Source organism: Acartia tonsa, chromosome 4, assembly GCF_053477335.1.
Source record: "Acartia tonsa isolate MP-2025a chromosome 4, ASM5347733v1, whole genome shotgun sequence".
Classification (NCBI taxonomy): Eukaryota; Metazoa; Arthropoda; class Copepoda; order Calanoida; family Acartiidae; genus Acartia; species Acartia tonsa.
In genome coordinates, this window is record NC_137263.1 from 53,419,042 (window position 1) to 53,491,130 (window position 72,089).

Below are 72,089 nucleotides of genomic sequence, written 5' to 3' on the forward strand. Positions count from 1 at the left end.
CCCTAAACACGAGATTAATGGTTAATGTGAGAACTCTTTTTTTGAGTCTGGGTCGTAGTCAAGAAATACAATCAGTGGAGGGGGAGGGGGGGTTCAGTAGGGTTCTAAAGTGGTAAAATTGAGACTGGACTCAGCTCGGTTCAGTCACAGCATGCTATTTCAAACCGTATTGGTATTCAATGGCTAGTTAAATAATCTTTATATGAATAACAGGATGTCTGTGTTTATTCTGTTTGTATCTTGGGATCTCGCTAACCACTGGACTGATATGGTTCTCCTTTACAGTGAATCTTCTCACAGGTCAAGGAAAGGTTTAAACTATTTTTTTAAGGATACCTTAACCCTCTCAAGAAAAATCGGCACTAAAAAATAAGCAGTGTTATTAGGTGTAATTTTTAGTGTGGTACAGACTCGAACCTTCAATTTAGCTTCATGTGGTTATTGCAATGATACAAAATGTCTTTAGGAACAGCTTAGCCAAGGTATGTGAACTTCTTTGGTATGGATAGCTTAAGATTTTGGTATTCAGGAAAGATTAGTAGTCAAGGTTATGTATATGTAGTGTATGTGTGTTTGCCTGTTGTGTTTATTCAAGGATCTCGCTAAACACTTAGCAGATTTGGTTATTTTTTACAGTGTAGCTTTTCATAGGTCCTGGGAAGGTTTATAGCTATATGAGGGAAGAGTACAACCACACTTCCAAGAGAAATCCCCCCCCCTAAAAAAAATTTAATTTTTAAAACTAAAATTGAAAGTTTGGGATCGACTTGTCCCCTCAACTCTAGTGCTTCTATAGGCCTCTAGGGGCGTAGCCGCTAGTGTTCAAATAAAAGACCTACTTTAGTGGAAAACCATGAAATAAGAGGTCACCTAATATTGCCAGTGAGATCGCGGGAGCATGGGAAGACTCGACGAATGAAGGTGTGCGTTCAATTCCTCATATTATCACATCCGCATTCAGCATAATGTTTCATAAGAAGCATGCGGAAAGTGTCATGTGTGACGTCATGAAAATACGTCTAAATTGATCTCTTTTAAGTTCCTTTCCCACTTCACCTCTCATCCCTCCTTTATAGACATATTTTTATGACGTCACACATGACACTTTCCAGCGCTTCGCTTCATAATCATAAGGTCATAGAAAAATAATAGAAGGGACAAGTGCTATTTGTAACTTTCCCTACAAGTTCCCGGATTTGTATTGGATCTTTAAAAATCAGCTGATAAAAAAATACAAGAGAACCATAAACAAAATATTAATTAAAATGTTTTGAAAATTACTTATTTATCTTATAAAACTGACAACCCATTAGACATTTGCTGTAATTTTAAGCCTTCACTTAAAAAATAACCAAAATAATGAAAATTACAAAAATTTAATGTTATATCAGAGTTTAATGAAATCATTTTCGTCTGCTACCTATAGGTTCCTTTGTATTTGGGAGAGTTAGTTGAATCAAATGCAAATCTTACAGTGTTTATTAACGCAGAAATAGTCACTTGCAAATAAATTGCAAGAATGGGCTATTAAGTAAACCACAGGATAAGAAGCAGTTTGTGCTGTTGAAATAATTTGCGGTTCAGATGATTTGCTATTGTGATAGTTGTACGGAAATGAAGGCACACCAGGAATGGCATGCGATCTTTCTCACACTTTCAAAAACTTTCAATACTATGGGGGAGGGGGGGGGGGAGATTACACTCCCTAACCTCCCACATACCTATGTTATTATGAGCGAAGCTCATACAATTTGTGTGTGTACGTCTTATATTTTTGGATTTTAGAGCTATTTTTAAGCAGCTTATACCAAAAGCGTAATTAATTCGGGGGGAAATTACGGAAACTATACGTGTTTTTCAGCTGTCGTTGGGGGGCAACACATCGTTAAATTGACTACCTCTCCATTTGCCCCCCAAATATTATTTTAGATTTATTCCACTTGTTGGTTATACCTTAAACCTGATTTTGAAGCGTTCTTTATATGAAAGTAACAGGAAGTTTTCTGTCTCTAGCATAAGACACCGCTAACCACATAACCGATATGGTTCTCTCATTATACACTGAAGCTCCTCATAAACACAGAAAATGTTTATATCTTTATTTGGGGAGGGGACCTCCAAAGAGGAATCGCACTGAAAATAGTAAACCTCCCCCCACCAAAAAAAAATGAAAAATATAATTTAATTTAAAATTAAAAGTCGAGGGTCGATTTTGTATTTTAATTATTAGGTTTTAGGTTTAAGCTATTGCTTACTTTTAAAAAGAAGTACATCCTCTTTGCATTTTTTTATTTGTTAATTTGCTCTCTTGTCAGTTATGTCGCAGCTGTGGTGGAGTGTGGACCTTACAGACCTTCTCCAGTGATTGGTTGAATTTTTTTTTCAGCCTTTCTTATGCAGTCAGCTCAAAATTGATATGGGTTGAAAAAATGTATAAGAGCCCAATGAAGCATAGAGTTGTGAGAATATTAAAACCATCAAGAAGAAATTTCCACATACCAAAACCGTTCAATGAACGTCAGCTTTTGTTCTAATTCATCATTTAAAAAAAAAAAAATCCTAGTTTCCCGGCCTCCTGAGAAATTAGGGATTAAAAATCCCCCTACCCTTTTTGCAGAAGTAACCCCACCTTCCATCACAATCTTCTTCTCCAGCTTGACCGACGACGCGCAATAGTTGGCATGTAATTTGAATCCCAGCATCTCTATAATACATATCACACTATGGGTATATCTTGGAATTTAAAACAAATTAGGTTAGAGATTACTAATTTGTTCTTGACATAACTCCTGATCTTTCAGTATTAATCTCTTGGCTACATCCATGCCAGGCACTAGCCATTTTTTATGGATAAAGGGTTTCTTAATTGAAGCTTTGGCGTCTTGCTGTCAACGACTTGCAGTTTCCTGACATTTTCCTCTTCAAATTTAAAGTCATGGTAATACTGCAGAAAAATTCAGCACTGAGAGAAGCATTGATATTTCTTTGTGGATCATGTATATAGTGTAAAAAGTGACAATAGTAAACTTCATTTACATCATAGCAGACGGTTTTCCTCCATCTTTATTTCTGTGGAATCTTGACTACATCAATTTAAAGAACATATCTACTTGAAGAATAACATGAATGTATTTAACTACAAATCTATTATCTCATTGATAATCATAATTATTATCTCTATTATATATGTCCACCCATGCAAAGTAACATGGGGACATTATTATTTGTTTTAGTATATGTTTACCATTAACATTATTTTCCAGTATTTAATGAAGAAATACTGATGAATGCTATATGTATGTGCACACTATAGCCCACTGTGAGTTTGCCTAGCTCATTCCTGACCCCAGCCCCCCCCCCCCCCCCGGGTCCTATGTCGATGTGACAATTTACTAATTATTAACAAATGTTTAACATTAATGCGTAGTTAGTTTAATGTTTTTATTATTCTTTAAAATATTCATGTTTTTTTTTATTCAAATGTATGATTTATTCCTTTAATGAAAATTGTTCTTATGTATAATTATTTCATAATGTATGATTTGTTCCCTAAGATGAATAAATCTTTAAACAACAATTTGCTCTCTTGTATATTTTCATCCTTGTTTATAATAAAAAGGAATGTTAAACCCCCTATTCACACCCCCTCCCCCCACATAATGGCAATGTCTTTGGTTTTATGGGCTTTTTTTTGGTTCCGCCCGTACGTGTGTGTGCATGTAGGTTTTTATGAGAAAATAGGTTTGTTTTTTACATTTTTGAGCTGATTAAAAAAAAATTTGAGAGTTTAGGCTGTTTTTTTTACTATTGACTTAATCTCTTAACACACATTTAGACTAACAATTTCAATGGTTTATTTCGACTTTTTGTGGATTTTTTTTTTTTTGGGGGGGGGGTGTTTTTTTATGGACTATTTCTCTATGGAGGGAGGATACCCAGACCCAAAATAATTATAAACCTAACTTATACCTCTAAGAAGATTCAGTGTAAAGATCGGTCCAGCAACTAGCGAAATCTGTAGATACTTATACAGACAAACATTCTGTTACTTTTTAACAGCGTAGCTTTTCTATAATTAGGGTTGGTCCGTCCGTCCGTCCGTCCGTAACGGATAGCTTTTTTCGTGAATTTAGGCATGTTAGAATTGTCCTATCGATTTTAAACTTTGCATGGTGATTCCTGCAGTAGTTAGGTACGATTTAGAAAGCGTAGCAACTCTATGATCATTACCAAAATGTCCATACGTTCATTTTAGACATGTTGATTTTTTTTACTTTTTTAACAACAAGTTTTTATATGATCTAATTATCCGATTGATCTGATTTTTTGTATACTGATTCCTGGGACAACAAAGTACAATATTATATGCGAAGCAACTCTATAATTAAGTCCTAAAAATGTAAGTATGTCCATAAACATTATTCTGTATCAAGCAGTTTTTCAACAAATTTACTTACAATTTTGCATCGACTCTCATACATTTATATTCTGATTATTCAGTTCTGACACTATACAAGTGTTAATGTCCGTTTGTCCTACCGTTTCAGCGCTTCGCTTTTATGGATGTTGTCATCCTTGTTTATAAGGATATTATAAGCATCTAAGTTGAGTAGAATAAAACCTATGATGGCAATAGTTAAAATTTTCTAGGCTAGCCTTACATAGATATGAAAAAATATATGACCTAGTAAACCCTAACAACTTGTAGGACATGTACAGTCTTGATTTTTTTTGTGATTTGGCCTGAAACAGACATTTATCATGTCTATATCCTATTATATAAAGTAGTAAGGTTTCTTTTGTCTGAAGATTAAGATTTCAAAAGTTACTGAACCAATTGAGTAGAACCCAATAGTAATGTTTAAGCTGTTTTATTTTTAGATTTAAGTCTTAAGATGGTTTTAAGCTATTTTCTGCTTTAGATGCTATGTTCGAAGCCGCTAGTCTTTAATAGACATTGCCTTATTGTTGAAAAGCTTTGCTTTTACAGAGAATAAAAACTTTTATAAAAACTAGTTGTTGAAAATTGAATTAATTCTATATGAATCATATCAAAGAAATAATCTTATTTAAGTAAAAACTTATCGTTTCATTGTATTTATAATTTGATATTTGGGTTTCATATTTGTGCTTTCAAAAAGCGAAGCTTTTTTATTGTAAGGTTATATCTGTCTGTATGTTCGTTCATCCAACCCTCAATCGCTAATGCTTCGCTCAAATAGCAAATTTAGGCATGGTAGAATCTTCCTACCAATTTTAACTTCAAATCTTGGGTACTATGCAATGCAGGGGAAACTCGCCCTTTTTATTGGGGGAAAAGTGTGAGTGTGTGGTTGACTGCTTTTGTAATACGAAGATTAAAAATATAGATACATAAATACAAATACGATTTTATCAAATAATTTTCAAGAGATTTTCAAAAGAAAAATATCCGTTAAAAATCTGTGTTTAACAGGACATAGGACTATAAATTAGACACTCAATGTTTTATAACCACGTTTTCTTATTCGTTGACCCAAAAACTTTTAGTGCTTTCATTGAATTTTAATTGGTTGGTTTTAAACTAATAGTGTTCTAACTTTTCAACCAATAATATTAATATACAGGTATTTTTATAGAAAGGTATCTTTCAAGAAATTAATTATATAGATTAGCTTAATACATAATTTGAAGATAAAAACATGGCCTGGATAGCCACATACATCTAGAAAAGCAATGCTTACAGTAAACAAACAATTATGGCCTACAATAAGGGATCCTCAGGGATAAGACAAAGTATGATAAATTAATGTTCATCCCCAATTATAATGACACATTCACCCCTTCTGTAGATTAAAATCATTGGTGTTGGTTGAAAAGATTGTACACCACTATTGTACAATGCCCGATAAATTGATGATAATTGTATGCTGTATCTAAACTGATCTGTGCCCAGTCGCATTTTTCCCAATGATGATATACAAAATTACACATTCTTTAGATAACAATTAGTGGTTAAAATGTTTGGACGCTCAACTTAATGAACCAACCAATCAAAATTTAATAAAAGTCTCCAAAGTTGATAAGCTAAATGAATAAGAAAAAGTTATTATGAAACTTTGGGGACCAGTTAAATTTCCAGCATACAATCTCATAGACGTTGAGTTGATAAAATTCTTTAAAACCAAATCTTCAAAAGTATCTATTTCACAAAGTAACCAGGAAATTTATGAACAAAAGTTAACACAAATCTGATATAGTAAAATTTGGACCAACGAACAAGGATGACAAAATTCATAAGCTAATGTAAAGCAAATTTAAGAAGAAACTATTATATATTATGTATGCTCGATGATCACATAAAATCTCCACATAAAATTTCAGCAGTCTATCTTTGATAACAGCTAAGAAATCACTAGTGTTGGGCCGGATATCCGGTTTGGCCGGTTATCCAGCCGGATATCCGGCCATTTTCAATATCCGGCCGGATACCGGATATTAAAACTATCCGGTTACAGGATATCCGGCTGATTTTTGATGCCGGATATCCGGTTATCCGGCCGGAAATCCGGTAATTTGCCGGATATCGAACGTTGGCCAGATATCCGGCCGGAACCGGATATCCGGCATTAGAAATCAGCCGGATATCCGGTATCCGGTATCCGGCCAAAAAAGTATCCGGCCCAACCCTAGAAATCACATATTTCTGATAAAATGCTGTATTTGAATTTTAGAGTAGTACAGATAGACTTAAGGACGAACTTCAACAGGAGAAGTTTCACAAAAAGGTTTTTTTTTCAATCCTTTACACCTGCAGGGGCCCTAACCCTTACCAGTATACGAAATGTATATGATCCTGACCTGAACTAAAATAATAAAAAGACAAACCAAAATATAACCATCTCCATTTATTCAAAATTCATTAAAAAAAAGGGGGGGATTCTGTGCTTAACAAGGAACTTTGAGGGAAAACACCTTGTAAATTTTTAGAGACTCTTCAGTTTGTTTTGAGAATTTAGCCCCCACAATTTGAAGCCCATTACCCATGACAAAAAGATGACAACTACAAATAAATAGTCGGTGCGTTTTAAAAAGAAAAAAAAACGATTTTTGAAGGATTTATGTCAAAAAAAAGAGTCTTTTTCCAAAGAAACTCTATTATTTAAGTGGTATCTGTATGCTAGTCAGTAAGGATCTAATATCAAGTTTGTTCGTGAAAGACGATTTTTCTTTTTCGCTACATGTTTTGTGTTACTTTTTAAAAGCGAAGCTTTTATATAATTAGGGTTGGTCACTTCGTCCGTTCGTCAGTCTGTAACGGTAAGCTCTTTTCGTTACATAAGGCATGTTAGAGTTGTCCTATCAATTTCAAACTTTGCATGATAATTCCTGTAGTAGTTAGGTACAATTTAGAAAGCGCAACAACTCTATAATCGTTACCAGAATGTCCATACATCCATTTTAAACATGTTAATTTTTAACTTTTTAACAGCTAAATTTTATATGATAGAATTATTCGATTGATCTAGAATACTGATTCCTAGGACAACAAATTACAATGTTATAAGCGAAGTATCTCTGTTCTCCTACCACCCCCCCCCCCCCTCCCCCTTTGGTAGTCCATGAAAGGTCGATAAATCATTTTAATTAAACAGTTCTTTTGAAAATCATTTTCAAAGTTTTTACTAATACCCAGCTTCGTAATAATTTGACATAAACAGTTTAACTGGGAGTTCTTGACAATTGAAAATAAAACATAAATTTAAAAAAATGAAAAATTCAATATATACCTAACTAAAATAGATTAAATAAAAACGTAATTATATGTTTATAATAAACGTATAAAAATACATGAAATTACAAAAATTGGATAAAAGTGTACTGTGAATTTTTTTCAGTAATTGCTTAGCCTTGGTGCGTGTTCCCTTTCAAAGGGACACTCTGATAGTAAAAACGATTTGGAAAGAAAAGGAAATTATTTAAAAATCTTACTTTTATTTTAAAGTTTAAAGAATTAATCTATTTTAACTCTTGTCAAAAGCAAGGATTTAACTTATTTTTAACAATTTTTAACTTCACACCACACCACAATAATATTGTGTTTATACAGTGTGTTTTTTTTATGAAAACCTTTTTGAAAGCAATTTTACCCCACTTATAGTTATCAGAATTGATTGATTAATGGCTTATTTTCTTCGTTTTTTAATGCAATTAATAGAACATTAAAAAAATATTTCAGTTTTTTAATTAAAAAGTACAGTAAAATCTAAAATTCAAAACTTAGGTGACAACATTAAAATGGTTTTAGCGCATTTTTCTTATGCTCAAATCTTCTACCCTTTGCAAGAAAAAACATGGATTTTCAGTTGTGTACTTTGGGGGGCCAGTACTCCCTCCCTGATTGAGATATGACCTGCAAACTTTGATTTATTCTTGTACATGTCCCCAATAGTATCAATATTTGGCTCTAGGTCTCAACTTTTAAGCGTTTTGCAGCCATTCTTGCAAAAGGTAGAAGATTTGAACATAAGAAAAATGCGCTAAAACCATTTTTAGTTGTTGACACCTAAGTTTTAAATTTTACATTTTACTGTACTTTTTAAACAAAAACTGTAATATTTTTTTAATGTTCTATTAATTGCATTAAAAAACAAAGAAAATAAGCCATTAATCATTAAATTCTGATAACTATAAGTGGGGTAAAATTGCTTTCAAAAAAGTTCTCATAAAAAAAAACACACTGTAGAAAGAAATGGATGTCAAACTTGCAATTCCTGATGATTTACCTGATTACGTAACTAATAGAGGAGTCCAATCAGATTGGTACCAAAATCAGGATACTAGAAGTATCAGGTAATTTTTGTAATATTAACTTCCGACCGTGGCTCGACACATACATAGCACATTCGCTCATCGTTTAGGAGATTATAGGTTCATAGGTTCGAATCTAGGCCCTACATGGCGTCATAACTAAAGACGTTAAAATTGTTCCTACTGTTGCAATGTCAGGTTCGCGACATAAATGTTAAGGCCTGTTTATGGAATGCCTTGGCCCATCAACAGGCACAACTCATTACCATGCACAGTTTTCAGACAAAGGTCGTGCAATCAAAGGGTTGGTTGCCTATTGGATGTTACTTAACCTAAATCCATCAGTATGAGTTAGAGTATTGCATCCTATTACACGCGGATGATGCTCTGGATTCTCTAGAGAATCCTGCCCTTACGAGGTAATATTTTCAATACTGACTTGTATTAAGTAGTGTCATTTCACGCTAAGTACCTTGTTTAGCAATGATAAACCCCCACCCTCTCCTTAAAATAAAGGTGGCAGTTATTGTTTGGTTATTTATTCCCTGCCAGAAATGTCGTAAGCAAATCCTACGTAGGATTTGCTTACGACGTTTCTGGCAGGGTTACTTTAGGTTAGTTTCTACTGGGGGTAATAAGTAAACCTGCAGGTATAGGCACCTCGGGGGCTAACTAAACTGGTATTACTCTTTAATTTTTTTATTTTACTATTCGCGATAAGCTGTCTATAATAACTATTCTTAACTCAGACTTGTACCTACTCGACTGCGGAGAGAGTTCTATGTGAAAGTATGTGTTGGTGATTTGTTGGAGTTTGATAGAAATGTGTACAAGTGTGGTATCCGCCGAGGATAAATGGCAGACACCGGAGTTCAATTAGATTACGGCAGTGTGACAGACGTGGACACCTTACTATAGAGAAGCTACGCTTCTCTAGCATTCACTAGATAATGATCAACATCTATTTCAGTTGTCACTTTATTGAAGGTTTAAAAGATACTAAAGCTATATTCAACAAACAATAATTACATGGATAGGAATAAATAATCATAACATAAAAGCATCATAATACATATACAATGGTCAGTTTGGGCAATAATGATCCCCCATCCCTGAAAAGGGTGGGGGAGAATTAAGAATACAGTTAACCATAATAAACATGACAGATTCAATCATTAATTTTAAGCATAGGGAGGGGGTCGCTAGACCCCTTCCCCAGGACTCGGGGGAGGGCCATTGACCCTCCACCGAACCCTAGATCAGGGGTGCCATAGGCATGGCTCACGGTTGCCGAATACCACAACTCTCCCCTCGGAAGGCTGGGAGATGATTTCCCTACCAGACTTCCGACAGTGGTTGAGGCCTTCGGTCCGCTCCTTAGGGCTAAGATATATATACAACGATAATGATTCAATGGAATCCTAGTGGTGAGTGTCTTCTTAGGGTTGATGGGCTCCCAATGTGGGATAGAAGGCAGAGGCTGGCTTGGGTTGGACACGTTGGTCAGCGCCGGCAGGTATCAGGTTTGCTGGTGGCACAGTTGTTGCTGGAACGGTCAACAGTGGGGCCTGCTGGTTGTTGTTGGCAGCGGCTGGGGCGCTGGCTGCCAGGTTGATCGTCTGAGCAGCGGCCTGTCCTCCTGAGGGGCCGCGGGGTCTGCCAGAGGGCGGCCCTGGCCTACCTGGGCGGTCATGCCCGCTGTCAGTTGATTTCATAGACACCATTTCCTCGGCTGCTTCCCTGCCGATGGGAATGGCATCCCAGTCCACTGAAAAGTCCCGGGACTTGGCATGGTTGAGCCTGGCTCTAGCCAGCGCTTTCCTATACAAAGCTGGATGGTACAGGAACACTTGTGATATCGCATTCAGGGCTGCCCGGACTCCTCCTTGTGCTGCTGCCAGGGAAATGATGGTTAGGTCCCCCAGCAGTTTGAGGATCAACAACAGCAAACACAGTATGGCTGCGCCATCTCCCCACTCGTGGATGGCTTGTCTAAATCCAGCCCAGACATCCAGGGCTGCCTCTCCTTCTTCCGCCAGTCGGTCAATGTTGTAGGACACTATCCCATGGTCTCCTGTGGCCGAACAGCTGCCTTGCTGGACGCAGGAGCCATAGGATAGGCCGGTCAGCATGGCACTCTTGTATGCTGGGAACGCCAGCAGTTGTTGCCAGTCGTTCAACTCAGCCTGCGAATACAAGCCACCTGAACTGAAGTCATCTAGGGGCTCTGTCAACAATTGCTTAGGCGTATCCAGCGGGGGTGGCCTTTTCTTGGGAGCGGGGGTTAACTCTATCCAGCCTTCCTCCGCGTGCACAGTCAGGGGGTAGGTGGAGGAGCAGGGAATCTTGGTGGCGTGTTCACTATATACTCGTGTCACAACGTCTACAAAACCTGTGGGCTCTACTGGCACTTTGTCCCAACACTCCTTGTGTTCGCGGACAACGTATTTATGGCGTTGGCAGGTCAGCTGCAGCAGGATGTCTCCCCTCAGTACCGAGAACGTGCTCCCCTGGACACGCACCGGGTGGGCCGGGTCTAGTTGCTGGAGCTTCCAGCAGTTGGCCGCTACTTCTTCTGCTGCGGTGCTTTTCATGCGCGTTTCCAGGGTAAACCCAATATACCCTGCATGTATTTGGGCTTGAAGGGGAACGTCAACATCCCTGGCCGACACTCTGGGCAGCGCAGCCGCGGCTGGGTCAGCTGCCACGAACAACGCTGGATGGTTTGTGGCATGGGCCTCGAAGTCGCAGTTCACAATCGAGGTGGGGTTGGTCATGTTGATGAAAAACTGGGCCTGATGGTCAACCAGATATGCATCCATCACCAGGCTGGGCTGGAGGCTGCGGATCAGCCTCAAGGGGCAATCTCTTCCCAGGTGGTCCCACACGTAGGTTGCTTCCCCAGTGATGCAGGACAGCTCAGAATGGGGACACTCTAGGGTCAGGTGGTCAGACTGGGACTCCACCCGTCCATCCTCCACCACATAGGTCTCCTCCTTGACCAGCAGCCGTCGCTCCTGGAGCACTAATTCGTTGCGGTATAGCTGGCCCTCGAAATGGACGTCCTCCCCTTCACAACCCACCCTCTCGGGGCTGTTGACGAGGGCGCCCACCATATCGATGGTGAAGAACAAGGGATGGTTCAGCTGGAACGTCAGTGGCTGGGTCTTGCCTGGCAACGTGTAGACTCGGTTCCTGGCCAGGTCTCGGCACGCTTCTGGGTCTATCTTGGTTGGCCTCATGAGGGTGGGGACCGAGGTCACCTTGAGGTGACCCCATACTCCACACCTGAATGTCCACTGGGACATGGTGAGTTGACAACTGTACCCGGTGGTTTCCCTCACCTTGACTTGCTGCAGGACGTGTACTTCATGGCCCAGGGGCACCTCCTGGTGTAGGGGCTCCGTGTTACACATCTTTTCTTTATTGTAGGATGTGACATGGGTGGGGTTGGCACAGTCCCATCCCACCAGGACGTAGCTGGTTGTAGGCCACACGGCTGCCAGCAGGAGGCCCCACAGGACCATCCACCAATGGGAGAGGCTTCCAGGCAACCATCTTCCTCGTACACGCGGCTGGGGATCTTCAGCTCTGGTCACGGCTGCTTCTTGGGACTGGACACGGCTGGGCTGCTCCTGGCTAGATACAAGTTTCCATTGAGTGTTATCTGTATGCGGCCGGGGCACCCCGATACCCTCCCCAATGACAGACTGGCAAGCGACTGGCACTTGCCTGGGTGTCGGCTCCCCTAGCCCCAAGTGCTCCCTTCCCTTGTCCAAAGCATGCCCAGTGGCATGGGGCTGAAGTGCATGTGGCACAGGCTCGCCCTTACTCACTTCCCTCCCCTGCCCTAGGAACTCAGGTGCATGTGGCACAGGCAAGTCCTTATTTTCCCAAATTTCAATCTCCCCAGCCTCTGGTGCAGGGGGCACAGGCAAGGCTGGGTTTTTACAATATCTTGGATACAACACATTTAACAAATTCAACTTATCCTGATGTTGAGCAGCTGGGTTCCCTTGGCTGGCAGGGGGCTCTGGATGGCATGTAGCTGGGCTCTCCCTGCAGGCTGGTGGCGCTGGCTGACTGGGGGTGACGGGTGTCACCCCTTCCTCTGGGACCGCTGGCTCGTTCCAGGACTCAGGTCTCTCGGTGGCGGCGACGGTTGTCGCCCCAGACATCAGGTTGGAGGCTGGCTCGTTCCAGGATCCAGGTATCTCGGTGGCGGCGACGGTTGTCGCCCCAGGCACCAGGTGGGAGGCGCTGGATAGCACCCCCCCATCATCCCAGGTGGCGACGCCGGGTGGCGTCCCATACATCGATGCAGAGGCGCTGGCTAGCACCTCCTGCCTCTCCCGTTCGGCGGCTGCCAGGGCCTCCCCGTACACCGTCTCAGGGACGCTGGGCAGCGCCCCTCCACTCTTGCTGGGTAGGCTCAGTCGGGCAGGTTCCATCATGTTGAGGCTAAAATGCTGGGGCCTCAGAATCTCTGGCTCGGCGACATTGTTGGGTTGTATCAGCTCTGGCCCCAGATGGTTGAGGCTGAAGCCTAGGCCAACCCGGTTGGGTTCAGCCGCGCCGCCCAGTACGTTGATCCTAGCTGGGACAGTCCCAAACTGCGGCATCCCATCGGCTCGGTCCACAGCTTTGGGCACGGCTGCTTGCTGCGGGGGTGCTGGGGGCGCGCCCCCTTCCATGTGGGCCACTCTGCTGGGCTTCCCTGGAGGGGCGCCCTTATCGGCGGTGCGCCTGCGGCTGGCTACCTGGGCCCAGTCAGCTCTACAGTCGGCCGCCGTGTGACCGTCATAGTGACAACGCTCACACTTGGCAGAGCGGTCACGGCGTGGCTGGGTACGTCTCTCCTCTAGGCTGACTTCCACAGGCGTTGGGCAGTCTCGAGCTCGGTGGCCTCTCCCCTGGCAGCGGAAGCAGCGTCCTGGAACCTTGTCATCTGGAGCGACCTTCCCCATCTGGTGGAGACCCGGAGCCAAGGCGCCAATCTCCATTGGCTCCGAATCATCATACTGGGGCAACTGGATGCTGGCGGATCCAGTCAGCCCGTCGGTAGAGTCCACTAGGCACACACCTTCCTTCAGTTGCTTTGTGATCATGGTGACGGTAAACATGGCCTTACGAGTGTACTCAGGTACACTCGTAATTTCATGACCCATCATGATGCGTTTTACATTGGCGTTACGAATTCCACGATTTAATTCGTCCACCAACAACTCAAGATCCTCATGGCTATAGGCGTCCCGATACAGGGCACATTTAGTGGATATGTACGCCTGTATCGGTTCTGTCGAGTGTTGCTTGTAATCCCTAAACGCTTGTTTAAGCGTTTGGGATTCAAAAGCAGGACGAAATAACATTTCACACTCGGCCTTGACCTGCTCGTAGGTCAAGGCTTGGCCTGCCTCGCCAAACAGATGGGACGCCATTTCCGCCGCTTGCCCTACCAGTGACAGTAGGAGGGCGTTGCGGCGGTTGAGGGAATCATGAGGTGGCACGCGGTAAGCCGCCCATGACATCTCGAGTCTGCGGATATGTGACGACCAGGATTGCTTGGGCGGCCCTCTATACTCCGGCAGATTGCTCAGCATCAGCTTGCGGTACTCGGCTGGGGCCGGTTGAGGGTCATCCTGGAGCCATCCTGGGGCTTGGTCACCTCCTGGGGCTTGCGGCTGGTCCATTGGGTCAACGGTTCAACGGCGGGGCACAAAGTTATACAGTACTAAAATGAATGGTTTGTCACTTGAGGCTATCTAGCCTAACAGCCAACACTGTTTGTATCACTAGGTTGGTAGTTTAGTTGCAAAGATATAACTTAGCTGTACTTATCACTAGTTAGGTGCTGAGGTTGTAGGGTAGGCTGGTAGGGGTAGATAGATGTTGAGGGTCTGAACTGCTGTCAGGAACTGATTGGGTTTTCCTTTATCACACTAGAGCTAGAAGGAGAGAAGCTTGTAATTCTTTATTTGCGAAAAATACCCCTGTTAAATGCTATGGAGTAGCTCCGCTCCGGTGTGTGTGTGTGTGTGTGTGTGCGTGTGTGTGCGTGAAATCTCCTGTCCTTGCAACGCGCGTCCGCACCGTCAAATCCGCGCACACGGGGAAAACGCGCTCTCACCCCTCAACTCGCTCTCTCATTGGTCCGCTTCGTCCGTTGAATTTATGATATTTTCCGCACTCTGTTGCGCTACCCGTGAATGGCGCTCTGTGTGTCCGATCGCTAGCCCCACACTACAGACGGACTTAGTCTAGTGTGGGTAGGAAGGGGGAAGCGCGTGAGGGGACGGGGGTAACTCCGTCCGTTTCCCCTGTGAGGGAGGGAGGTAACTGTGTGCTGGTGTAATAGTGCCTTTTCTTCTTAATCCTAGGCTTATCTATTATATCACCCTGATTGTATTTGCCTTCAATGGAGAGGGGCTCCTCCCTTTCCCTTGGAATAAGGGGTGTATTGTTGTTGTGCTGTGGGCTTGAGGTGTTTTGATTGTATATCAGGGTCTTTATTTTATTACATCTAGCTTCTATTTTTGTCCTTATCACAATTGCATAACAGATTTGTTTACCAACTCTGTTCTATTTTTAGCTGTTATCACAATACACAATAAATCCAAGCCTGTTCTATTCTTAGATTTATCACAGCACAACAATTTGTTTGCCAAGCTTTGCTCATAAATCTATTGTTTAGCCATCACACCAGGGTGGTAATCCCTGCAATGTAACATAATATCTGTTTTTCTAGATGGGTGGCTGCGTTGTAGCCTCTCAGGATACTTGGAGTTGACGTAGTTTTTCTCTGTTCTGGTGCACTACACTCGTATGTTGGCTCGCAGCTTGCAGCTATGTGGCATGTTTCAGCCTATCGGCGGCAGGGAATGTCCCGTCCTGCTAGCGCCGCTGATCCAAATCCGGCTGATGGCGGCAGGGAATGTCCCGTCCTGCTAGCGCCACTGGTTCGGATCCTGCTATTTCTTGCAGTAAAGTTGGCCTATTTGCAGCCGTTTACACTTATTTGGCTTGTTTCAGCCGGTCCGCAGGCCTGTTTCAGCCCTTTGAGCGCTCAATTCTCCGTTAGATATCGGCGCTGCTCGCGGTTATTCGTCAAATTTCGCTGTCTCGCTTCCACAACTGCCGGATGCAGAGTTAAACTTTGCTGTCCAGGGTGGGTAATTCAGGTTGCTTGCGTCAGTTTTGCCAGATTCACTGCTGGGAGTACCTTAGCCTCAGATGCGCGTCTGCTCTACACTTGTGGTTCGCCGTAATCTCACACAGCTGTCACCAAAAGTTGTGGTATCCGCCGAGGATAAATGGCAGACACCGGAGTTCAATTAGATTACGGCAGTGTGACAGACGTGGACACCTTACTATAGAGAAGCTACGCTTCTCTAGCATTCACTAGATAATGATCAACATCTATTTCAGTTGTCACTTTATTGAAGGTTTAAAAGATACTAAAGCTATATTCAACAAACAATAATTACATGGATAGGAATAAATAATCATAACATAAAAGCATCATAATACATATGCAATGGTCAGTTTGGGCAATAATGATCCCCCATCCCTGAAAAGGGTGGGGGAGAATTAAGAATACAGTTAACCATAATAAACATGACAGATTCAATCATTAATTTTAAGCATAGGGAGGGGGTCGCTAGACCCCTTCCCCAGGACTCGGGGGAGGGCCATTGACCCTCCACCGAACCCTAGATCAGGGGTGCCATAGGCATGGCTCACGGTTGCCGAATACCACACAAGCACTGGGCTGTATATGTTGGATATCAAAACATTGATGGAAGACCAGTAAGTGATTTTTTTACATGATTACTTAACCCTTAATGTTTTTTTTTTCTATCTTATTTTCTGTGTGTGAAAGATAGATAGCCATTAATGCGTGACTTTTTAAATATGATTATGACAACTAACTGATAATAGCATTTTTTTTAATGTCTCCATCCTGTGCCTGCAAGGATGCCAGCAAACCTGACAGGGTCATACAGGTAAAAGCAAAATATTTTTTTTTACTGAAACGAAGCATTTAATGTTACCAACATTCTAAAATATGCTATAGTAGTACATGAAATATAGGTTACTTAGAAATGATAAATTTTGATATTTCTTTATTAATTTACATTATTTCATGTGCCATGTGTTGTTGACTTCTCAGAACCTGATAATAACAATAATCCAACTGGCTTCTTTAGTTCAGTCAGTAGCAGTAGCAGGTACTAAAATAAAATAACTTAAGTATTATGGGACTAAGTGAGGTTTAATCAAATAACACAAAGGTTGGGCAAGATTATGTGGACCTTTTTAGAAAGGTTATAGCGCGTTGTCGAATTGTTACGAGGACATAGTTTGTTAAGGCTTTGTCGCGGGTTATGAAAAAAAATCATTTCACATGAAATTAAATTACGTTACATAATAAAAAAAAATTACACATTGTGTTTCGTGTTAGGTCCTGCCACTAGGCAACATATTTGATATTTTTGTGTATTAAAATAAATAATAGTTCTTTTTCGCATCGTATTATAAACGGCTTTCCGCGGATACAGAAAGTACAATTATGAGATTAAAACTAGTTTTTTAGCCCTGAGGTGCCGAAGGCACCGGCTAAAAAAACTGGTTTTAATTTTATGATTGTACATTTCTATATTCGTAGAAAGCTGGATATAATAAGATGCTAGACATAGTTTTTTCGTATGGATGAGAACCGGTTCCTATCCACCGGATTCGAATGAATACGAGAAAATAAAATTAAACTATATAAACAAAACAATATACCTATGTAAGTATTCGTATCATATAATTGTGTTTTAATATGTTGACTGAAATAATTATTTTGATTTTGATAATATGCAGAGTGAGTCAGAAAAAACTGAGTTTTTCGATTTTCAGAAACAACCAGAAGGAATACCGAAAAAATGATTATATATCCTTGTTCTCTGTACAAAAGCACATCAAACTTGTAAAAGGTGTTTTTCATTATCTCTTAAAATGCGGCCTCTATGATAGGTGTATGGTGTCAAAAAATGCCTTGTGTGAAAAATGTTGATCAAGAAAAATTAAAATAACTCATCTATTTTGTATAAAAAAATCTTAAAATTTCAATATTCATTTAGAAAAAGGTCTAAGAAAAGTACTTTAATAAGTTTTAAAGGTGAAATGCTTTTTGGCTCCTCAGAAAAGCATTTTTAGAATACTGCAATTTGTCATTTTTTCATATTTCTTGATTGTAATGCATGTGGTTTAAAAGAATCTTCTATAATAACGTAGCTTATAGTAAAAGGAAAAAAAAACCTTTTTATTTGACAAAAAAATCTCTTAAGATAAAAAAGTTATCAAGGTTTCAATTTTTAAAATAAAAATGCCTTTTAGAAACCCTACCCTATTTAAATAAAGTTATTATGATGAATTATAACACACAAGTATAATTTGTCAAAAGGGGGCGGAGATTTTGGAGATTAAATCCAGTCTTGCACCAAATATAGAGGAAATTCAGGGGGAAGGGGTAGGAATTTAGGTAACAAGATGAAATATTTCCGGTCATGAGCTGGTTTTTCATTCATGGAGTATTAAATCTTAACAATAGATTACAACAAAATGTTTGATTTATAATGTGATAACTTAATTTAAATAAATGTATTTTTAAGATGTTAAATATTTACAATCTGTTGAATACAAATTTTAATAATAAAAAAATATGTTTGGTTATCTTTTTAGAATGGTAGACCTTTTTTATTATTCATAAATCTACCTAAAAAGTACAAAATAATGGCCGAAAAAGTCATCACACACACTTTTTGAAATCTTTATGCTCTAAAAAGCGCCGTTGTTTTCAGAGATATTCAAAAACACCTTTTCTAAGTTTAATGTATATTTTTAAAGAGAACAAGAACCTATAATTGTTTTTTCCATATTCCTACTGGTTGTATCAGAAAATCGGAAAACTCAGTTTTTTCTGACTCACCCTGTATATGTATCTAGTTCTGGAAGTGGCAAGTTTTTTGGAAATAGGATTGGTCTTCAGAAACTAGATGATGTGTGGGCAGATAGCCTTGTCAGGATAAACAATAAATTTGACATCCTTCAAAATAAAGAACCATTCACTGGAAAACAAGGTATAGTAATCATTAATGATTCGGCGTTATCCTCCCTCCAACCGAGAACGATAATTTTGTTTACAATTAGGTTAGGTTATAGGCCAAAGTCGGAGGTACTAAAATTTACAAAATTGAAAGGAAATCCTAAGAGGATAATAATAATTCTTCAAAATAAAGGGAGGAGTATTTTGTGCTTGTTTTGCTTAAAATCCGTGAGTTAGATTCATCGATAGCGATTATTAAGTCTAAGTGTGATTAAATATGCGTTAAATTATACTATGCATTTTGTCAATATTAAGAATACTTAGACTTAATAAACGTTTTCGATGAACCTAACTCATGGATTTTGCGCAGTATAAGCACAAACTACTCCTTATTTTATAATAATATTTTGATCCTGGTTACATTCTGGATGACTCAGGGATCTAAAGGGATAAGACAATGCACAATTGATGTACGTCCCCTATGATGCAACACAAAATTACCCTTCTACATATTAAAATTAGAGGTTGAAACGTTTGGACACTCGACTTAATTGATCAACTTATTAAAATTCATGTAGGTCCCCTAAGTTGTTTAGCCAACGAATAAGAAAAATTTATTATAAGAATTTAGGAACTAGTGCAATATTCAGCCCATTGTCCCCTCTCTCTCTGTCTCTTACTATTTTTAGTTCTTATGCCAGCTATTATGGTGGTAGTTGTAACCATTGGTTTTTGAATATTATTTAAACAAGGATGATAACATCCATAAAAGCTAATCTCTGAAACTGTAGGACAAACTAACATTACCACTTGTAAATTTTTAGGATAAAGATTGTAAAGTAACTAAGCTTTCTAAATCGTACCTAACAAAGCCAAGTTTAAAACAGATAGGACAACTCTAACATGCCTAAATTAATAAGAGCTATCAGTTATGGACGGATCGACCCTTTATTTTTAATCTAAAATGGTGTTTTAATACATGTTTTAATGTTTTAGTTTTAACAAGGTTGATGAAATTATTTGCTGGCGAGTATGAAGCTTGGATGGAATGAATTAAACCATATTGTGTTCTGAGCAATAACTGCGAACATTTTGCATCATCTGTTAGGAATGGAGTCAGAGAGTCTAGTCAAGTCAAAGAATTGTTGGTAAGTTGTTTTCTCGTATTCATTCGAATCCGGTTCTAATCCATACGAAAAAACTATGTCTAGCATCGTATTATATACAGTTTTCTACGAATATAGAAATGTACAATTAAAAGATTAAAACTAGTTTTTTTAGCCCCATGGTGCCGAAAAATTGTACATTCTATATCCGCGGAAAGCCGTTTATAATACGATACGAGAAATAACTATTCTCGTATTCATTCGAAATCGGTGGATTAAAACCGTTTCTCATCAATACGAAAAAACTATCATCGTATTAAATCCAGTTTTCTATATTCAAGTAACTTCGCCCCCCCCTCTCTCTCTAGAGGCCTCTAGGGGCACTTAATGGGAAGGGGATGTATTTTGACATTAAATTTTTTTTTTTGAAATAGATTTAGATTTTTAAAAAGTTTGGGTATTTACTTTTTGAGGGGAATTAGGGTGTCCGACCTTCAAGAAAATAGCTTAAAACCATCACAGGACCAGTAGGTATATTCACTGAAAAGTAGAGCCCATCGGTTGAGTGCTTACTGAGATCTTAAGCTTCAGAGATTCAGACGGACATTGTTCTTCTTTGAATTATAGATGTAATAACACTAGATTGCAATTTAAAAATTGCTTAATGGAAGTAGATTCCATTTTGCCCATTTGTCTAGAATCTTAACAATTCAATTGTTTTGTATGTAATTCTTTTTTATTATTCAGTTGGATAGCATCGCATTTTTCTCCTGCCCTGCTATATTTATTGGTCGAAGACTGATGCAGGTAAATCAAACAAGGATGACAACATCAATAAAAGCGAAGCTGTAAAATGGAAGGAGCAAAAACATTGTAGAGTGACAGAACTAAAAAAGCAGAATATAAATGTATAAAATCTCAACAAAATTTTAAGTAAATTTATTTTAAAACTGCTTAAAAGTAGGATACTGTTTAAGGACATACTTACATTTTTTAGAACTTGATTATAAAGATGATTCGCTTATCACGTTGTACTATGTTGTAATAGTATCAGTATCAGTATTAAAAAATCAGATGAATCTGATAATTATTTCATATATAAAATTGTTGTCAACAAGGTTAAAAATAAACATATTTAAAATGGACGTAAGGACAATGGTAACGATAATAGAGTTGCTAAACTTTCTAAGCTTTACCTTACTATTATAGGAATCATCATGCAAAGTTTGAAATCGATTGACTGACCCTAAATATAGAAAAGCTAGACTTTTAAAAACACTTTTAAATTATGTTCATATTAGTTGTTGCTAAGGAATTTGGCATTAATTGTCTTATTTTTTTAGAGTCTATTTTGATAAATGAAAGATTTGAAGTGAAGTTAACACCAAACAGATTGGAAACCCTCATATTATATGTATATTTTTTAAAGTTTGTGAAGAAATAATAAAGTATTTTTTTTGAATGACTTGTTTTTGTATATTTAGTTTAATCATAAAATTAATAGCCGTGGAAAGTTGTATATAATACGATGCGATGAATAACTATTAAAGTTCAGGAAGAAGGGGACATTGGGCTGGTTATTACACTAGTCCCAAAATTTTTATAAATGCGTCTGATTCGTTGGCTAAACAATTTCAGGGACAATGAATTTTAATTGGTTGGTTCATTAGTGTGTTTAGTGTCTAAACGTTTCAACAAATAATTGTAATCTAAAGAAGGGGTAATTTTGTGTATCATCATTGGGGATATACATCAATTTATCGGCCACTGTCTTATCTTTTAGATCCCTGAATAAAATTGAATTTGAGCTATATTATCTTTATTCGACTAGAATAGTTGTTGAAATAAATGGATGTATAGTTACCAATGATAAATATAGAAGTGCCCTGGTTAAAACATTTATCGTTATTCAGTATGCATAAGTATGTAATTAGTGTCAATATATTGTCGATGTGTGCATGAATTGTAGTGTAACGCGTCTAATCGCTAAGGGTATTAAGGTAACGCTGATTGCATGACTTTTGTCTGGAAGTTCTAACTGTGTATGGTAATAGTCTTGACGCGGTGTTGAGCCAAGACTGCGCTACGTGCTACGCGGTTAGAAAAAGCTTCTTTCACTTTGCTTTCAATGCGACGATGGCAAAAAAAATCCATCAGTCTGCAGTCTTACGTGATTTTGCTTAATAGGATTAATTATCCATACATCCTTGGACTGAAGATATTGTACACGCAGGGTTAACAAGGATTGTGTGATTAATAGAAGCGAGAAAACCAAATAACTAAAGGGATAAGACATGGCAGATAAATTACTGTTCATCTCTAGTGCTGGTACAAAAAAATATCCCTTCTGTGGATTATAATTAATGGTTGAAATGTTTAGATACTCAAAACTCAATGAACTAACCAATCATATAAAAGTAACCATTAATTTCCAGTCCAATGTTCCCTACCTTAATGGATTTATTATTACCTGGATCTAGCACCAGATTATTTCTAATAAAGTGAAACTTGTAGCTGGTTAAAATAACGATCAACCCCATCCCGTCCACGTTTGTTGTAATTTACAGAACTATGTCCCCCTACCAAACTGATTTATGTACAGATTTACATGATAGAAGAAATGTAGAGAAGTTTTGCATTTTAAAAGATTATCACTTATCTTTCCTAGATAATTTTTATAGTTCACACGCAAGTAGAGTCAATAAATCAGGAAGGGAGGAGACATTGGACTAGAAATTACACTGGTATCCAAATTTTAACAACAACTTTATGTTATTCGTTGGCTTAACAAATTTGGGTACTTTTACTGAATTTAAATAGATTGGTTCCAAACTAAATAGTAATGTTCAAACTTTTTAACCAATAGTTTTTATCTACAGAAGGAGTAAATTTGGAGAGTTATATCGATTTATCGTCCATTGTCTTATCCATTAAGATCTCTGGAATGAGTAAGCTTCTATAAAACTTACTTTGTCCGTACGTGCAGAACTAAAAAAGAGCGTTTTAACTCTAAAAAAGTGGAAAACTACTTTGTCGATTTTAGGTCTTTTGCAGCTAGTCTAAAAGAATTCGAGTTTTTCTATTTCTATATTTTTCTTTTCTTTAATACTCTACTAGTGGTGTGGGGTTGAATCTGACCTGTCCTTCCTAAATTTTTAAAAAGCTACATTTTGAAAGAGAACCATATCGGTTCAGCGGTTAGCGAGATCCGTCACTACAAACACACAGTGATCCTAGTACTTTTAGGCTTTCTTTTAACTTTTTTATCTCGTTTTCTCTTTCTCTTTCTCTCTCACTATCTTTTTTTTACAGTAATGAAAATGATAAGAAATGATTTATTAAGAATCTGTAAAGAAATAAATCATTGCTTCAAAAATATTTAAAATTTAAACAAATATTATTATTCTCGAGGAAATTATAGATGAATAAATAAGAAATAAACAAGGATGACAACATTCATAAGTAGCTATAGCATATATCTTATTATATAAAGTAGTAAGTTTTTTTGGTCTGAAGCTCAAGATCTCAATAGATACTTATTGGATTTTCTATTATAGGTAAGATTCACTAAGGTTATGTGATGGTTTTAGGCTATATAATTTTCAGATATAGGTTTTGGGATGGTTTTAAGCTATTTTTCTAGTAGCCTGTTTGAAATCAGAGCCCCAAGAGGACGGCATCGATGGGTGAATTCTAACATGTCTAAATTAACGATGAGATCTCTCCTATAGACTAAAAATATAAATGCTTCGCTTTTAAAAACAAATATTCATACATAATTTTTTTTATATTAACATAAAAACTCGCAGAAAAAAAGTAGCATTTTCGGGGGCAAAAAAGTGGCCGAATTTGTAATGAATTTTGGGCGCTTTGCCGCGCACATTCTCAGCGTTCAGTTTTCAATCTTTTTCATTCATTTTCTAACAAGGACAATAATGACCATCTGCATTATGATTCATGGTTTTTCTATTAACAGGACCCTTTTTAGCCATGGATCATAATACATTTCTTAAAATAGACAATTTAACTTTGATAATTATAGAGTGGCCTAGCTCCTGCGTGAGTGTATTTCTTTCTAGAAGAATCTTGAAGCAATTTAAACCAAACGTTGCCTATTTCAAAGGCGCGCCTAAACATAAATGTCAGGCCACTCAGGCCTTTAGCATGCCAAAACTTTAAGTACATGATAAGACATACAATAATGCAGAAATTGGCCACTCACAACAGTCAAAAATTCATAATTTACCAATTTTCTTTAAAATAATAGTAGAAATAGTAAAAACGAAGTTTTAAGACTTAAAGGGGAAGATTCGGTTTCGGGAAAAGGTCCGAGGAAACATTAGTTTTTATAATAATGAGTTTAAACATCCGACTCTATGTATTAAGAGATACTACTTTTGATCATTTTATAATTTTTATGCAAAAGCAATATGAATTTTAACAATTAAATATAATAAATCAGTAAAATATAACACTCTTTTAAATATTTTGTATTTAAATAACATTTTTATACAATAAAACAAAAATTATTCAATGAATATCAATAAGTCTGTTTTAGCACAAATACAAGTAAATACTTTTTCACATGTTTCACATGAAAATGGTTAAATAGATTAAAACACTCTAGTATGCTCAAATTTGGACTTTTTTCCGGACTCGTCTAATCCAAATTAGGTTTTAAAATTATATTATATTTTAAAATAAATTTTTATTTTTGAATTAATTGTACAGGGGCGTCCAAGCTTTTTTTTTTGGGGGGGGTAAAAAATTTTAGGGGGGGGGGTAATTCGTGTTTGGGGGGGGTAAAATGGCGCGCGAAGCGCGCCGAAATTTTTTTTTACCCCCCCCAAAATTTTTACCCCGGGGGTAAAATTTGATTGGGGGGGGTAATTACCCCCCCTAAAGTCTGTTGGGGGGGGGTAAATACTCCCCCCAAATCTGTTGGGGGGGGTAATTACCCCCCCCAAACTAATTTACCCCAGGGGTAAAATTTTTGGGGGGGGTAATTTAATTATGTAAAAAAAGCACCTACCTAATCTATTAAGTTAATAAGTACTATCCTATAACATAAAGTAGTAAGTAAGGTTTATTTGACTATAGCTTCAGATTTCATTACTTTTAATACTGAGTTCTCCTTTTTAGGAAAGCTTCACATAGATCCCATGATGGTTCCACACTATTATAGGTCAATCCTTTGAGTGGTTTTAGGCTATTTTTCTCCTCCCTTTTTACCCTTTAGAAAACACGAGTTCTTAGATGCTAAGGGCGCCACTACTATTCAAATATATAGTAGTATCTCATTCTTTAGAACATAAAAATACAATAATTAACTCACTAACCAATGAACCAATATGATTATACTTTAAAGTGAAGCGTCTTATAGGTCCTGGTAAGTTTTATAACTAGTTTTGAGACACCCTGACATCCTCCCAAAAGAAATCGCCTATAGAAATTCTTTTTCATTATTTAATGAAATATTTAATTTAGTTAGGTATCTATTTTATGGAATCTTCAGTGCTTTACAATTACATCATAGATCCCCCCCCCAAAAAAAAATTTTCAGTAAAATTTTTTTTTTAAGAACATTCAATTTGGAGGGGGGTAAATACCCCCCCCACAAAAATTTTTTTTAAAGAACATTTATTTTGGGGGGGGTAATTACCCCCCCCAAAATGGTTTGGGGGGGGTAAATACCCCCCCCAAAATCGTTGGGGGTGCCTACGGCACCCCCAAGGTAGGGGTAATTTTTTTTTGGGGGGGGTATTGTTCAAAAAATTTTGGGGGTGCCAAATGGCCCATTACCCCCCCCCCTTGGACGCCTATGTAATTGTACTTATGAATGTAGTAAAATTGTGATATATATATAATATGAAAAATTATGTTACATCATATGAATACAATGTAAGAATTTGCAACAAAGGAGTGTTTAAGAATTTTTGCACAAAGGGGCCTAAGCCAAGGTTCTTTTTTTCTTTCTCGGCAATACTAAAACTGATATGGAGACTGCGGGGAGATTTATCTGGCAGTCTGGCATCAAGGCTCAAGGAGCTAACATCTTTTTCTTTAGTTTTCCTCTAGTCCCTCTTTACAGCATAGATCTTTTCTTTTCTTTGTTGCAAATCCTAAAATAACAATCAATTTATGTTCTAATATCATTTTTTTAAACTTTATTTTTCTTTTCAATAAAAAACAATTCCTTGCTAAAATACTTTTTTTCATTCCCTCGTTTTAAGTTGTAACCCTTTAATTGTAATCTACTAAAGTAACAGGATGTCTGTCTACCAATACTAAGTTTTTAATATTTCAAGTTCAAAATACTTAGGAAAATTAAATTAATCATATTATTTTTGGAAAAGTGTAAGTTATTAAGAGTTAGTTAGGGGGTTAATAGTTCAACAAGGGGATTTAAGGGGTTTCCCTTTTTCTAACTTTATTTTCAGAAACAAATGTCAGAGATTGCTAACCCAGGTGAGAATAGCAGAATCCAGCTAGAATGCAAGTTAGCATAACTCACATCCATAAGTAGCGCAGCAATAACAAGATATACCTGTTTTATTTCAATAGGACTGTTTGATCCGTAGCATCTAGAGAAGGATAGACAGGACAGTAAAATAGCCCAAAACCTTACCAAAACTTAAAGTTAACAATAAAATAGACTAAAATCATCCTGGAATTTATGTGAACTTCACTGAAATAAAAAAAAACTCAATTGGTTCAGTGGTTAAAGAAATCTTAATTTATATACAATAAAAAACTGAGGTTTGTAGACGGTCGGAATTCTGGTCTTACGGTCTGACATGCCTATAGTTCTAGAGTAGATTCACTATGAGAAACTGTTGTAGGCTTCCCCCACTTTCCCATTTACAAACTTTGCCTTTTTTTCATCTGCTATTTCTAGTTCAGTGGGGACCTTGAATTGATTTTTATTTGGTTGGGTGTTTTTTAACATATGTACGATTATCTTGTATATCAATAGTTGAAATATTGGCTATATTTAAAGTAAATGGCATCAGGGACGGAGAGGACCTTGGACTTTAAAATACACTGGTATCCAAAGATTTATAACCATATTACCTATACTGTTGGCACAAAAAATTTAATATTTTTCTTGAATTTTAATTGGTTGGTCCCTAAGCAGCAGTGTCCAATTTTTTCAACTAATAATTCTAATCTACAGAAGGGATAGTTATGTTTATCATTATTTATCATTTATGTTTATCATTTATTTATCGTCCATTGTCTTATCCCTTAAGATCCCAGGAATGACATTCTTTATTATGACATTAAAATTGATACCTACTGCTGCTATATTTGGAGCATGACAGTTTGAGTAGGTAAGGTTGACTTTGAAAAAATACAACTCATGAGAATGCACAGTTAGGACTTACAGACAAGAGTCGCGCAATCAATTGGTTGGTTTAGTGTTGGATGTTGCTTTACAGCAAGTCATTTTAGAAAACTGTAGTCTGTTCAGGTTCCTAACCAATATATGTGTATAGGTTCCCAAAGGTCGCAGGCTCGAGGGAATTTTCAGCAAAAAGCTTTAATATTCCCATACCACACACACACACACACACACACACGTATGGCTTGGTGTAGGGTTAGAAAACAATGGCTTGTATGTGTGTGTGTGTGCAGCAAGCCTGAAACATCAAATATTCTATTATTATTGAATAAAATAAAGGAATACCAAAGTTCAAAAAAAGGGGGTGGACTAAATTACACGATTAAGCTTCGGCTTGCAATTTTGGTGTGCCTTCATTGTACAGATTTAATCTTAGAAACTAAAAGCGGCTTAAAAATATGTGATTGTGAAAAGCTACACTTTATTTTGAAATGTTACAGAATGTATTTTTGTTTACTTGCGGATTTTGAAAATCTTAGAATAAAAGATAAAAATAATGGAGCAAAAATCGGCGTTCTCTTCTTTATAATGATCATTTAATACCTTGGGATTTAAATATCCATTTATGCTAAATTTTGTTTGCTTAATAACTCATTTAATTTTGCCTAATTTTAATGACTTTGCCCCTGGCCTCTGTGGGAAAAGCCCCAACAGCAAGGCAGAGGGTATGGTTTTAAAAATAACCTAAAGCCTACCCTAAAATTTGTGTAACGATCGTTCAATCCGTTTTCTAAATAAGAAACACAATTAAACATGATTTTTCATTTAAAAATACTGTCAATCCAATTTTTATATAATTTTCTGCCTTTAAAAGTTTGCAAATATTGGTGGTGGAAAAGGGGGTTGTAGATTAAATTCATGCTTCATTGTGCTCTTCCTCCCTCTAGGGAGCAAAGGACGCCATCCTTATTAGAAACAGACAAAGGATATAAATTATAAATGCAGTCACCCATATACTCAGGCTGTTTGGGATAGGTAACTTGGGAGAAAATATTTTGACAAAACAAAACAAATAACTCTGGTTTTATTTTAGTGGGGTATAAATAATTTTTTATTTTATTTTTCTTTGGAGGGTTAAGGTAACCTTCCCAAAAATAGTTAAAATAGTTATAAACGTTGGATCTAAAACAAGATTCACTGTTAGGGAGAACCATATCGGTTTTATACAGGCAGACAGACACTCACAGATAGGCACACATTCTGTCACTTAAAATCATAAAATTTTTATAAATTTTGAAAACTAATTTTGTGAAATTATTATTCATTTGCTTATCCCTTACACCCCTGAGAATGCTATAATAGTAGTCACATTCCACTGCCTTTACACCTGTCCAAGCTTTTATGTGTGTGTGTGTGTGTGTGTGTGTGTCTGTGTGTGTGTGTGTGTGTGTGTGTCTGTGTTTGTGTGTGTGTATGTGTGTGAAAAAGAATGTTTTTGAATAATTTAAAATTTTTCCCGCGCTCTTGTGAACATTTTTTTGCCAGTATTATTAATTGAATATTAATATCATATTATCCTTATATAAAAGTAACAGGACGTGTGTCTGCCTGTCTGTAGTTTAAGTTCTCGCTAACCGCTTGACTAATATGGATCTCATTTAAAGCTAAGCAGGTCATAGGTCCAGGGAAGGTTTAAAACTAAGGGGTGAATCCTTTTTTAAAACACTAATTGTGCGGCTTGTGTTAATGGTAGAAAAATACCACGCTCATCGTTAGAACTGCTCTGAGCTCTAGTTTTTAGAAATATCAATACCATCTTTGTTATATTTTATTTTATAGTTATGATTATTGATTTGTTAGAAATATTAGGATTTAGGTTTGATTAGTAGTACATTTTAAATGAATATTATATATAACATGCAGTTAAAGATGGTATAACATATTACTTGCAATATCGCTTTTATAATAATTAAACATCTGTTCAATTGCTGACTACTCAGTTTGTTAATCCATGATTTTGTATGCATCACTACTTAAAGATGTTGTCATCCTTGTTTTGGAAGCAAAATTGAAACACAGGCAGTAAAAATTTAATTATAAACACAAGCCTCCAGTTTCCTTTCTCAAATCATCCTCCCATGAGAAGACCTATGAGAAGCAACACCGTAAAGGAGAACCATATCGGATCTGTGGTTACAGAGATGCATTGGTACAGACAGACACACACACACAGACACAGATCCTGTTACTTTTATATAGGGATCAAAAGGAAAATTGAAACACAGGCAGTAAAAATTTAATTATAATCACAAGCCTCCAGTTTCCTTTCTCAAATCATCCTCCTATGAGAAGCAACACCGTAAAGGAGAACCATATCGGATCAGCGGTTACAGAGATGCATTGGTACAGACAGACACACACACACAGACACAGATCCTGTTACTTTTACATAGGATTATTAGGAAAATTGAAACACAGGCAGTAAAAATTTAATTATAAACACAAGCATCCAGTTTCCTTTTTCACATCATCCTCCCCCAAAATAGTAATAAACCTTCCTAAGACCTATGAGAAGCAGCACCGTAAAGGAGAACCATATCGGCAGTTACAGAGATCCTTTAGTACAGACAGACACACACACACAGATCCTGTTACTTTTATATACTGATTAGAAGGAAAATTGAAACACAGGCAGTAAAAATTTAATTATAAACACAAGCCTCCAGTTTCCTTTCTCAAATCATCCTCCTATGAGAAGACCTATGAGAAGCAACACCGTAAAGGAGAACCATTCTGGATCAGCAATTACAGAGATGCTTTGGTACAGACAGACACACAGACACAGATCCTGTTACTTTTATATAGGGATTAAAAGGAAAATTGAAACACAGGCAGTAAAAATTTAATTATAAACACAAGCCCTATGAGAAGCAACACCGTAAATGAGAACAATATCAGATCAGTGTTTACAGAGATCCTTTAGTACAGACAGACACACACACACAGACACAGATCCTGTTACTTTTATATAGGGATTAAAAGGAAATTTGAAACACAGGCAGTAAAAATTTAATTATAAACACAAGCATCCAGTTTCCTTTCTCAAATCATCCTCCTATGAGAAGACCTATGAGAAGCAACACCGTAAAGGAGAACAATATCAGATCAGTGTTTACAGAGATCCTTTAGTACAGACAGACACACACACACAGGCACAGATCCTGTTACTTTTATATCGGGATTAAAAGGAAAATTGAAACACAGGCAGTAAAAATTTAATTATAAACACAAGCCTCCAGTTTCCTTTCTCACACCATCCTCCCCAAAATAGTAATAAACCTTCCTAAGACCTATGATAAGCAACACCGTAAAGGAGAACCATATCAGATCAGTGTTTACAGAGATCCTTTAGTACAGACAGACACACACACACAGACACAGATCCTGTTACTTTTATAAAGGGATTAAAAGGAAAATTGAAACACAGGCAGTAAAAATTTAATTATAAACACAAGCCTCCAGTTTCCTTTCTCACATCATCCTCCCTCAAAATAGTAATAAACCTTCCTAAGACCTATGAGAAGCGACACCGTAAAGGAGAACCATATCGGCAGTTACAGAGATCCTTTGGTACAGACAGACACACACACAGAGACAGATCCTGTTACTTTTATATAGGGATTAGAAGGAAAATTAAAACATAGGCAGTATAAACTTAATTGACACAATAAAAACTGTCCCGAATTTGTATTAATTTTGAGGAACACGACTCCAGTTACGTTATATTTTTCTTTCCCGAAAAAGGGAAGGGGGAAAGAAAAAAAAAAGGGAAGGGGGGAAGAAAAAAGAGATGGGAGAAAATGGGGTTTTTCCCATCTCTTTTGAAGAGATTTTCTTCCCCCCTTCCCTTTTTCGAGAAAGAAAAATATGACGTCACTGGAGTCGTATTCCTCAAAATTAATACAAATTCGGGACAGTTTTTATTGTGTCAATTTAATTATAAACACAAGCATCCAGTTTCCTTTCTCACATCATCCTCCCCAAAATAGTAATAAACCTTCCTAAGACCTATGATAAGCAACACCGTAAAGGAGAACCATATCGGCGGTTACAGAGATCCTTTGGTACAGACAGACACACACACACAGACACAGATCCTGTTACTTTCACAGGCAGTATAAATTTAATTCTAAACACAAGCATCCAGTTTCCTTTCTCACATCATCCTAACATTCACTTTTGCATAAAGAGACAGTCCTACGTTTAGATTTATGATAAAATATAAATTATCTATATGGAAACATAAGAATTTAAATAGATATTTTCTACTTATTGTCAGTTGCTGTTAATTTTGTTATTATTAGAATTGTCCTTTGGTATTCAAACTTTGCATTATGCAATTAGGTAAAAATGTTTTTTGTCTGTCCGTAAAAAACCTTGCTAACCTACTAACCAATTAAGTTCTCCATTATAGGGAAGCTTTATAAAGTTGTTTTAGTATGTAAGTCATAGTATGGTTTAGGCTACTTTTCTGTTCCTTCCTCCCCCCCACCAACATAACACCCATGTTGCTAGAGACGCAGACACTTGTTTACAGATAAAAACAGATTATTGTCAGATCCTAATTGGAAAGTCTTGTGCTCTTTGAATAAGAGCAACAAAGCTTTCCTTTGAGTATACAAAACAATTTAGTATTTCCTTGATACTGCACTAAAATTTATTTTATAGTTGTCTACTGTCTCTTGAAGACCCCAAGAGACCCCTAAGTTCCTAAATTTGTTCTGGATTCCTCAGACACTTGGCTTACCAAGCTTTCAACAAAAGACTATAGAAAGTTCTAGAGTAAGCGTAGAAAGGTTCTTGTTAATTTAAAATTAGATAAAATAAAAAAAATTGGCGTGCAGAAAAGTTGTTGGGGTATGTTACGACCCTCATGCAAAAGTCTTGCTTGCTCTTTTTTATTTTAATATCTGAGGAAAGCTGTCTATATTAGCTAGTATGGGTTTTTGTGTATTTTATCTAGGATCTCGTAAACGGCTGAATAGATGTCTTAATAATTTCAGGGAAGTTTTATGTTGGTCTAGGTCAGGTTTTAGGCTATTTGGCAGAAAGAAATAGTCCCCAAATGAAAAAGTTTTGTCTCATTAAAAAAATGAGGGGGGAGAGGCTTCAATTGCCCCTCCTTGGAGTGAAGCTTATAAAATACACAAAAAATAATCCAATTCTATATTAAATCTAAAAATAGATTAGTTGAGCATTCAATGACATTTTAACTCTACTATATCTTCTTGTGAACAATATTTCAAATATTCGGGTTCTGAAAACATAAACTTTCATTTCCTCTCTCAATATTAGACTTAGTTTAGACTAGGGAGGGGACATTGGACTGGAAATTTGAATTGTACCCAAACTTTTATAAACACGAATTCTTAAAACTCTGTGTACTTGTATAAAATCTTAATTGGTTGGTCAAAATAAAAGTCAATATTTTTAATTTACAGAAAAGATAATTTTGTTCATCATCAATGAAGAAGTACATCAATTTATGGTCTTCGCTTCTAACAAATTTATATCTCTTATGTTTACTCTTTATCTTTCTGACATCAGAGTTTTTTTTTAGAAAATAACACAGTGTTAGAAAGGACTGACGGACGGACATACATTGTGAGCTTCGTTACTAACATAAATGTATCTTAGTTTCTTTACTTTTTATCTTTCTGACAACAGAGTTTACTAAAAAATAACACTTTTTTAGAAAAGACTGACGGACGTGCAGACAATGTGAGTTATATAGTAGCTTCGCTACTAACAAATGTATATATTTCTTTCTTATCTTTACTTTTTATCCTTCTGACAAAAGAGTTTACTAAAAAATAACACATTTTTAGAAAAGACTGACGGACGTGCAGACAATGTGAGTTATATAGTAGCTTCGCTACTAACAAATGTATATATTTCTTTCTTATCTTTACTTTTTATCCTTCTGACAAAAGAGTTTACTAAAAAATAACACATTTTTAGAAAAGACTGACGGACGTGCAGACAATGTGAGTTATATACAGCATGACCCTCGAAAAAGTATTTTTAAGCATCTGCAGCCCTTATTTCTCAATGAATTATAAAAAAATGTATATATCCTTGTTCTCCATAGTATTGCACATAAGTTGATATAAAAATATTTTTTTTACCTCTATTAACACCGGAGATTTTTAGAGCCAAAGTTTTGAAAAAGTGACTGAGGAAAAAGTAACTTTTAACATTAAACGACTTTTTTAGCAAAATTAAGGTAAAAATCCTTTTATTTTTGTTACTAGCAGAAACTTTATACAAAAATGAAATAAAAAATTTTGTTTTTGAGTAAAAAGCATTTTTTACACATATTTTTTGAGTCTTTTTAGTTTAATGATATTTTGAAAAACTTACTTATTAGGCAAAATTGTTTAAGATTAAAAAACCAAAGAAATCTTTATGAATATAGCAGGAAAATTGTTTTTGTTTCACAATCCTAACTTTAATAACAAAAAAGTTATAAAGAAAATAAAATTAAAACATAATGATTTTTTTGTCTAAAAAGCTTAATTAACCCCCAATTAATTTATTGAGATGTCAGAAAAGTAGGCGGAGCAACTGTCATAATTAATCCTTTTATCAAATAAGGGTTAATAAATAACCTAACATTTGCAAATAATCAATTCATTCATTAGTATTTTTTGCCATTAAAAATTGATATTTTTTGGTGGAATAAAAAAGAAATAATTAGTTATTTTGTTTTTCTTTGTGTCTCATTATTCAGTTGCCAGAAAAACATAATATAACCATCCAAAAAATAAGAGAAACAAAAAAAATCCTTTTTCTCAGTCACTTTTTCAAAACTTTAGCTCTAAAAATCTCCGGTGTTAATGGAGGTAAAAAAAATATTTTTATATCTACTTATGTGGAATACTATGGAGACTGACGGACGTGCAGACAATGTGAGTTATATAGTAGCTTCGCTACTAACAAATGTATATATTTCTTTCTTATCTTTACTTTTTATCCTTCTGACAAAAGAGTTTACTAAAAAATAACACATTTTTAGAAAAGACTGACGGACGTGCAGACATTGTGAAATATATAGTAGCTTTGCTAATAACAAATGTATATATCTCTTTCTTATCTTCTCTCTTTATCTTTCTGACATGAGAGTTTTCAGTTTACAAGAAAATGAACACATCATTTCATTAATTTCATAACTCAAATATTGTCTCCGTAAAGATTAGGATCCCTCACTCTACTCAGAAAACTGAAAAGATAAAATACATTTTATGCATAGCCTATTACATGTCAATAGCTAAAGTTCTTATTGTTTTAAAGCAAAGCTTTTGTTTGATTAGCATCTGTTCTTCTGTACGTCCCTAACGGATAGCTCCTTTTTGGATGTAGGAAATAATCGCAAGATGATTCCTATAAAGTTTAATTTTAAAAGCGCAGCTTATCTATAATCATTTACAGATGGTTGGTATGTAAATTAAAAATATTTTGATTTTTATATATTTTGAACAGCAAAGTTTTGCATAATATTATTATCCTATTCATTAGATTTTTTTGTATACTGAATCCTCAAATGAAGATTCTTAAAATATCTGTATTTCTGTAGATATCAGGCCATTGTAGAGTTTTTGTTATAGACTCAACTCATAAATACATATAACATACACCCTACTACTATTATATAGGATAGAAAATTAAAATTATACAGTTCAAATTGATTATTTCTAATCATTGTAATATTCATTATATCCCAAGCCCCGTAGCATCAAGCCTTATGACCCTAAACGCATTCCCAACGACCCCCCCCCCTAATAACCTCCCCCCCCCCCACCTAAAATTTTATGAATAGCAACCCCCCCCCCTCACAACGCTCCCAGGGGCGACACTGCTTCATTGTAAAATATATCAATATCCAATTTTGGTGAATATATATTTCTGTTTGGTAGTTAAAAGCAGTGTTTTCTAAATGCTACGATTAACAAATAATTTAATTTGGAAGAAGAGCTGTAAGAAAAATAGTTTAAAACCAACATATGACAAAGGATGCTAGAAAAGATCATCTAATTACACCAGCCATTTTCGAGATCTTTAGCTTCAGACAAAAAAAAACAAATTGAATTGCTTTCAAACGTATTTACAAATCTTTGAGTAGAATTTAATTTTTTAGATAATTCTAAGTTTGTTGATGGATTTTGAACATTTTAAAATAAGAATTAGCTTAATAACAATGTCGTTTTTAATGATTTATTGAGAAAAATGTTCATTTTTCAAGATTATTTGTGAAATACATATACATATATTTGGCTTTATTTTTTAGCTGTTTTGTAAGAAGTTTTTATGGAAGTAAAAGCAAACTTCCCATGAAAGTTTCGCATCATCGCATCCCCTCTTTCTTTCTATCTCTCTCTCTCTCTCTCTCTCTCTCTCTCTCTCTCTCTCTCTCTCTCTCTCTCTCTTTCTCTCTTTCTCTCGTTTTCTGGTGTCTCTTTCTCAATTTTCACATCATGACTTAAAAGGATCCTACGACGCTTTTTCTTCTTAAATTTTTGCTAATTCCATCTTTTGGAGGTTCCATGGTTCGAAGTCTGGTTCTTACAAATCAGGGGAAATTTAGGGGCAAGAAAGGGGCAAAAATAGCATAAAAGCATCTCAAGACATAACTCTAAAACTAATAAAGCCTAAAACCATCCTAAGACCTATGTAATGCTTCCCTAAAAAGGAAAACTAAATCAGTTATTAAAATCCTAAGCTTCAGCCAAAAACCTTTCTTTTTTATTTCATAGGATAATTCAAATTAAAACTTAGTTTTGTTTAAAATTTTTTTTCTAATTTAATCTACCTTTAAAAAATACATATACATATTCAGAGTATCTTTCTGAAGATTGCGAAAGCATGAAACTTTAAGTTAAAGATAAATAAAATTGAAGTAAAAAACGTTGTTTTACTATAAAAAATAAAATATACTATACTATATATGCTTAAAATGTAAGTATGTTTGGAATAACTATAAACACATATACAGCTTAAAGTACTATAATGCTTTTTCGGATATAATGTTTAGGGAATTTTTAGAAGGGGATAGAAATAGATAGATAAATATAGGGAGAGAGAGAGAGAGTTAAGGAGCGTGGGAGAGAGCATCACATATGAGTTAATATGTGTGTGTGTGGGTGTGTGTGAGTGTGTTTAAACCATGGGGAAAGTAAAACACATAAGACAAGGGGAAGTGGATGGGGGATTATGTTTGTTATAAGGGGACAAATGGAGGGGAATGTTGGGGGGGGAATAATTGTTGGGATGGGGGGAATGGCGGCACCTGTGAAATGCCTGTGTAGTTCCCACGATCTTGCATACCATACCACTTTGTGTGTGTGTGTCTGTGTGTGTAATATCCCCTCCCCCCCTTCCCTTTATTTTATATGTATATGTGTGAAAAAGAGGGTTAGTCAAAAATTTTTATATGTTTCAGTAGCTAAACAGATTTGAACTCAGATAGAACTAAACACAAAATACATATGGACTTGTAAAATTATAGTGAATTTTTTTAAAAATTGAAAATATTTATTAAAAAAGAAAAGTTTTTGTTAAAATGAGTTGGCAAAGTCCATTTTCCGCGTTTTCGCCGCGCGTCACCTCGACCACCAACTGCGAGTCTCCTCCAGCCAGCAGCTCGACCGACTCGTCACCGGAGGCAAAGTCGACCCCAGCAGCTGTTAGTGCAATCAACGGCCATGGCGGCTTCCGCCGCGGCTCAACGTCCACGTCGCCGGGATCAGACTCGGACGTCCCGTTATCACGCACACATCAGTACAAAAAGATCACAAAACCTTTGTTGGAGCGAAAAAGGAGGGCGAGAATTAACAAGTGTCTGGATGAGCTGAAAGAAATAATGACTGTCGCACTGCAGGCGGAGGGCGAGAATGTGTCCAAGCTTGAAAAGGCGGACATTCTGGAGTTGACTGTCCGCCATCTGCATAAGCTGTCGCAAAGTCGGCGGCTGATGGTCAGAAATCCGCTGGACGACCTGCAAAAGTTTCAGGCCGGATATTCATCCTGTGCCCAGGAAGCAGCTTCGTTCTTGCTGTCCAATCCTGGAGTAGACATGCGCATGGGACAGCGGCTGTTGACCCATCTCTCTTCAACGGCAGGCCCCGCCATGGCGGCTCATCTTACCGCCCCTGGGGGACCAGCAGGCCCACATCTACCGCCAAATTATCCACAAGTGCCACCACAGGCCGCGATTCCACCACCGTGTTCAAGTGCTGCCAGTATGATGGCCAGAAAATTGTCTCCACCACCTTCCCCTCCGACTTCAGCGGCGGCAGCCATGGCTGCCATCAGCCAGTATAACCAGAGGCGGCGGTCTCTGGGCAGTGAAACAAGCATTAGCAGTTCATTCCCAGTTCCATTTCCACCCCATGGTTCTACAATTCCTACTACCACAGCTCATAATTCAAATTTAATGGAGGTTGATATTAAAAAAGAACTCCCTGAAACAAATTCATCCTCACCGCCGTTAACCGTTACACAAGGAAGCTTTACGTTGTCAATCCGTCGCCACTCGCCAGAACCGCTCGCCGAGCGGACACAAAATGAAAAGTTGAACAGCGTCGCGAATCCGGCAGTTATCCGTCCCGCCGCCATACGCCTGAATCCAACCAAAACAGAGGCCGTGGAACCGGTTTGGAGGCCGTATTCAAGCACGTGATTAGTGTGACATCAAACGGCCATTAATTAAACTATATTAAATTGTGATAAATGTTATGATGTACATAAAGTACCTGATTTTAAAAACAAACAAAGCTTTCAAATCTCATTTTCCGGTGTTGAACCCTAGTAGTCGTACACAGAACTCAGCTGTTGCATGATGTACGACTTTTTTACGGCATTTTTCTCTTATGATTCCTTCAGTCTTGTTCTATCTATCTACTTTACATATTTATATATTTTTAAATATTTATAATTATTATGAATAAAAATGATTAAACATGAATTTATTGTTGAATTTTATTATAGTCAAGTTTAGGAATTATGCTTCGGTTAGTATGTTCATTTAACCATAATATACGATAGAGAGGGATACACAGGAAGGGAGGGGATATTAGACTGTAAATTAAAGTATTTTCTTTTCGTTGGCTCAAAAACTTTTGATATTATTCTTGAAAAAGGATTGGTTGTAGTAGTAGTGTCTTAGATTTTCAACCAATAATTTTAATAAACAGAAGATTAATCAGGTTTGTCATCATTGGGAATGTAAATCAATTTATGGTCCATTATCTCTGGGGTTACAGAAAAAAAGACGATTATATCCACAAAAGCGCGGCTATAATGATATTTCAATGTTCTAAAAACAAAAAAAAAGTAATTTTTAGCTTAAAATTTTTAACAAATTGTTTCTAAGCGCGGTTTTAACCCTTAGAGGACACGGGATACGCGCCATTTGAACTTCCAACAGACAACCAACCCGTTGATAGCACCACCTTTATTAGGAAATTCTGACAAGTGCAGTGGCGTGCACAGGGTAGTCATTGAAAGATTAGCTGTGTTTTAAGAAATAAAAGAGATAAAAAACGAGAGAGAAAAATAAAGAGATAGAAATTTATATCTGTTGTATCCATGATTTTAATTAGAGCCCAACTATTCCATAATTTAACGAAAGATGACAACATCCATAAAAGCGATGCTTTAAAAATAGAATGAAATACAAGCGAACAATAACATTTGTATTGTGCATTTACTAATGAAATTGTACATATATTTGTTAAAAAATTGCTTGGGAAACAGCAAAAGGACATACTTTCATTTTTTAGGATTTGATTATAGAGATGCCTCGATTATAATTTTGTACCTTGTTGTTAGATGAATAGAATAACTATATCATACAATAAGTTGATCGGAAAAAGGAAAAAAACAGCATGGACTTTATGGTAACAATCATAGAGTTATTACGCCTTCTAAATTATACCCAACTGTTATAGGAATGATCCTGCAAAGTTTAAAATCGATAGAACAATTCTAACATGTCTAAGTTAACGAAAAGAGCTATCCGTTACAGACAATTTAATATTTTTTTATTTTCATCATAGTCTATTTGCATGTGCAATGAATCTAATAAAAAGAAAGAACTTCTGTTTTTCTACTATTATAGGTTCAATTTTATCCTTAGATAACAGTAAGAGGATGTTTGCCTTTTGTAGCTTAAGATCTTATTAACATTCAGACTGATATGGTTCTTCTTTACACTAAAGCTTCTTTAAGGTACAATGTAAATAATTATTTTGGGGGAGGAAAATCACTCCCGAAAAAATCTAATTTTAAATTTTTTCTTCGAAAAAAAAAAGTTTAAATTAAAAAGGCATTCAATAAATTCAATATACATGCCTTTTTTCTACATCAAATTATTCTATGTGCAAAGAATCTCTAAAAGAATTTTTGTTCGTCTACCCTTTGAAACCACTGTGAGAAAACTCTCACGGGAAATTCTGGTTGCAACGCTTGAGCACACTCCACACAATTTCTTAGGGATGGGTGTTGTCCTCGATTTTTTAAAGTGGGGAGCGAGTGAAGCCACCCCCCCTCTCAAAAATGAAAAGTTTTTAAGAGAATCTAAACAGTCAACTGTTTAAGTTATCCATTATAGGGACGATGCTAATCTGTACCACTTTTGCACCATTTTTGATTCCTGTGACGTTATATAAATGAGGGAGATGAGAGGAGAAGTTGGAAAGAAAACCTCTAAAAAAGAAATGGGGTATTCCTATCCAGTTTTTTGTTTAGGAATATCATTCTCATTTAAACAAAAACTCATTTTTATGCTAAAATGTGGTTTAATTTTGGTTTATAAATTTCATTTATTTCCCTGGTATTATTTTTCTTTCTTTTAGTATTTAATAAAAATTATAAAATCTTCCAAAAAAATTAAAAATCTTCTAAAATGATACCAGGGATACAAATGATGATACCGGGGAAATAAATGAATATTTACATCCACTATTTAAGGGGTCGCTTATATGGGAATGGAAAATCCCTCATTTTTATTACCTCACAGGAATCAAAAGTTGGGCAAAAGTGGTACAGATTGGGATTCGTCATTTTAGGGAATCTTTACATATGACCTATGATGGTTTTTGGATTGTGTTAGGATGGTTTTAGGCTATATACTGCCCCCTCCTCCTCCAACGTTTTAAACTATGTCCCCTAGATACACGGGGCGTTGGACATAATGCAAACATGATTTCAAATATGACAACTTTTATTTGATTACCTTATAGGCAACTTTAACCTACTCTCAATAAGTGTTGTTCTACCTAACCGAATAAATATATGTAAAAATCTTTTTTTGGACATCTCTTGGCTTGGGGGGGGGGGGGGGTTGGGTGGGTTCGGAATTAAAGGGGTGATTCTGATTACCCCCCTGAAACATTAAATCTTCTTATTTTACCCCTCTCAAAATTTGTAAAATACGTTAGATTACTCCCTTAAAAACGTAGAAACCCCTAATTTTATAAAAAAAAAAACCTAGGTTCTTCTTGCCTAGGCTTATTATATTAATATATAATACAACATATTGGGGGGGGGGGGGTTATACTACACCCCGCTTACAATATAAGTTACTTTTAGAGACTAGCTGGTTGTCTTGCAACGCTTGAGCACGCGCCACTTCACATCAATAATCGTAAGCAAGTATAGATATTCGGAAATCAATTTTTCAAAAAAAGTGTCAAGAACCCCTCAACTAGATTTAAAGAGAACTTAACTTAAACCAAAAGTTATTCATCAACAAACTCTTTGAAAAATGATGCTTATTATAGGTTAGGTTAAGTTATTGTTACAAGAGTCCCGCAGGGTAAGAGCTACCCGAATGTGCTATAAGTACGTTTTTTTTAAATTGTTGATTATTGACAACGGTGGGGGAGGGGGGGGTAAAAAATTATACCAATAGAGTCTTTCTTATTCTATGGCCCTTAAAAATATTACAGGCAACCAACACTTTAATGAAATTTCTGACTTTGCATGGTTATAAAATTCAGCTTTTTTGGGCCAGTGCATTCCACCTACTCATACTACTAATGTCACATTTTATAGCCATAACAACGACAGTGTTGTCCAAAATCGAACTTGATACCTCCTCAAAAGCGGTACAAGGTTTCTTATGCCCACTCATGGGTTTTGAGGGAATATACCACCCTTTTTATCTTCAGAATAAATGTGTCTGTCTCTGACCAATTATATCAGCACAAAAATTATCAAATTAAGAGAATCTACACATCTTTTTGATTAAAAAAATATCAGGATTGTTGTCCTTTCGTTCGTTAAGATCTCTTAATCTGCTTAAGGAATAATACCTGCCTTTTTTATAATAACAATTTATAAGGTACAAAAATGCAAATTGTTTCAATGGATATTGATGATAAATATTCATTATTTCTCTGTTATTAGATTACCCTTGGTCCTAGGCAGGTTTAATGCCATTATTCAAACATAAAAAAAACATCTCAAAGTTTCCCTTAATTCCTTTGATATGGATAAGTGATTTTCGTGGAAGAAAAAAAGAGAATTTCTTTTACACTTGTTATACTTTAACTTATCTAACTATTTAACTATCTATCTACCTATTTATCTATCTATATATCTATCTATCTATCTATCTATCTATTTATCTATCTATCTATTATTTATCTAACTATTATTTATCTATATATATATCTATCTATCTATTAATCTATCTATCTATCTATCTACCTATCTATCTATCTATCTATCTATCGATCTAATGCAGCGTAGTAACCTGTATAACCTATCCTATTGTGTTTAAGTTAAATAAATTTAAGTACCAGAAAATCAATTTATTTGCTAAAGTGTTCCCTTTCAAAGATTTTTCTTTATTTTTAAAACAGCAAATTTAATCTTTGATAGTGGCTACGACCCTTGTCTTTGAGACGCATCTTAATAAGAGTTAAGGTGGGGGGGGGGGGGGGGGGGGGGTTAGCCATCCTTCATTACCTTCAGTAACACAATTTTTTTCAATTTCTCTAAGGAGGGTTCCGGTATTCTTATTTATTTAGAACAGTAAAGGAGAATCATACCGGCCCAGCGGTTAATGAAATCTTAAGATACAGATAAATAGATTTACACACATCCTGGTACTTTTATATAAGGATTTATTTGCTGAATTAAGAAAACACTATTAGTTCCATATCTACAAATGATAGGAAGTCATATTCTTTAAATTTTGTAAGAATATCTGACTGAAACTAGTAGTTTTTTGGTTGTTTATGTATATTATTTTTGGTTAGGTTATTTTGGGTACTGGATATCCCCGCAGGTTTGGGCACCATTGGTGTTGAAACCCACAGGGATGATCAAAAAAATTATTTAATAAAAAGGTGGAGAGGGTTAGTGCCCGAAAAGCCACTTTATGGGAAATCACCTGTCTATTTATTTGTCTGCATATCTGTCTCTGTCCTAGCATATACTTCAATATTTCAAGATATTAACAATGTGGGCTGACAAATTTAGGTTTACAAACTTGCAACATTATTTATGTGTGTTTGTATGCAGGGTTCTTAAGGGATAAGACAATGGACGATAAGATATTGTATATCCAAATTGATAAAAAGCTTGGCAACTTCTAGTTGAACCAACCAATCTCGATTTGATGAAAGTATTAAAAGTTTTAAAGCCAAAAAATAAAAGAAAGATGTTCTAGGTACCTGGTACAAGTTTGATTTTCAGTCCAATGTCATCTCCCTTCCTTGTTTGTATATGTGTGAGTTTTGTAAAAAATCAGGGAATGGTTAATAGCAAATCAATTAATCTATTCTACAAATAAAATTACTACAGAATCTTAAATGTTGAAGAAAAGATTGAATTTTCTTCCATGTACTCATCCTTACAAGTATTGTTTAATGAAATATTGATTTGGACTATAATGTTTTGTGCAGCTTAAAGATGTTGATAGAAAGATAATTTTTTTATGAATTTACCAACCTCTGTATCCCTGTGTGTGAAAGTGCTAAGCATCTCAGGGAGGGAGAGGACATTGTACTGTTTATTACACAAGTCCCAAAGTCTTATAATAAATTTTTTCGTTAGATGGCATATGAACGTTTGGGACTTTTATTGCATGTTTATTGGTTGAGTGTCAAATATTTAAACCACTAATTGTGATCTACAGAAGGAGTAATTTTATGTATCATCATTGGAGATGTACATAAATTTATCGGCCATTGTCTTATCCCTGTAGATTCCTGGCCAAGCATCTTGAACAATTTGAATGGTGGAAATAATTTGAAATAATTCCACCTCATTGAATTACAACCAAACATTCCCTACAACGACAATTACATACAACATTTTAGGTTAAATATATTTTTGAAAGCGAAGCTTTTCTATAATTAGGGTCGGTCCGTACGTCCGTCCGAGATAGATAGCTTTTATTCGTTAATTTAGGCATGTTAGAATTGTCCTATCGATTTCAAACTTTGCACGATGATTCCTGTAGTAGTTAGGTACGATTTAGAAAGCGTAACAACTCTATAACCATTACCAGAATGTCTGTACGTCCATTTCAAACATGTTGATTTTTCTAATTTTTTAACAACAAATTTATATGTGATTCAATTATCCGTTTGATCTGATTTTTGGTATATTGATTCCTGGGACAACAAAGAACAATATTATAAGCGAAGCAACTCTATAATCAAGTCCAAAAAATGTAAGTATGTCCTTAAACATTATTCTGTATCAAGCAGTTTTTCAACAAATTTACTTACAATTTTGCTTCGATATTTATACTTTTATATTCTGATTATTTAGTTTAGACATTATACAAGTGTTAATGTCCGTTTGTCTTATTGTTTCAGTGCTTCGCTTTTATGGATGTTGTCATCCTTGTTTTCCCATAATGTGGACAACCCCTCCTCCAGGCTCCTTTTTATAGGTGTGGGGGGGGGGGGTGATTATCACCTCCTAACCCTTCTTCCCTTTTTAGAATCGTTGATTGAAACAGAAGAAAAATAGGTAATAGACTTGTCACTATAAACACACAAATATGAAAGGCTTGTTTTTTTTAACACATACATACTGACATTTAGAGTGGCTCTGCTACAAAAAAAAAGAATTTTATATAATACTGACATTAATCCAAATATACGATATTCCAATCGATATATTATTACTTGGATATTACACCAGATCTTCATGTTCTCTACTAAAGTGAAACTTGTAGCTGGTTTAAATAATGATTCCCCCCTACCACCCCCTTTGCCCTTACCCGACCAATAACTGATGTCCAGGTTAGCAAGCTAGATTGAAACAACATTTCCGCTGTCATAACATCCACGTAATACTACATCCATTAAGGTTATTTAAATTTTTGTCTCATAAAGTAAGTGGACACACCCTCCCCCAGGGTTCCTTTAATTCATTTTTTTTTTGGGGGGGGGGGGGGTGGGGTAATTATCTTTTGACCCTTCTCCCCTTGTACATATGATTGATACAGTAGAAATAAAGAGCATATACTTAACACACAAAGTTAAAGTTGAAATGGGAAAGATTATTCTTTGAAAAACAGACATACTGACAAGTATGACTTATAGTGTAGCTTTGCTACAAAAAAAAGAATTTTGTACAACACTGACATTAATCCAAATATACGATATTCTTTATGTATTTTCACACAAATAGAAGTTTAAGTATTTAAAAAACAAATAGTGTAACATGGTATTTGAAGTTTTTTTTAAAAGCGAAGCTTTTCTATAATTAGGGTCGGTCCGTCCGTACGTCCGTCCGTCCGTCCGTCCGTACGTCCGTCCGTACGTCCGTCCGTCCGAGATAGATAGCTTTTATTCGTTAATTTAGGCATGTTAGAATTGTCCTATCGATTTCAAACTTTGCATGATGATTCCTGTAGTAGTTGGGTACGATTTAGAAAGCGTAGCAACTCTATAATCATTACCAGAATGTCCGTACGTCCATTTTAAACATGTTGATTTTTCTACTTTTTTAACAACACATTTTCAAGTGTTTTTATTATCCGTTTGATCTGATTTTTGGTATTTTGATTCCTGGGACAACAAAGAACAATATTATAAGCGAAGCAACTCTATAATCAAGTCCAAAAATGTAAGTATGTCCATAAACATTATCCTGTTTTAAGCAGTTTTTCAACAAATTTACCTACAATTTTGATTCGACATTTATACATTTATGTTCCGATTTTTCAGTTCAGATACTATACAAGTGTTAATGTCCGTTTGTCCTACCGTTTCAGTGCTTCGCTTTTATGGATGTTGTCATCCTTGTTTACTTTTGATTAATGTGTATTTAATGTCTATCCGTACGTCTGTTATAACCTCAAATTATATGAATTTCCTGGTTTATTGGCTTATTTTAAAGATTCAAAAACATAATATATAATACTAGGGGCTTCGCTCCTAGCCTCTAGGGGCTTTGCCCCAAGAGTTAATAAAAAAAATTTGGTAAAATTTGTAAAAGGATCAAGGAAATCTTCTACGAAAAAAAAATCCAAGGAAATCCTCTACAAAAAAAAAATGGAGGCGGGATTTTTTTGTTTTTTGAAAAATAGCCTAAAACCACGACAGGACCAGTAGGTATATTCCCTGAAGAGTAGAATCCTATCGGTTCAGTGGTTACCGAGATCTTAAGGGACGGACGGACAGACAGACAGAGAGACAGACAGACAGACAGACAGACGGACGGACGGACAGACAGATAGACGGACAGACAGACAGACAGACATTATTCTACTTTGTATTATTGATATCTGATGATTGGATATTTTTTAAAATATCGACTAATCAAGCTAAAAACATTTTGTCAGCTTGTGATTGCTGCGCAACTTAAGGACATAAATGTCCATGTTTTTTGTGAGAATATAATGGATATATATTTTACTTGGATGTTGCACCAGATTTTCATATACTCTGATAAGTGAATATAACGGTACCACCATCCCCTCCCCTACTACTGGATGAACGAACTGACTAATAAATGTGGTCCATATTAGCAAGATAAATTGACGACAAATTTTCCCCTGTCAATATATCCACGTATATCCTATATCCATTGTGAAAATTTACCCAAATTCTTAAATACTTGAATAAAAAGTTTAAACGGATATTTACATGAGAGCTTAGATTTGTAAATTTATAGGGAGCACACAGGAAGAGAGAGGACATTGGTCGAAAATTTTCACAGGTACCCAAAGCTTCATCAATAGGCTTTAAACTTTGAGAACAAATATGGAATTTTAGTTGGTTGCTTACTAAACTAGGAGTGTTCAACAAATAATTTTAATCTGCACAAGGGGTGATTTAGTTTATCATCAGTGAGGATGTATATAAATTTATCTTCCAATGTCTTATAGCTCAAGATTTATGGGAAAACAAGAACATAGAAATTCATAGATTGTATTGTTAAGCTATAAATGGAGTCAAATAAATCCAGAAATAAAGAAGTACGTATTAAGAGATAAAGCCAGCTTCTAAATGGAGAATTTGACATTATTAAATAGGGATTTTATTGCTATGAGACAAAATCACCCCTAAAAATATTTTTAACAAGGATGACAACATCCATAAAAGCGAAGCACTGAAACGTTAGGTCAAGCGGACATTAACACTTGTATAGTGTCTAAACTGAATTATCAGAATATAAAAGTATAAGAGTCGAAGCAAAATTGTAAGTAAATTTGTTGAAAAACTTCTTGATACAGGATAATGTTTATTGAGTTTATGGACATACTTACATTTTTAGGATTTGATTATAGAGTTGCTTCGCTTAAAATATTGTTCTTTGTTGTCCCAGGAATCAATATACCAAAAATCAGATCAAACGGATAATAAGATCACATAAAAAGTTGCTGTTAAAAAATTAGAAAAGTCAACATGTTTAAAATGGACGTACGGACATTCTGGTAATGATTATAGAGTTGCTACGCTTTCTAAATTGTACCTAACTACTACAGGAATCATCATGCAAAGTTTGAAATCGATAGGACAATTCTAACATGCCTAAATTAACGAATAAAAGCTATCTATCTCGGACGGACGGACGGACGTACGGACTGACCGACCGACCCTAATTATAGAAAAGCTTCGCTTTTAAAAAGTAGTTGATTAGTAAATGGGGAGGGAATTCAAAGGTTGAAAAGGATAGGGGTGAAGTCTCAAGTAATTTTATGAAACTAAGTATAATAAAATAAAATTGAAATACTTAAAAACTTAAATTTGTTAAATGTAGGAAATATTTGTATATTGAAGAGATTAAAATTTAAAATTTTTATGTTTTTACAAACCAACACAAACACTCAAAGTCAATTTCTTGTGACACCTAAACTAAGGTTCTAAAGGGACAAGACAATGGTAGAAAAAATTGATGTAAATTCCCAATGGTGATACACAAAGTTACCCATTCTGTAGATTACAATCAGTGGTTAAAACGTTTGGACACTCAACTTAATGGACCAACCAATCAAACTAAATAAAAGTTCCCAAAAAAGTCCAACGAAAAAGAAAATGTTATTCTAAAACTTTGGGGACAAGTGTGACAAACAGTCAAATGTCCCCTCCCTCCCTGCATCTAAATATTTAAATCCATGGATGCAACAACAGACGATAATTTCATAAAACTCCCAATTATAAGTACAAAATTACCCCTTATGTAATTTAAATCTGTTAGTTTAGGCACTGTTACTTTTTACAAGTAAATTAAATATTATATGAAAATTAGTCAAATAGTAGTATTACTAAAACAGACAGTAACGCGGGAACACTCTTTATTTAAAATCCTTGTCAAGACCTATTTGCCATGTATTAATGTCCAGCTACTATATATTATACTGGAAGAGAGAGGCCATTGGACTGTTAATTATACTGGTACCCAAAGTTTTATCTTATTCGTTTGCTCAAAATTATTGGTTACTTTTAATAAATGCATTGGAACTCGGCTTAGAGAGTTACATACACTTTTAATGATGATGTTATTGTTATATCATAAAAATTTCCAAGAATTTCAATTAATTTACTAAAATGTAATAAAACTTATTTCAGGTGAATGAATCAATAATAAATAAAGTGTATGATTTTATTGTAAAAATTTCTATAAAAATCATTAAGATTTGATGTTATATTAAATGGAACGTGTATGTGTTATTAATGTTTTTCAAGGATAAATTTTAAAAAGAACGATCACTTTAAATTAGAATTTAAAGAGATTTGAAAGTAGTTTTTACCATGCTTAATATTGACATAACTACAATGCTACTTTGTTAATTGATGGAAAGAACTAATAGATAAGAATATAATGGATATTATGACAGGAGAAAATTGTCGTCAATTTAGGTTGTTAACAAGTAACTCATTAATTGGTCAGGTCATTCATAGAGTAGGAGGGGAGGGAATGGGGCAAAGAGGGTTGATGGGGGGTATCGTTATTTTAGTCCACTGCGATTCTCACTTTATTAGAGAACATGAAAATCTAGTTTAACATTTAAGTAATAATATATCCGGGTCTGGAACTAAAAAATACATCTTTTTTTACCCATCTTCTGGTAAAGACTAAAGATCCTACCCATCCCTTATTTTTACCAATGGATTTATTATAACTTGGATCTTACATCAAATTTCCATGTCATCTAACATAGTGAACTTGTAGCTGGCTAAACTAATGATCCCCTAACATCCCTTCACATCCTACTGGCCAATAAACGATGTTTATTTTAGCAACCTAAATTGACGACAATGTTTCTACATATATTCTACATCCATTAGTCTGCCTTGTTTTAGCTAAGGTTCTCTGTGTGTGTTCAAAATCGAGTTCCAGGGAGAAGTGTGCTGAAAATAAATCCGCCACTCTTTCTAAAATTAGTCCGTGGTAATAACTTTCTTGAAAAGAGCAGCAAAGTAAGTGGAGTATGGTCAATATGGTCATTCAAATATATGTTCATGTAAAACCGTTAATGTTTGAAAATTAATGGTAAATCATTGAGAGAGCATAATAAGATGGCAAGATAAAAGAAATATTATACTTATGTAAAAATAACAGGATATCTATGAGTCTGTCAGTGTGCACCAAATCATCTCATTAACCGTTCGCAGTAAAGCTTCTAATAGGTTTTGGGAAGATTTAGAACTATTTTGAGGGAAAGTACTTCCATCCCCCCAAGAGAATTAGTTCCTGGGAAAAAGTATAGGGTTGACAACCCCTCGGCCTCCACCCCTTCCCACGGTGCCGCTAGAGGCCTATGAAGGCGAAGCTGCTAAAAATGAATAAAAAACGATCAAACAACAAAGCTACAATAATGCATTAATTATTTTGATCTGCATTTTGTTTATTTAAAAAAACTAAACAAGGTTTATTTTGCCATTATAAAGGTTAAACAAAATACATTAGTGTTTGTAAAGATCTCTAAAATTGCTTTACCAAAACTTCTGTATCAAGACAAGGATTACAACATCCATAAGTAGAAAAGCTCTTGAATGTAAAAAATAAGAACAGTAAAGCAAATAAAAAGTACAGACGTCCAGACATTTCGAATTATATAGTAGCTTTGCTACTATTATAGCAACTAATTCTTCATCACTGTGGAAACACTACGGCTTTATCCGCAAAATTATCCAAACTAATGATGAAATATTGACCAGCTTAAACTCAAGAAAACCCACAAAATGGCTTTTTTTTACCATGGATCTAAAGGGATATAACAATTGATGATAAATGATGTACATCCCCACTTATGGTTACCCTATCAGTAGATTGATTTTATTGTTGGAAAAAAAATTACAATTCTAGATTTTACCAACCAATCAAGTAACCACAGTTTTGAAGCCAAATACTTACCTACCTGCATATTGACTTTGGGTTAATACTGTCCCAACTTTGACTACTAGTGCTTCAGGAAATTCCCTAACCCTGCAGGTACACAATATAACCTAAACTAACAGACAATAAAAATACAACTACTGCAGCATATGAAGTTAAATTATGCTTCCTATTAATTTTACTTTATATTTTAAATTTTGTTAAGCTTTAAAACCAAATTAATCATCTATACAAAATGTAAAAAGGTATTCAACAAGGACAATTATGTACGTAAGTGGCGCAGCAATAACAAACTACCAGTAAGTTATTTTGTAAGAACATTAAAGTTACAAAATTATATGGAATGAAACATTTTCATTAAAGAGCATAATTGATTTCTGATACTCAACATATAATAATGACAGGGATCTAAAGGGATAAGACGATTGACAATAAATTGATGTACATACATTCAAATATATCATACATATATATAAAAGTATATACCCCTTTAGTAGATTAAAAATTATTGGTGGAAAAGTTTGGATACTAATAGTTTGTACAACCCAATCAAGATTTAATAATTTTTTCCAAATTTTTAAAGCCAACAAAGTGTTTATAAAACTATGGGGACCAGTATAATTTACAGTCCAATGTATCTCCTCCCTCACTGAATATTAATTAGTACACATAAAACGAAACTAGACAAACGGACAGACTAACATTAATTAAAGAGTAACATTGCTACTGTAAAAAGGGATCTAAAAATACCTGTTCCTAATTTACCCTTGAAAAACACCCCCCTTCCCCCTAAAAAAAACTTAATTTATAACCCTTAAAAAAAACTCGAATGTGGGAGAAAAAAGTCCGGATATAAAAAAATGATTAAACACATAGATAGGTAAAAAAAGAGGATAAAGGTAGTGTTCTTATAATAAAGCTAAAATTTTAACTCTTAAAATAGCTAAATAATAGAGGGGGCACAATAACATTTCAATAGGATTTAATTTCATTACCTGATGGCTTCGCTTCTATCATCTATTTGCTGTGTATCCAAATGGAGATATAGCCTAAATCCAAACCTCAAATTTTCAAATAAATAGGCTAAAACCATCCAGGGATCTATTCAAAGATACTCTATAATTGAGAACTAAACCAGTTCAGTAATTATTAAAATCTTAAGCTTCAGACAAAAAACCTTTCCAACTTTATATAATGGAATGACTATTTGATATGTTAAAAAATCCGTGAATTCGCAAAAACGTCATTGAAAGGGAAAAAAGGGTGGGATATCTTTTTTCCTCCCCAGCACACTGCATTGTTGTAGAATTTTAATTGTTATGAATGGGGTGAACCTTTTGTCTGGTGTGCATATCATTCTGCAAGGAAGTTGTAGGTCAGTTTTTGCAAATATTTCATTTCTTCCCCTTTTAGACTATTGCAATGTTTAACGAATTGTTAGCCACTAGCTTACATTAGATCTAAGACATGTGAAAAAATAAGCTACAATTTCCAAAATATTTTTCTTCAATCAGAAGAAAGTGCTTTACTAATTTATGATATGGATAATCCACAAAATGCGGATCAAACTATTTTAAAAAATAGGATTTTCTCATGATTTAGATGATTTTTATGTGCTCTTCAGGAGATTTTTTGCTGAGTTCTGTTCTATTTCTTATACACTTTATGGGCCAAGGCATTTCCAAATACAATATTTCATCTATGACATATTTGCAGTGTGTATCAATTTTACACTTTTAGTTATGACGTAACTTTAGCTACAAATTTTACAAAATATAACGAATGCTTTTACAGTTTAATACACAATAACCAATGATGTGTCAACGTGGAAACACCTGTAAAAAAATAGATGAAAACTAAATGGTTGGAATTTCTTCACCCATTACCCTTTTAATTTTTACCCGTAAAGCATAACTTCTTTTTTTCTGTTTTATTCCCCCTACAAAAAAATGTTTCTGTAAACCAGCAATATTTGCTATGCAATTGATGACAGTCTACTTTAAGTTCGATATAGTACTGTACATAATTGGGCCCCGATTTAACTCCTCATCATGCCTTTTTTTCTAGGATCTATGAGGTAGAAAAAAACGATATTTTAATCTTCCCGCCATTATAAATTTGAATCTTCCTACTTTACCATTTTTGCTCTTTAAAAAATTCCAAATATGTTGGATTAAAAAATACCAATTAATTTTTTTGTATTCCCAGCTTTTCTCTACTGTATGCCATCCAGGATTAGATGGATAAATAACTGCATGAAAAATCCTTCTACAATCCATTTAAAAATAAGACATTGGGTGTTGAATCAATGCACAGCCGCAATAATAATGAACAAAATTACCTCTTTTATAGATAAAATTAGTGGTAGAAAAGTTTATTCACTGCTAGTTTTACCTAACAAATCAAGATTTGATACAAGTACCCAAAATTTTTAATCTAACAATTGAGATGAACTATGCTTATAAAACTTTGGGTACGAGTATAATTTTTAGTCAAAAGTCCCCTCTGTCCCTTAGATTAATAGATTGTTTTTAGGGAGGATGAATTTGTCTCCCATTTACTTAGCCCTACATCCCTGAAAATAGCAAAGTCCTAAAAAAACCACCTGTTAGTTTTACCCATGTAGTAGCATGTACAATAAAACGCATTACACACCCACACACTCACACACACCCACACACACACAAAATACCAAAAATTCCATTGGAACCAAAAAAAGGGGTTGCGCTTTAAACAATTTATATATTTGACAGAGAAGCATTTCAAAACAAATTCTTTTGCAGGGTTTGGTATTTTTTTACATTTACCTTTCACACGATATACTTTCCAAGTAGCGTTGATACAATGGATATACAATACGTGGATATTTTGACAGGGGAAAATCTGCCGTCAATTTAGCTTGCTGAAATGGATCACATTTATTGGTCAGTTCGTTCATCTAGTAGGAGGGAATGGTATTTGGTAGAAATGGATAGTTTGTAATTGTATCGTTATTTTGGCCAGCTTCGAGCATGAAAATCTGGTGCAACATCCAAGTACTAATATATCAATTGTTGCTACTCTGAAATTTGATTTAATTTGTCTGTACATTAAGATATCGTGAAGGGCTCAACAGATCACCTTACAACAATTGAATAAGTGATTATAACTGACATATTATCGACATATCGACAGTCTGATGTCATTATAACTAGGGTTGGGCCGGATATCCGGCCGGATAGTTTCAATATCCGGTATCCGGATATCCGGTGTGGCCGGATATCCGGCCGGATAGTTTCAATATCCGGTATTTGGCCGGATATCCGGCCACTCCGGATATCCGGCCCAACCCTAATTATAACTAAATACTTACATTGCATGGCAAATAAGGACAAAATATTTTAACAGGAGGGGGAAGGTGTTGGGTAGTACTTTAAACGCCCTAGAAGACATAATAATAGTTCTCGTATCGTATTATAAACGGCTTTCCGCGGATATAGAATGTACAATTATAAGATTAAAACTGTTTTTTTTAGCCCCGAGGTGCCGGAGGCACCGGATAAAAAAACTGGTTTTAATCTTATGATTGTACATTTCTATATTCGTAGAAAACTGGATATAATACGATGCTAGACATAGTTTTTTCGTATGGATGAGAACCGGTTCCTATCCACCGGATTCGAATGAATACGAGAAATGTCATTATTGTGGAGATATAGGATTCCAGTAGTAATAAACAATGTACAATATTGAAATACGTAAATAAGATCTAAAATAACAATTCCTAGAACATTTTCTTGTAAAAAATGATTGCATCATTAGTTTTATTAAATTCATAATTATGAAATTACAAGGTTTCATAGGCTATTAAAACACAGGTATCTACACTACAGAAACATTAGACATTTATTTCAAATTACAAAATGTCAATAACATGTCAGCCGTGACCTTTTTTATTTAGTGCCATGTAGATTGTAGACAGTTGACTCTCATAGCTCTTTATTCATATAAATTTTTAAATATAATTTTCTAGGAAAAAAGTGTAACTAAAAAAAATTTGTTTTATTTAAAATTAAAAAAATTGAATATGAAATTCAAGTTTTATTCTTTTGTACACTTTCACAATTCCTTAATCTTTAAAAATATTTGATTTCCTTAAAACAAACAACAAATGTATAACACACGCAGGGAGGTAGGGGACATTGAGATGTAAATCAAATATTCCCCAAGTTTTATATTAACGTTTTCGTTGTCTTACCAACTTTGGGGATTGCCATTGAATTTTAATTACATTGTTCATTAAGTTGAGTGCCAAAACGTTTCAACCACTAATTGTAATCAAAAAAAGGGGGAAATTTTGTATTCTATCATTGGGGATGTATATCAATTTATTTCTTTAGATCCCTGAACATACGTCAGGTTTTAAGAAAAAGATAAAAAAATATTCTTATTTATCTTACTCACGTTTTTAAAGATAAATTAAGTTAGTTTTGTTTAAATTTTATCTGAATATGATGTCAATTTCTTACTACTGCTGTTATTTACAATAAATTTAAATAGTTTATTACTTTAAAAAAAGTCTGATTAAGAAATGCTAAAATTTTTTCAGTCTTTATTTGAAGTATATTCTAGCAAGAAATAAAAAAAAATAATACAGTTCTGCCAGGAATTATTTTATATAACTTAACTCAAAAACAGCATATTCTAAATATGCTACATTACTTAAAATGTGTTTTCCAATGTATAGGAGTGGGTGGAAAGGGGGGGGGGGGTTGATGGTCCATTTCTATTTTTAATTAAAGCACAAATTTACACTTATCAGTGTGCTACATGGTTTATCTTCTATATAATCAAACTAAACAATATATGATTTTGTAGAGTATTTTTTGATAAAACTATAAATTTATTTTCAGACTACAAGATGAAAATGTTTTTGACCTTTGCATCAGTTTTGCTGGCTGCTGTCATGGTCCAGGCCAACTGTCCTGGAGACATGGAAGTTGTTAATGGAAAATGCTACCTGTTTGGTAATCAATATTAATTTTTTATTAAAAGTATATTTAACTTTTAGCAAGGATATGAAGTTAAACATATTTCCATAAAATTTTAAACCATTAAAAATTAATTACAAAAGATATTTAATTCATGTATCAATTGTATGAATTTTGACATGCAAACAAAAGGGATTTCAAATTTTGTTGAAGATTGCATACGTACATGAATACAAAGATTTATTGAATATTTTGCTTACAGAAAGGCAGCTGCTGATAATATGACAATGCTTCTATCAATCTTATGACAACTCTCTAATATTGCAGGTATGGCTTCCAGCAAGGCTGATGCTCAGAAACAATGTACTGACATTGATCCTGAAAACCATCTCTGGATTGTTAATGACATCACTGAAATGGAAAATGTTATGGCACATTTCTCAAAGTAAGTATATTGTTAATCATGTGCTAAATCTAGAAGATTGTGATATTTTAAGTAGTTTTTACTAAAATTATATTGTTAAGGAAACTTGTTTCACCATGGGCCTGGACTGATGGTATTAGGTCAGATACAATCGAGGAGGGCCATAATATCTGGGCTTGGGCTACTTCAGGTAAACTTTAGACAGACAGTATCAAGACAGATACAATAGAGGCAGGCAGGACTAAATAGCTGGTCTTGGAGCACTTCAGGTAAGCTTACAGATGGTATCAAGAGAGATGCAATGGAGAATGGACATAATAACTGGGCTTGGGCTACTTCAGATAAACTTTAGGTGGAGAGCATCTTGACAGATACATTGGAGAATGGACAGGATATCTGGGAATTAAGTCCTTCAGGTAAATTTTAGACAAATAGTATCAAGACAGATACAATGGAGGAGGGCCATAATATCTGGGCTTGGGCTACTTCAGGTAAACTTACATATGGAATCATGACAGATACAATGGAGTAAGGATATAATATCTGAGAATGGAGCATTTCAGGTATACCTTCGACTTATAAAGAAAAAGAATATATGTTAAGAGTCTATCATTCTAAATTAGAATATTTTATTTTACTTTGCAATCTAAGACAATATAATAACATCTTATAAGATTCAGAATGAATCCCAAGGAATAATTTACAATTTTATCCTTTTTAATGTCATTACAATGAAAGTACAGCCTAATTTTTAAGGAAACAGAATGAGCTACTATCCTGACCACCCTAGCCAGGAATGTGCTGGAACCTGTGTCACTGAGGACTGTGGAAATAATGAAGGTAAAAGTATAATCTTTGAAATTGCACAAGTATGTTAAACTAGGAATTACCTATAGCCAACAAGCGAAATAAATTTTAAAATAATGTTTTGGGGGCTGATGAAAAAGTTGTCTTTGCTATGATGCATTGCCCCCAAAAATCACATAAAATTTCCTAAAATTGGCAAATATTTTTAAGATTAATTCAATTGTTGGTTACAGCTGATGATAAAAAATGTTTACAAATTTTAGGTTATATGTAACTAACTTTTGGTTTAGCTGGTGATTGTATCACCAAGGACACAGTTTTCAAACGTGTCTCTGTAATTTATGTACCTAATATACGGAAAACATATTTTTGTTCAGTTAAAAACTTTGCTACAAAAAGCATGTGCTAAACTAGATAGCGCAATTTCCAAGTGTTAACTATAATGTTTGTATATAGTGAAGAACAATTATACCACAAAAAGCAAGAGCTGTACTAATTAGCGCGCGCTGTTTCCGAATCTGTAACATTAAAAGTGTTAATACTGTATAACTCTTGTTTTAGTTGGTGACTGCGCCACCATGAGCATGAGCGGAACTGGGGAGCGCAGCTACCAAGCTTGCGCTTGTGACACTGCTGGTCTTCAGGCACTGATACTTTAATGATTGGTCTTTAGTTTTCAGGGGGGTGGCGGTAACCCACAAATATAGTTTAGATTCAAGAAATACAATTTGCTTTTTTTGGGGGTGCCATATACCTAAAGGTGGGGAGAATCAAAATATACTTAAACCTGCCATGGACCTATACAAATCTTACCTGAAAAATTTTGTATGATTGGTACAGCCGTTTTTCAGCATTTATTTATAAAAATGACGTATATTATAAAATCTCACTTAAGGAATATTCACAAAAAAGCCATTTAATTGGATCTTTGAATATCTGCCAATATCGTTGGAAAAATAAATACAGCTAAGTATTTACAAAAGAGAAAACAAGGTCCCCACCCCTTTGGTTAGGAATTTTTCTGGGTTATATATTTAAATCTATACATGTATTGCCTTACTATTTAAAACTGAGATAGTAGAATGAAAAGTATTGGTCTGTTAGTTTATCTGTGAGTCACCTGACGAGGTTAGCTGGACCTGCCCAGAGGACAATGGTTTCTTCGCCTCTGGCCCCTGCTCTGACCTCTGGTACAACTGCTTCAATGGTAGGTTTTAGAGGAAATTTTTTCAATAAAATTGAACCTAGTAATAGTGTCTTTTTATCTTTGTGACGTAACAAAAATCGTAGGATGAGAGGGGAGGTGGGAAAGGAAACGCCTAAAAAAGAGATGGATTTTTGTTACGTCACAAAGATAAAAAGTTAGACACTGTTACTAGGTTCTAAATTTTTTCAATAAATTTTTTTTATCATTTTTTATGTATAACATTAAATACAAGGATATTTTTAATAAAATAAACAGTATTGTTTAATTTAACCCACTTATCCTAAACAGAAATTACTCATTAATATCTTATTTTCGTAAATGGCAATGTGAGTTATATATTAGGGAAAAAATATTTTATGGTTTAATTCAAAAATCCTTACAGGCCACGCTACCCCTGAATATTGTGGAGATGGACTTGTATTCAATGAAAGTGCTGGTTATTGTGACTACCCTGAAAATGTTGATGGTTGTTAATTACTAATTGATTATGTTAATAAAAATATCTATAATTGAACTTTTCAAATAAAAGATATGTGTTTTAGCTTTTACTTTTAAAAATATAAATTATAAATTAAATGCGAAAGATAAAACAAGAATTAGTAGATTTATGATTTTTTGAAATTGAGTTTTATGTGATTTGCTATTTTTTTCCTGAATAACTACAAAATTATAATTTTGCAATGCGTTTGGCAACTTTTTAGCAAATTAAAAAATCTCCGTAAAACAATACACTTGTCATTGCAAAAGTTTTGAAGTTTACTTTTTAAGCACTATGATTTAAAGTGCATCTTTTAGGTGTGTTGATATCATGCTACCGTTTTCAGACTTAAAATAATGATGTTTGTATCATTTAGGTACAGTTTTAATAGAGTAGCATCTCAATAACCATTGCCAAAAAGTCTGTATGTTCATTTTTATGTTTCATGACATTTTTTATGTGCTGTAGTTATATTTGAAATGATAATTCATATGATGATAAGGCACAATGTAACAAGCATAGATTCTCTATAAGCAAGTCTAAAAACGTAAGTACATAGAGATTTAAGCTATTTTGTGACTGATTACATCAAAATTTTGTTTGGATTTTCAATAATGTCTTTGATTTTGAAATATTTGTTTGTCCGTTTGTTTTTCATAAGCTTCGCGTGTTGGATTTTGTCACCCGTGTTTTTTTTTACAAGAAAGGGGTGTGTGAAATCATAAATTTAATCCTTTCAAAACTATTTAATACATAATCCAAAAATTCTAACAATTTATAATGCTACCCTTTATTATATTGCATATAATTCTATAAATAGTTGTTATTTATTGATTTACATATTATTTATAAATTTATTAGGTTATGGCATATCCCCCCCCCCCCCTAATTATCATGGGGGGGGGGGGGGTAGGTATGGCACAAGCAGATAATAATGATTCATGTGAACTCTAAATATAGAAATACAGAGCTGGGGCGTGGCGTTCATATGGTTTCAACAAGATCATGCAGATCCATTGGAAGTGTCATACAGGTTTTTAATAATACTAGTTACTTTTTTAAAAGCTCTCGGCTGCCCCCCTATCATCCGGGTGCTCCATATTCGAAGATTGATAATAGCCTAAAACCATCCCAGTGACTCTTGAATCGAAGGGGCAGAAAAAAAGCCTTAAAAATAAAATAGCTTAAAACCTTCTAGAGACCACGTAAAATCTTAAAAGTATAAAAGCCTATTTCATTTTTTTATGAAATCGTGACACTTTTTAACCTTAGCCGTAGAATTAAATCCATTTATTTAAAGAGAAAAAATTAAAAATGAAGTTTACTTTCAGAAAACTAGCGTCTAATCTATTTTTTATTGCAAGACGTACGGATTAACAGAAAATATATATGCACAGTTGCTGCGCTTTTAATATAGGTGGGATATAGTATATCCAATAAAATGGTGGGGGGTGGGGGTTAGAAGGGTGGGAATTACTTTGCAATCCACATATAAATAATTAGGGGGGTGGTAAATCGATATAAACTAATATGCATATGTGAGTGGGGGGGGGGGGAGTATAATGCGCCCACCTGTCCCTAGAGAGATGATGCTATAAAAACATAATAATCCAAAATCTATGGGAAAATGGTCCAAATTTTAAAATTCCCAGTTATTTATGGATGAGAGGAAAGGGAGATGTATTTAAAAGTAAATTGTTTGTGTCCGTGTTATTTAAGATCTCTTAAACATCAAGGTCTTATCTCCCAGGGATTTAAAGGGATAAGACAATGACAGATAAATTAATGTACTTCCTCATTGATGATACATGAAGTTACCTTTTTTTGTAGATTACAATTAGTGGTTGAAACGTTTGGGAACTCAACTAATAATAGTCCTCAAAGTTGTTAAGCTAACGAATAAGAAAACGATATTAATCTTCAATAAAAGCTCAGAAAATAGACTTAGAGCTTAATTTAAGGACAAGCGAACAAGGTGAGTTATAGACAATTAATTAAGATATCATTTTGTCCTGTTTTTAAGAAATTCTAATTACATAAAAATTTTTTAAATAAAACAAAATAATAAAGTTACAGGAACATTTTTTTTACAAAAATGATGAAGATAACTTATGTTTGATGTTGTTTTTGAGTAACTTTTTCCATGTTTTTTGATTAGAATTGATTTATATTCATAGAGAGGAATATAATAGGATTAATTTCATAGTTCTATTATTGTATGAATAGAGATGTATTTATAAAAGTGTGTGCGTTTGTATGGTGTGTGTGTGTGTGTGTAAGCGTTTATTTGCGTGAAGCACAAGCCATTCGCAATATAGAAGCGGAATGCCTTGGTATTATTTACATTAAATAGCAGCTAAACCTCTTAAGTATAAGGTCTCTGTATATAAATAAGGTAGAGAAAGAACATCAAAAAACCGTAAACTATCTCAAAACTTAAATCTAAAAACAAACAAGACGAAAATCATCCAACAAACTTGCCCAAAAACATGAGTACTAACTTAATAACTACTTAAACAAGGATGACAACATCCATAAAAGCGAAGCACTAAAACGGTAGGATAAACGGACATTAACACTTGTAAAGTGTCAAAACTGAAAAATCAGAATATAAATAAACAAGGATTACAACATCCATAAAAGCGAAGTACTGAAACGGTAGAACAAACGGACATTAACACTTGTATAGTGTTAAAACTGAAAAATCAGAATATAATTAATGACGCAAAATTGTGATTAAATTTGTTGAAAAACTTCTTGATACAGGATAATGTTTATGGACATACTTACATTTTTAGGACTTGATTATAGAATTGCTTTGCTTATTATGTTGTACTTTGTTGTCCTAGGAATCAGTATACCAAAAATCAGAACAATCGGATAATTATATCACATAAAAATTAGTTGTTAAAAATGTAAAAATCAACATGTTTAAAATGGACGTACGGACATTCTGGTAATGATTATAGAGTTGCTACAGTTTTTAAATCTTACCTAACTACTACAGGAATCACCATGCAAAATTTGAAATCGATAGGACGGACATACGGACGGACCGACCCTAATTATAGAAAAGCTTCGCTTTTAAAAATTATATTTATGTTTTTTAGTAGCTCAGCTAATTTGTAATTCTAAATTATTTTCGAGTGATTGCTATTTTTCCAGCTGTTATTAGTGGCAGACAGCTTTTTTAGTAAAAAGTCTCATGGCGCAATAGCATCTATTCCATATCTAATTTGTCTGTTCGTTTGTCATTCTGTGAGAATCTGGAAGAGGTTGGTTGTTTAGATGCTGTTAAGCCAGTTATGTCGCAACTCTGACGCTGTGTGGACGTCTCCCCAATATAGTTCCCGCAGGGGGACTGAATTTTTTCAGTCTCTCTTATAAAGTCAACTTATAACTAATATGGGTTGAAATAATGTATAAGAACCCATTGAACGAGTAGTGAAAACAATCAAAACCATCAAGAAGAAATTTCCACATATTACAACCTTTCAGTGAAAGCTAGCTTTAATTTATATACAATTTTTTGTGTGTATATTGTATATGTTTTCCAAATCCTTTAAAGATGATGGGGGAATTATTTGTTCTCCCTACCCCCTTATCCATCACCCCCACCACCCTTTACCAGAGACAACAACTCCACCCAGTTAAATATGACCGTTAGATAGCTGCTTGTCACATGATATCATGCACTACTGCACCCCCACAAAATCTACAAACACCATGGGTAAATCTTGGAACTTTAAAACAAATTAGCTTGGAGATTACTATTTTGTTCCTGACATAACTCCTGATTTTTCAGTATGAATCTCCTCATGGTCTTATCCATACCAGGCATCAGCCATTATGGATAAAGGGGTTTCTTTATTGAAACTTTTTCGTCTTGCTGTCGACGATTTGTGGTCATCCTTGACACTTTCAAGTCATGGTATCCTGCGGAAGAAATCAGCAAAGAGAGAAGCATTGATATTTGTCAATGTGGATCATGTATAAAGTGTAAAAAGTGACAATAGTTAAATCTATCTTTCTGGACAAAACTAAATAAGGATATATATTTAAGTGAAAAAAAATATCAACTTTTATCATCTATTAATTATCATATTATGTTACACAAGATCAAACTCACAATTATAGTTTGCCTGTCTATTATTATGTTGTAACATTGTGTTGCTGATAATCTCATAAACATTAATTTTAAACCCTCCTAACTTATCATGATTTTGTCCCATTGTGTTATAACTATAATAATAACTTGTACTCATTAGTTAAATCTTTTTTTCTTTACTTATTTTATGAATGATTTTTTACGTGAAATAAAAATCATTTAAAAACATTAAACATCAATTGAACTTTAAAAACATAACTATTTGTGTAATGTTGAATAATTTTCTGTATTTTAACATAAAAATCCAAAAATATTATAGTTTGTTTCATGTTATTTGTGTTTAAATGAAATAAATTATTAAAAATCAAATCAAAATCAGATGCTGTTAAGGTTATATTAACATACCTTTACCATTGGAATCTATTCTAAAACTCTGTTTAGTATGTAAATATGGTATAACTAATTATGTAGATTTTTCGTAAAAAAATATCTGATATACTGCTCGTTTATTAGTTTGTTCTTTTAATTTCTAGGCTTCGCTTCTATTAGATGTTATCATCCTTGTTCTTTTACTGTTCATGCTAATGACTTGTAAGTTTTATGTAGAAAATTTAAAAGATTTTAAATAACAAGAAATAGCTTGTCCATTCTAGTAATCAAATCGCTAGTAAAACCTGGGAGGAAGCGGACTTTGGATTATAAATTATGCTGGTTCTCAAGGTTTTGAAAACACTCTTTTATTTGTTGGCTTAAAAACTTTGGGGACCTTTATTAGATCTTGATTTAATTGTACAAAACTTGTGAGTTCAAACCTTTTCCATCAATAATTTTAATAGACAGGATGGGGGATTTTGTTTCGAGTGATCAATTTATCGACAATTGTCTTATCCCTTAAGATCCCTGACTTTATGCATCCCTAATGATCATATACAAAATTACCCCTTCCATATATTAAAACTATTTGTCGAAACTTTTGGCCACCCTATTTGCACTAACCATTATTTAATGAAAGTTCGGACACAGTAATAGTGTCTGACTGATTATGACGTAACAAAAAAAAATAGCCAATGAGAGGCCGTTATTGACCAATGGTAAAATTTATAGTGGCCTCTCATTGGCTAATTTTTTTTGTTACGTCATAATAAGTCAGACACTATTACTGTGTTCTGAAAGTTCCCAAAGTTTCTGAGCCAACAAATAAGAAAATGTTGATATAAATCTTTGGGTTTTAGTTTAATTAACAGTCCAATGTACCCCTCCCTTCCTAGAAAAAGTAATTTTATGCTAATATATAAGATCTAACAAGTGGGTTCAAGAGTGGGCCATGTTTCTAAAAAAAAAGCCTAACAATACAGATATACAAAATTACACAGAAAATAACATAATAAAGACTGGTAAAAAAAGACTCTCAAACACATGTTACTCAAATGTTATTAAAAAGCTCGAAAATCTTAACTGCTCCAGGGATCTGAAGGGATAAGACAATGGACAAAACATTAATTTAAATTCCCAATGATTATAAACAAAATAACACCATATGTAAATTAATATTATTGGTTGAAAAGTTTAGACACAACACGTTTGGAACCAACCAAAATTCAATAAGATAACGTCAATATGATACTTTGGGTACAAGTGTAATTTACAGACCAATGTCATCTCTCTCCCTGCAACTTCTCGCACAGACAAAAATACACACAAACACACACACCATCTCAGTTTTCATGTTAAAGGCTGATTTGATTATGGGTAGCAGGTTGAAGTATAAACCACCTCCTCTAGTATGTAGCCCCCCCCCCCCTTTTTCTTGAATCATGATGCTTTGATTATTATTTGAATGAGGCGGCCACTGGCTAGTTGGCTACTATACATTTTGGGGTAGATCTCAAATTTAGCGTATAAATGAAAACGCTGCAGGAAAAAGTAGTTCGTTGTTACTTAAAAAAAAACGTAAAAAAGAAAATTATATTTTTCATGTTAGTGTTTCTTTGACCTTTATTTATGGACATTTATTTATATTTTTATCGATGGATATAAAATAAGTCTAACCTCTAGACTTCAATTTATGGGAAATGCTCTGTGGCGTAAGAACTTTTTTTGTCAATTGTAAATCATGGGTAATACTTTAGGATGTTAGTGCCTTTTCTGCGACAGCATAAATGCCTCAAAAAAAATTAAGTCATACGATAAAATTGACCAATGAGGAGCCACTATAAATTTTACCATTTGTCAATTACAGTGTATACTGTCCTCTCATTGGTCAATTTTATTGCATGACGTCAAATTCTTGGTGGCACTTTACGGTGTCTTGCCTTTTTAGTAGTCATTTTTTATGGACAAAATTCGAGTTTTACCCTTTGATTTGAATGTATGGGCAATGCTTTGTGTCGTGAGAGCTTATTTTGTCAATTGTAAATTTTGAGTTATACTTAAGATTTGGGATGTTGGTGCGCTTTCTTTTTGGTCATATATTTTCATGAACAATTTTTGAGTCTATCTTTTGGATTTGAATGTATGGGTGATGCTCTGTGGCGTGAGAGCGTGTAGCTCCGGGCGTAGAACCCACCCCCACACAATATTAAACTGTGTGTGAGAACAAAATCTTGGAACTTTGGGACCCTGTTTCAATACCTTTTAAATTAAGATACCTAATTTTATCAAACAAGCAATCAAGAGTGGAGAGAACATTGGACTGTAAATTATACTAGTCCCCAAAGTTTAATGAACTTGTTCTAATATTCGTTGACTTTAAAAGCTTGGGTACATTTATGAAACCTTTGTTGATTGGTCCAAATTTGGTCCAAGCTTTTTCCACTTATAGTTCTAATAGGCAAAAGGGCAATTTTATTTATTATCATTGTGTATTTACATATATCTACAGAAGGGGTTATTTTGTGAAACACCATTGGGGATTTACATTAATGTATCGGTCATTGTCTTATCCCATCTTTATTTTGATGACTGAACGAATTTATGCAGAATATATTTTTATTTGAATCGAATGAAAGATTTTTTCCTCTAAATTTATTTTACAATGTTGATAGTTTTTATTAAAATGTTTCTTCGTTGATAAAAATATTTTGAAAAATAATTATATATTGTTTTTTGACCAGGGCCCCTTCATCAAACGGGAGATGAAATATTTTTTTTGGGGGAAGGTTAAATTACCCGACTCAAAACAAGCATCATTTTATACCCTAGAGGGGGAAGCACTGAAAATTATAATAGGAGGGGAGGGGGACAAGGGGAGGTGGGATGAATTACTACCATAAGATCGTGAAAACTGTTCGACTCACACGCATACACACACATACACACACACACACAGGGCAAATGATGTGGTCAGGGGTTAGCTACTTGATGATTATAATGTTAGAGTAGCCGACGACTGCGAGCTCTATGGTCAAAAGATCAAGTTCGAACCCTTCCCATTGCATACCTCCCCCCCAAGATCTTTTTACATTCACTGCTCTATTTAAGTTAGGGCCCAGAAAAATATTTTTCATTAAAATTATTAATTTTTGTAAAAGTCATGTATTAACTTTTTAGGGTTAAATTATGTTTATGATAGCCTGCTTACTTTTGGGTTCGAATCCGGATCAAACAACGTCATACTAGAGACATTAAAAATGTTATTAGGTGCTATGTCAGGCACATTACACTAATAGTTAGAGTAGGGAGATTTGGATGATGTCCTTGGGTTTTCTATTTGATCTCGTAAAAGCAAAGGAGATGTAGAATATAAGTTTCATGTACCCAACTGTTATGAAGTATGAAGCATCTTGTATTCATAAAGAGTATCTTCACTAGTAATTTAAGTTTCATGTCCCCAACTGTTATAAAGTAAAGAGTATTTTGACTTATGAGGTTGTAAATTTTCTTCACTACTAATATAAGTTTCATGTGTCCAACTGTTATGAAGTATGAAGCATCTTGTATTCATGAAGTTGTAGAGTATCTTCACTACTAATATAAGTTTCATGTTCCCAACTGTTATGAAGTTTGAAGCATCTTGTATTCATGATGATGTAGAGTATCTTTACTACTAATATAAGTTTAATGTCCCCAAATGTTATGAAGTATGAAGCATCTTGTATTCATGAAGATGTAGAGTATCTTCACTACTAATATAAGTTTCATGTGCCCAACTGTTATGAAGTATAAAGCATCTTGTATTCATGAAGTTGTAGACTATCTTCACTACTAATATAAGTTTCATGCGCCCAACTGTTATGAAGTATAAAGCATCTTGTAGTCATGAAGTTGTAGAGTATCTTCACTACTAATATAAGTTTAATGTCCCCAACTGTTATGAAGTATGAAGCATCTTGTATTCATGAAGTTAAAGATAAGGGAAAAGATAAAAAATATATCTACAAAATCTTTATTATCCTTTTTTAGCAGGCAGCCACTCTAAAACTTTATTCTGTCCGTATGAACTTCCTGACTATTGTCTATAAATAAGAACTTAGCTGCTTGTTGAAATTGTCCTAGCGATTTTAAACTTTTATTGAAGATTCTAGTAAGGTTAATGTATTTTTTTCTTGCTAAATTCGATTTTAAAAGCAATGTACTACTGAAGATCTCAAGGGATAATACAAAAAACGTTAAATTGATGTACATCCCTAATGACGATAGTCAAAATTAACCCTTCTGTAGATTAAACTTAGATCAGGTTGAAAATTTTAAAATTTAAAAGTTTGAAAAACAGATCTATAGAATAGATGTATATACAGACAACTACCTCCCTTCCTTTTTAATGACCTTTTTCGTCTTCTTCTAAATAATTTTCTGCTACTTGGCTGTGTATAAGCAATACTATTGGTTGATTTTCAATGACCCAATAGAAAGATTGCACAAGGTTAATGCGTTGGGGAGATACAGTTATTTAACCCTTTCTCCCTCTAGTGTTTTACTCTAATATTTGGAACAAAGCCAATCTAAATTTAAAAATAGTACCCAATGTTTCTTAATCCAAAGAATGAGATACCATGTTTACTAAACTTAGGGAAATAATTTACAGTCATTGTCAAATCCCTGCATTTGAGCTACACATTAATTGTTATTGTTTTACTGTCAATTTCGTATGGATGTGGTCATTCTTGTTTTTGTTTTGCTGATTATTATGGGAAGCTGTACTATACATAATTACAAAGAACAAAACATTTTTATCTTTTTAACATCTTTTTATTTTGGTAAAGTAGATAATTTACATAAGTTTACAATAAATTATACAAAAATATACATAGGTTTAATTATGGTATCACAGAGAAGTAAAAAATAATTATTTTTAAGTACACAAAAAATTATATTGGTTTTGAGAAAGATTGAATAAAGTCAGCATTAAGCTGTCAAACTGGTGGTTCTCAAGCACATTTTCTGAATTAGTCGACAGATAATCGAGGGTATGATCAATGCATGACTCAACACCACATCTGTACATCCTCTGATATTCATTCTCCGGAGTTTGTAGCATTGTGCCTGCCATCTGGCGGTGGGAAAGATAACTAACAACGCCTTCTAGGATCTTATCTGGTTGCAGTGGCTGCTGGCGGGTTGAATTTTGGCGGGAAACTTCAGGTAGAATCGGGTACAAACAGCTGATTTCCCTCCTGTCTATGTAGTCAGCTGCCATTTTTTCATCTTGAATTTCAGAATCGGTTAGAAATTGCAACAGTTCTTGAATTTCGCATAACAGGCTAGCAACTTGGCTCTTGCGGTCAGTTTGTTTCATAATGATTTTGTGCTTTGATGTTCTCAAGCCAATGTTTTTATTAAAACTGGACAAACGATTTTATGGATATTGGAAATATAACCGGAACTGCATATGTGCGCAAATATAATTATATATATGTACATATATTTTTAATATAATTACTCCCAAAATACCCTTTCCCCCCTGCAGGGGCAAATATCGAGGTTATTGATGCGTGGCAGCAGTACGGTTTGGAGGGGGGGGGGGGGTGCAGGGGGTTAATATGGCTTGGTGCTAATTTAGTATTTCTCCCACGCTATGGCTGTGGCTCCCCACGGCTTCTCTATAGCTGGCACTGGCAGATGCATAGATTTTATACAGAGATTATAAAACATATAGCTTTAACATTCAGATGTGTGTGTGTGTGTGTGTGTGAGTGTGTGTGTTTGTTTATATTAGGGGAGACAAAAATTTTAAATTTTATGTTATTTTAATTTTTGTCCAAAATTGCTTCAGTTATTTAATTAAAGCATATTCAATATTTTTTTGGAAAAGTAAAAGCTCTTCTATCCTTTTTAATAGTTTTTAAACTAGGGGTCATCGAAAAAACATTTCATTTGTTTTATTTTATTCTTTTACAATAAATACTATATAATACCAAAAAAGAAATTAATACATTAAGTTTTTTTATGTTAATGTTCGTTTAATTAATTTGTTCGCTCGCTTTTTAAAAAAAAAAAACCTAACCCTCCCGTTAGGTATTAAAAAGATAAAAGACTTTTTGTAGTCTGATAAACATGTAGCTAATTAATTGTAATTAAAACCTGGACTAATTGCCACTTTGGAAGTAGCACAGCTACTCTATAACTCGTCTCAACACCCAATTTGAATTGAATATTCCTGCCTTCCCCTTTTCTTCATCTTTTTGAGTTGATACAATTATAAAAATCCAAATATGTTTAAATCTCCCAAAATGTAAAATCATAGAAAATTAAGTAAAAAATCATTGAATTGAAATATTCCCTCCCCTTTTTTCATCCTTCTAAGCTTTACAGCCTCCTAGAAATAGCCTGTGCACGCCACTTGACAAAATCCAAATATGTTTAAATATCACCAAAATACAAAAATAAGTAAAAAAACTCATTATAATACCTAAACGTGTGTTCGGTGCGCCATATGTTTTATAAATATGAATTATTTTTCAGAAAAAGTGAAAACAGATAGAGAGAGAGTGTTTGTTATTTTTACTCAAATATTGTAAGAAATTTTTTCCCATATGTGACATAAACTCTAAAAGCAAGCGCAGGGGCTAGATAATGGGCTTCCCTTGGCACGGAGGGGACAATGGTGTATAATTTTGTCATTCTAACACGTCCCCTTATTTGTTGTGTCTTACATATTTTGTTCTTTTTTTTTCTTTTGGTTAGTTGGTCAAAATTTGCATTTTTAAACTTTTAATTCAATATTTTTTTTTCTTGTGGTGATTTCTCTTGGGACGGTAAAGGTACTATCCACCCAATTAGGTATAAACTTTCCCTGGACCTATGAAAAGCTTTACTGTCAAAGAAACCATATCAGTCCAGTGGATAGCGGAAGCTTAAGTTATAGACAGACATCCTGTTTCTTGTAGATACAGATTTCCATTATTTATGACAAAATTTTTGTAAAATTATATTTTTGTAAACAGTTCGTTTCCCATAGAATTTTGAGAAAATTTAAACAATTTTAATCTTGAAAAATATCATTGATTTTACGATAAACACCTAAAATTCTTCACACTAACATTCACACACACACACACACACACATGCACACACACACACACACACACACACATACCCACAACACACCCCACACACACACAAACTTACACACACAATAAAAGCCTAATCTGTTTTAGACAGATTTTTTGTGTAAATCCGAAATGTTTAACTCCCCCCCCCTCCCCATCCATTCAATATACCCGGGGGGGTCAATACTGGATGGGAAAAATTCTGAGAGTTCTTCCTTTGATTTGGACCCCCCGCCAAAAAGAAAAAAAAATTTAAGGACTAAATAGGTATTGTACTTTTTGATTGGGGCAAAACAAACTAAAATTATTTCTTTTTTGTTCTATTTGAATAAAAAATTAATACACAAATATTCTAGGCGGGCATAAGTTATTTGGGTGGGTTTAAAATGGCTCATATGAGGGTCATACTGGATAAGGAACAGTTTTTTTGTAATCCAAACTTATTCTTTTTCCTAAACGGACAACCGTTGCAAAATACATTCTTTTATTCATCTCTGAATATCTTCAGGAATAAGGGATAAAAAAGTAATATATACAGCTTTCCGCGGATATTAAACCAAAATTTATAAGATTAAACCCTGTTTTGTTAGGCCAGAGGGGCTGAAGGCCCGAGCTAACAAAACTAGTATTACTTTTCTGAATTTTATTTTAATTTTCGTGGAAAATTATCCGTAATACGATGCTATACATAAATTTTCAGTATGGATGATAACGTGTTCTAATCCAGCGGATATTAATCGGTTTCGAAGCCATACTGGAAAAGTTGTTATCTCATTTTGTAAGCTTAGATTTTTAGGCTTCTAAACAGCACCACCCACTTCCTTATTTTAGTGGAACTTCTAAGGAACAACAACTTTTTTTTCATTTGGTCCCTTTTTCGTGAAAAATCTTTTAGTGTAATTCCTTAGACATCTCAAAAAGACTTAAAATACATTAATACAGTTTCAATTCTTATAATTTTCACAGAATTTTAAAATCTGTCTGTATTTGTAGAATATTTTATGGAAATAAATAAATCATCTAATATGAAAATAGAAATTTAATTCCTTAATAATTTTAGAAATATTTTGTGGGGGTAAAACCTATCCTTTGACAAATCTATATACCAGGTATCCTCCCCCAAAATAGTTACAAAGCTCCACTGTAAAAAACCATATAGGTTACCGAGATCATAGGCTACAGACACATAGACAAACATCATGTTACTTTTATACAAGGATTGTCTTAAATTGTTATATTTTTGCCAAGCTTTTATAATGGATATAGGATATACGTGGATATATTAAAAGTGGTAATTTGTCTTCAATATAGCTTACTAATATGGGCTACATTTATTGGTCAGTTCGTTGGAAAAAAGGGGATGGGGTAAAGGAGGTGGATGGGAGGTATCATTATTTTAGCCCGCTGCGAGTTTCTCTTTATTACAGAACATGAAAATCTGGTGTAACATCCAAGTGATGATAAATCCATTGCTTCTTAATATTTTTTCTCTAAAACACTCTGATATGATAATCCTTATGTCAAGACGGTTTTTAACAATTTTAAATTTTTTAGTGTTCACTTAAATTAGCGAATTTTGGGATTCAGTAATAGTAAACACATAGCCAAGAATCAATTTTTTTTCAAACGGAATCAAACCAGTTTTAAATAATTTTATTCAAATTTTGGACCTACTCAAATGGGAATAAATTATTAACCATAAAATTTTTATTTTCGTATATCTGGACAATTGTTTAACAACCATGAAAGAAATGTAATTTTATTGTGTTTAATTATAATTTTAAGTAAGTTTACTTTATAAAAATTTTATTCTTTTTATTTTAAGTTTAAAATGGTTTAACACTTTAAATTTTAGAGAGAAAATTCTTCGTTGAAAAATCACGAAACCCATCTTCTAAATATTGATTTTAAAATAAAACTTTTCTATAATTATGTAAGTATTATGTCATATTTGTGTATTCAAGAATGAGAAGTACTTTAAAAGCAAAGCCTCACTATTATTAGTAGATCAAACTATAAATATATTTTTGGCGAATTTTTATAAACATATTTTTTTTTACAATATTTGAGATACTTTTGGCTTGTCGCGGGTTCTAATCCTTTTGTTTGACATTGCAGCTCAAATTTTAATCCAAATCATACATTCGCTACCTTTTTATGATAATCTAGCGGCTACACTCCCCTAGAGGCCTCTAGGGACACTTCAAGGAAATGGTGAGGTGGGGGATTATCATCTTTTAATACAAATTTTAAAAAGAAAAAGTAAAAAAAGTAATTTTTTTTCTAGGAACGTTTTTCCAAAATATGAGAGGCTTCACTGTTAAGGAAAACCGTATCAGTTCAGTGTTAGCGAGATTCTTCTGAAGACACACGAAGTGTGCATTTCCTTATTTAGTGTAGAC

General features: G+C 34.7%; 3 protein-coding genes and 1 long non-coding RNA gene across 5 annotated transcripts; all 4 read left to right on the forward strand.

The window, feature by feature from the left end:
* The first annotated feature begins 8,326 nt into the window (after positions 1-8,326).
* LOC145315542 (uncharacterized) lies at positions 8,327-16,617 on the forward strand. The gene is made up of 4 exons (XM_080155524.1): positions 8,327-8,490; positions 8,726-8,832; positions 9,540-9,619; positions 16,547-16,617. Exons 1-4 carry the CDS (start codon positions 8,419-8,421, stop codon positions 16,615-16,617), a joined length of 330 nt encoding a protein of 109 aa, XP_080011650.1. The 5' UTR covers positions 8,327-8,418.
* A 246-nt stretch (positions 16,618-16,863) lies between these two features.
* LOC145317783 (uncharacterized) lies at positions 16,864-31,877 on the forward strand. Of its 2 annotated transcripts, none has more exons than XR_013879105.1 (5): positions 16,864-17,018; positions 18,781-18,914; positions 19,877-20,028; positions 20,734-20,793; positions 31,854-31,877. It is a non-coding gene; the product is annotated as an uncharacterized LOC145317783 (long non-coding RNA). The 2 variants fall into 2 exon arrangements; XR_013879104.1 differs by lacking the exon at positions 31,854-31,877 and adding an exon at positions 21,330-21,447.
* A 4,970-nt stretch (positions 31,878-36,847) lies between these two features.
* On the forward strand, positions 36,848-38,354 carry LOC145318372 (uncharacterized). Its single transcript, XM_080159668.1, has one exon. It carries the CDS (start codon positions 36,951-36,953, stop codon positions 38,067-38,069), a length of 1,119 nt encoding a protein of 372 aa, XP_080015794.1. The 5' UTR covers positions 36,848-36,950; the 3' UTR covers positions 38,070-38,354.
* A 16,742-nt stretch (positions 38,355-55,096) lies between these two features.
* LOC145317776 (uncharacterized) lies at positions 55,097-58,204 on the forward strand. The gene is made up of 7 exons (XM_080159045.1): positions 55,097-55,212; positions 55,504-55,621; positions 55,702-55,790; positions 56,357-56,440; positions 56,969-57,051; positions 57,512-57,614; positions 57,997-58,204. The coding sequence occupies exons 1-7, from the start codon at positions 55,107-55,109 to the stop codon at positions 58,086-58,088; spliced, it is 675 nt and encodes a 224-aa protein (XP_080015171.1). The 5' UTR covers positions 55,097-55,106; the 3' UTR covers positions 58,089-58,204.
* Positions 58,205-72,089: the final 13,885 nt, after the last annotated feature.

Coding starts and splice junctions, on each gene's coding strand:
- LOC145315542 (XM_080155524.1), top strand. CDS start 8,419: ATGTCCCCAATAGTATCAATATTTGGCTCTAGGTCTCAACTTTTAAGC. Junction 8,491..8,725: donor TGCAGCCATTCTTGCAAAAG/GTAGAAGATTTG, acceptor AACACACTGTAG/AAAGAAATGGATGTCAAACT. Junction 8,833..9,539: donor CAGGATACTAGAAGTATCAG/GTAATTTTTGTA, acceptor TTCTTAACTCAG/ACTTGTACCTACTCGACTGC.
- LOC145318372 (XM_080159668.1), top strand. CDS start 36,951: ATGAGTTGGCAAAGTCCATTTTCCGCGTTTTCGCCGCGCGTCACCTCG.
- LOC145317776 (XM_080159045.1), top strand. CDS start 55,107: ATGAAAATGTTTTTGACCTTTGCATCAGTTTTGCTGGCTGCTGTCATG. Junction 57,052..57,511: donor GTGACACTGCTGGTCTTCAG/GCACTGATACTT, acceptor TTGGTCTGTTAG/TTTATCTGTGAGTCACCTGA. Junction 57,615..57,996: donor CTGGTACAACTGCTTCAATG/GTAGGTTTTAGA, acceptor AAATCCTTACAG/GCCACGCTACCCCTGAATAT.